Source organism: Miscanthus floridulus, unplaced genomic scaffold (genome assembly GCF_019320115.1).
Source record: "Miscanthus floridulus cultivar M001 unplaced genomic scaffold, ASM1932011v1 fs_520_3, whole genome shotgun sequence".
Lineage (NCBI taxonomy): Eukaryota > Viridiplantae > Streptophyta > Magnoliopsida > Poales > Poaceae > Miscanthus > Miscanthus floridulus.
The window spans coordinates 6,736-78,824 of record NW_027096874.1 but is presented as its reverse complement, the minus strand read 5'-3'; the positions used below and the strand labels follow the sequence as shown (position 1 = coordinate 78,824).

Genomic DNA, 72,089 nt, shown 5'->3' with positions numbered 1-72,089 from the left:
TAAGCTGAATAATAAGGGGAACAAGCTATGGTCCTGTTATTTTCTTTAATTTGAAAGTGACCCAGGTGTTCAGAAAAAAAAAGAATGTTTTGGTTGTTCTCAGTGGTGCAGCAAGGATTTGATCATGCATGATTAAAACTGATCTGATAACCAGCTAAACATGGTGAAGATGTAGGGTAACGGATATACCACGCTATCACAGAATAAACTTACCGTGTTCAATCAAGATGTCATGCAAATACTACGTGTTAGATAAACGTGGCTTGGTTTGGCTCCTTATCACCTATTTTGGGTTTGGCCAATAACTTGTGCCTGATCTTAGCTAAATCGGTAGCGTCTTTGTAAAGCTAGATGCACGCAAATGTTCGCAGTGTCTCTCCTTCATTTTTTTCCCTTTTTATCCAGTTGTAGTGGTGGCCAAGGTGCGTGGCATACCTTGGGTCGTGGGATGGTGTGTCACACCCGGCGACGCTGCGTGAAGACAAGAGCAGACAGGAGGCGGCGTATTTACCTATTGCATTCATGTTTACTGTTTATGTATTGAACTATGACTTGTGGGCCTGAGTGGCCAGTGACTGTGAGGCACATATGTGCTGCGTTCTGTATCAGGTCCGATATCAGACTATTCAGTAATACAGAATCAGCCAAGGCTGAGGGGTTTGCCTCGCCGGCATCCTCGTTCGGTATCCACCTTCTCGTGCTCACGTCGACGGTGGCAAGGCCAGGCGGCCAAGGGTGTGACAAGTGGTATCGGATTCAACCTATCCTCGGCGTGGGTGGCGAGCATCCCCGCTCTTCATCACCGCCCGCTCCAGCACTCCGACGACTCCCGGCGACGGATCCAGGGTTTGGCGTACCACCACCACCAACGCACCGCCTACTCCTTCTCAGGTACCTGTCTCGAGTCCGTTTGCAGTCGATCACAGTTCGTAATTCTGGTCGGCAGGTGATCTCTAGTCTCCGCCCTTGAGGTCTTCGACGGAGGTCCCGTAGGTCCCTCCTTTGGTTAAACTGGGTCCGCATCGGCTTCGCTGTCGTCTACCTTGAGCTCCATCCCTCCCAACCCCACCAATCCACAAACCACCTACGCCCAACCATAATCCACAACCAGATCCGCTCTGATCAGCTCCATCTACGGCTCGACAAACAACTGGGGGACTACATCGACACAATTCAGATTTGGTGGCGACGAACCACAGTGAGCACTGTTGTTTTGCTCCTTATACATCTAGCACGTTTGGACATAGGGCGAGGGTTGCAGGACACTTGTTCCTGTGTAAAATTCGGTAGCTTCTATGGTCAATTCAGTGCGGAGGCGTTGGCGGGGGAGCGTCCTGTGACTTGGGTTGCGAGGCATCGGTTGTCATGTAAAATCCCTCGGTCATGCCTCACTCCCAGGCGGCGGTGATAGTACTTAGCACGGATTCAGGGAGGAGAAATCCAAACCGGTTGCTAGTACCTGGTTTTTGTTGAGCTCCTTCATCAGTCGTCACGGCTCCTCCAAAGCCATCTAAGCAGACCCAAATTTTGTTGGAAACCATGTCCCGGAGTGTAGACGAGGAGAAATCCAGATGGGATCAAGTTATGGAACATTTCGATTTTCTGTTCACCCAGATAAACTGACTTGGGTGTGGTGCAACAACAGATGAAAACTCAATTGGACATTAGAGGAGCAGCCATGGATCAATACTCCCAAGAGCAGCACATGATTGCCCAGCAGGTGAAGGCCAATGGGCAGGCAGTGGCCCAGCTCACACTGCGGCACTTCAGCAATGAGGCAAAGATGGAGGATGGCAATGATACTGATTCAGTTCTTTTTGAGGATGAAACAAGCTTTAAGAATGTCTTTGCTGATCACAAGACTGCTCACAAGCCAGAGCCTTCAAGACTCAAGAAACCACATCATTCTTCAGGTGACAAAACTTCATTGCCTAGGCACACTATACCCACGATGCAATTTCCTGTATTTGATGGTAATGATCCCAAGATTTGGAAAGACAACTGCAAGAGCTATTTTGAGCTCTACAGTTTACCTGAAGGCATGTGGATCACTGCAGCAACCCTGCATTTCAAAGAAAATGCAGCTAAGTGATACCAAGCTTACAAGCAAACCCACACTCCAGGCAATTGGGCACAGTTCTGTGCAGCAGTTGAGGAAGAGTTTGGTGCTGATGACTTGAGGTCGGCCATGAATGAGCTGCTGGAACTTAAGCAAACTGGCACAGTGGAAGAATATACAACTAAATTCCAAGCTTTGCAGTTCAGCATCATTATGCATAACCCAAATTATGATGACTTGTTTTTCACACCAAAGTATATCATGGCCTCATGGGTCTCACGGAGGAGATCAGGAGTACTGTGGAACCTCACTTGCCAGCCACAGTCACTCGAGCAGCCACTTTGGCTAGGATCCAGCAAGGTATGTTGGAGAGAGCAAAGAACAAATACTACAGAGGAGCCAATCAGAACAAGCAATACCATGCAGCTAAGGGGGAGAACAAAGCAACAGTACCACAGCAATAATTATGGAGGGATCGACAACTCAGGGATTACAGAAAAGCAAATGGCCTTTGTTTCAGTTGTGGAGAAAAATTTGTGCCTGGACATTTGGAAGTATGCACAAAAAGAAACAAACCTCAGGCTAATGCTTTAATGCTCAATGACTTGGATAAGGAGCTGTCTGATGATACTTTGAATGAGTTGGCAGCTGAAGATGCACTCCATGAGGAGTTTTGTCAACTCTCACTCAATGCTATATCCAGCAATGACAATGTGAATTGCATCAAACTTAAATCCAGAGTCAAGGATAAAGTGATGTTGATCTTGTTGGGTAGTGGAAGCTCCCACAGTTTCATCAGTTCCCAGTTTGTACACATGACAAACATACCAACATAATCTATGCCATCAAGAAAAGTGAAACTGGCAAATGGGGAAACCCTGATCACAGACAGGAGAATACCACAACTACAATGGTACTGCCAAGGACACACACACTACTACAGAAACGTTTTTTAGGGGTGACTCGTAACCCTTTGTAGGGGCGGTTTGGCCAGCCGCCCCTACCAAACCGTCTCTATAAATCATGCATTTGTAGGAGCGGTTCTCAGGCCGCCCATACAAATCGATTTGTAGGGGCGGCTGTAGTACCAGCCGCCCCTATAATACCTATTTGTAGGGGCGGTTCAATCTAGAACCGCCCCTACAGTACGTTTTCCCGCAAAAAAAAAAATTCAAATTTACAATTCAAATTCGACCAGAACACTGTTTGTTTCCGCATATTCCATCCAGCGTTCGCGTTGCCGAACGCCCCGCGACTAACGTTCCGAACCGCGTTCGCGTTGCCGAACGCCACGCGACCAACGTTCCGAACCGCGTTCGCGTTGCCGAACGCCTCGCGACCAGTGTTCTAAACCCCTGAGACTACAAGCACAAGAGTATTATATAAACTACAATTACAAGTCCAATTCACAAGAATATATACAATCCATCATTAAATAGACATAATTCACAAGGTAAAACCAATGTCAAATTCCATACACATTGTTATCAACGTCCTAGAGCTAGCCTTTCAGTCTCACGAAGATGTTGGTACTGAGGATTTCTACCTAAGTCAGACTCTCGGTCATGGTAGGCGCCTTTGACGTGTACAATCTGGTCCAATATGAAGTTGCAAAGGTCGCCGACGAGCTCTAAGAGTTGGTCATCCTTGTATGGGTCTCTTTTCATTTCTTTCTCTTCTTTCCACTACAAGAGAATAAGTTTCGGTTTAGTGTGTCATACCATGTACGAAGTTTTTATACTACGGGTGAAGAGGTTCAAACTTACCCTTAAGGGGTGTCTCCTGTAGGCACCGGTGTTACTCATCATAGAACATATATAGTATCTACAATGTACACTCCAAGGCTTTTGCTTAGGGCACTGTATGTTTTGCATATGAAAATGTTAAGTAATGCTTTTGACAGCCATGTAATGGGGTACTGAAGAAGTAAGTTACACTTACCGCACATAGTGTTTTTATAGCCAGCTTTTCCTTCCTTACTGGATCGTGCCTTCCAGTGATGGTTAGTGACATAGAACCTAAATGCCCTGTTTCGAATTATTTTAGCAAATACAACTTGTTAGTATCTAAAAGTGAATGTTACAAGTATGTATATAAACATATAAGGTAATGAGGATTGTCGATATGTATACGTCTTGAGAATCGATATGAAGTCTTTGTATGTCACCGGGTCCCTATCTATTGAATCAAAGACCCATACCATGCTCCTCCCAACATCGACGGCGGCTATACAAATCCTAATGGTTGCTGCATCGATTTAATCATAGAACTAGATAAGCTCTTTTGCTTCGAATAAAATATATCGAACAAAGCTTTAAGTATAGAGTTGAACTTACTCGAAGTTGTATGGTAGCCATATAGTAGAGTGCTATTGGAGAATTTTGAAAGCCAGGGCAATGTATGCTGCAACCTTAAGCGACTCTTCCCTTAGTTTCACCGTACGGATGTGCTCTTTCTCCTGAAGAGTCTTTGCTGCAGCTAGCTCTTTGGCATCTAGTTTCCACTGTTTAGGGTAATGAAAATTTATTTGGGCTATAGCTTGAGGGTCTATATACCTGGCTTTCACACTTGACATTTATTTGACAATGTGCACTTGCATTCTATAAATCACGCGCGTGGGTTAGTTACAACAAAATTCAAAGATTACATTCATATCATATCAGGAGGACAAGGACTTACAGGCACCACGTGCGAATTAGATTCATCTCCATTGCTTCTAGGTGAAAGCATATCTGCATGTCATTGAAGTCAAAGACAATTTTCTCGGCTGGGCTTCCAAATGTGTCGGTGGGAGAAGCATGCTTGTATGAGGTCTATGCTCGTTGGGAGAACACACAAGTACCAATCATGGAACCTTCTCATTTCAAGTGGTAGGCACTGGATGTCCCGGTTTGGTAGGAAGGGCTTGCCTCTTTCATATGTTTTCGGGCAATCCTTTGACCATTTGATGGCATCAACATTTGGATATTGCTTTGCAATTTGGTGGAGTTTGCTAGTGACGGCCTCCTCAGAACCCCGTGATGGGACTTTTTAACTTGGTTCTCAGGCTTGAACTGGTCATGGGAATACCACTTGGACACCGACGAGACGTCTTTCATCAGAACATAAACTGGCCTTATGGTGATTGGATGCTTCTTTCGAAGTTCCCATTCAGGCATGTTCTCATCTTCTTGTGCATCACCTTCTTCATGAGGTACTCGTTGTTCATGTATCGACTGTGCTTGTTGTGAAGACTGTGGCATCTCATCATGCACTTGCTCGGTACGAGATGGAGAAGGTTGTGGCATCTCATTAGGCACATGCTCACTAGGAGGCAGGGGAAGAATGTGGCATCTCAGGAATGTGGTGGTCATGAGACGGTGAAAATATCTCCCCTACCTCAACAACTCGCTCCAAATTTAGGAGAGGGGGATGCGGCGAAGAAGCAGTCAATATAATGTCCCATTTGTGCCAGAGGATGAACTGCCCCATAACGTCTCCGAGTAACACCAGCCCCTTAGGAGTTGCAGTAGTCCATCCTCCACTGCATGAACTCTAAGCTTCACGGTATGCACATCGACCCTAGTGTAGTCCGACGGTATGTTATTATTGTGGTGTAAGCCACCGGGAGGATGTGCCACACCCGTTGCCACCTCCATCACAGTGTTCTGCCAGCCATTGAGAAACACTAAGGTGCAACTAGTTGGTTCCCATTTGCGATCGACGGGGGTTGTGGCTGCAGTGGAACCTTGGCTGCTAGGAACTTTCGGAGGGCTGCCAACTAATGCCAGTTCTCTCGGCGGCATCATTAATATCCGTGGCTTCGTAGACAGTCCTTGCTCCTCCAACGCCTTCGCAACTAAAGCCTTCACTTGGAGTCAAGATTAGTCTCCCAGTCTCTACCATGTTTCTTGTATATGTGCCTGTCCTCTTCGAATTCTTGCTTCCAGGCCGTCCTTTTCCCTAGCCCCCTGGTGCGACCTGTGTGCTCCTTGTTTCCCAAGCCAGCAATAAGCTCGTCCCTCTCTCTAGAAGGATTGAATGAGCCCTTCTCCTTATCTTTAGCATATTTTAGTATCCTTGATACTGCCTCTTGGGTCTTCGGCTTATCAAACTTAAGATTACCGCCGGATGATTCTGTACTCCTCGCATATATCCAATTCCTTGAGCGTACCTTCAAATTCATCACATCGATATTCCCAGCAGCTGCGGCCTCTTCGTCCATCTTCCTAAACTGCTCTTCCTTGGCATAGTAGCCATCGGGGCCTAGATGATGGTGGTGTTTGTTCCTCTTCGTTGGCTCGGTGTTACGGGCACTGAGCTCCAATGCCTCCGGTGAAGTCTTTTGAGCCACGAGCTCCTCCCATTGACTAGGAGTTATTTTGCCGAACTTGTTGAAGGAAGTTAACCCCTTTTGGATATACTTCTTGTTGAGCTCCGACCTCCAATGTCAGAATGACTCTCCCATCATCCTGAAAGCATTTTTTTACCAGTTCATGCTTACCCTCTGAAAATCTAAAATTGAGCTTCAGCTGCCTATCCCATAGTTCATTCTTTTCGTTCTCTGGTACCTCTTTCCAGTTAGGGATTGCTGGGTTCAATTTATTTCTTACTAGGGCCCCGATCGCATTATGGAATCATCCTCTTAATTCCTTCGGCTCAAGGATCTCCCCTGCTGGCCCAACCTCCAGTTATCACATAGCATACCTTATCTAGATATAGATTTGCTTTTCTATCCCCTCATTTCCTCTTAGGCTTGGTGTGCAATCTTATCATCATCCACAATAAATTTAAACAGGGTGTGCAATCTTATCATCATCCATCTTGCGCTCATCATCCCACCATGTCATGAGTGCGGCTTCTTTAGGGTTTAGGAAGATACGTCTCAAGCGGTCGGTCACTGGCAGGTACCACATTACCAAGGAAGGAATTCTTCTCTGCTTTGCATCGTTGCCTAATGCAGTGTCCTCTAGGGGTTGAGATTCTTGTACCACCTTTTTTGTACCCTTCTTATTCCTCTTTTTCCCCGTGGAGGCTTCGTCCCCACCATAAAGGTCATTGTTCTTGTATCGGCTGGCCCCACACCTGGGACATTTATCCACTGACTTGAACATTTCGCCATGAAAAAGTATACAGTGGTTGGGGCATGCATGGATTTTTTCAACCCCTATTGTCAATGGACTTAAGACCTTCTTCGTTTGGTATGTGTTGGCGGGAACTGAGTTTGGTTGTGGCAGCACCCATGATAGGAGATGCAATAGATCATTGAAACTACAGTCTAACCAGCCGTACTTAGCCTTCAGGATGAGTAGCTCAAGCACAAAATGTAGCAATGTCCAATGTGTCGGACAACCCTTTTCAACACCATACATAGTCTCCTTCGATGCTTTTATCACCCTTTCCAAATTTTCTAGACCTTTCAAGCTATTTAGTAAAATCTCTGGTCCAAGGGCTCGAATCATGTCCTCCAAATCATCTTCATCCCCGACACGTGCTCTACCATCATTATTGGCACCACCTTCATCGTTACCATCCCAACCACCAGCATCACCACCTTGTTCATTGTCAAACTCCGAATCCATTCATGCATCAAGCTCTACTGAATATTGGGACAGGGATTCTAGGGTTTCGTCGTCGTATTCCTCCTCATCCTCATCGTTAACAATAACCGTTTCACCATAATGAATACACATTGTATAGTCCTCAACAAATCCTCGCATAATCAAATGTGATCTGATGATAGTGACATCTGTCCATGCCATATGGTTCTTGCAATCTTTACAGGGACAAATAATTGTATCCTTATTCTCTATCAATGTCGTTGCATGCTTCTTTGCGGCTTCAATAAATTTATCCACCTCTTCATGGAAACCTGCATTGAACCTTAACGAACCATACATCTAAGAGTTCCTGTACTTCATCTTTTACAACAACAACAAAACAAACATTAAAGAACTACTTATTCAGATATATATAAAATTGAATCAAATTAATAATTACTTGAGAATAATTGTATATACTTCAGATATATATGAATATAAATCAAATATAATTACATGAAGCATACAAACACACCATGGTAGAAGAAAAATTATTAATGGCCCATTTATCCATAAATAATTAAAATACATATTTGTTGATTACAATAAACAATTTCAAAGACAACAATTAGCAACAATTATATTTTACCCAATATCTTTCATGCAAACCCTAGTCTAATTTCATCAAACATAAATTTACAAAACCGAAATTAATAAAAAAACCAAACCCTAGATCTAGATCTAGATCTACATGCACATGAAACATCCATAAAACTAATTAATTGTTCACTAAAATCAAGAAACATGGACCAAATAAGGGTATGATCTTGTTCCGCTCCCTAATTTACCCTAGTACATTCAAAACTTGGGTCTAATTTGCCTCATAAGTAGCTCAAGCACCATAGAAGAGAGAGAAAAGCAAAACTCTAATTACTCACTAACCAACCATTAAAACTTCAAAAAAAGTGTGGAATAGCATTTTCTTACCGTCTACAACCTCTCCACCAAAGAATTTAAGACCAAAACCTTCCCCCTTAGTAGAGCAATTTTTGGGAGGTGCCCAAGGCCTCCCCACCTTTCTTTCACAGGTTGAAGTGAGTGACCCGAGGAGGAAGAAGGTGCTGCAGTTTGCTTTATATGTGGGTCATTTATAGGGGCGGCTGGTGATTGAGCTCCCTCTACAAATCAGAGGTATTTATACGCGGGCATTTGTAGGGGCGGCTCAATCACCAGCCGCCCCTACAAATAGCAATACTAGGGGTGGCTGGTGAGTGAGCCGCCCCTACAAATCTGACCCATTTGTAGGGGCGGCTCGTATGACCAGCCGCCCCTGCTGTTCCATTTCTAGGGGAGGCTGGTCTCTGGGCCTCCCGAGCACACCACTGTAGGGGCGACTCCATCACCAGCCTCCCCTACAAAAAATTTGCCCTGTTGCTACAAACCGTTTTTTACATAGTGACACTTTCTGCTGAGATGGTTGTCTTAGATATGCATCCCTATGATGCCATTTTGGGATTTGATTGGTTATAGGCTCATAGCTCAATGCAATGTGACTGGGAAAAGAAAACTTTGGAATTTTCTGAAAAGGGCAAATTAGTTAAGCTCTAGGGCCTCCTAGAACCACCACTCCAACTCCATTCAATTTCAGCAACAAAGGTGTATAACTCAGCAAAAGGGAATGATGTCTAGGCCTATGTCTTGGTGGATCAGCTCAATGAACCATTGAATTCATCTCTGCGACCACCATCAGCCCCTCCACTATTAGATAATCTTCTACATCTCTTGTGTCAATGCGCAGTAGGTGAAGGCGACGCCAAAAAGGGCTCCCTGCTAGTTGCACTGTAGCAGCTACAGGGGCAGGCACCAAACGACCCACCTATCGCACTATAGTCATAGCAGGGGCAGGTGCCAAAGTCAGCCCTGGTAGTCATATCTAGTCACTGTATCAGCATGGCAGCTGTATTAGGACTAGATGGATAGAGTTGTATAAATAGTTTGCCACTGCAACTCAGTAAAGAGCGAGTTCAGATTTGCCATCTCCTATATAGAGCTTCAGGCCAACATTGGTGTCTCTACTATGTGTGTATGCTCTATTCTCCCGTCCCTTCTTCTACCTCTAGCCATAGTGTGTGGTCAGCAATGATAGTTCATGGTCGGCATCGCTAGTGTGTGCTCGGCAACACTAGTGAGTGGTCGGATATCTCCGTACTGAAGATCGAGGGGCTAACAAGTGGTATCAGAGCCTAGACAAGTGCCATCGCCAGACTAACCACTGGCGATGACGGGTGGTTCGGAGATAGGCGATAGCAGTGGCACTATTGTGGCTGCCCAGCCACGATAGGAGGTCGTTGTTCGTATGGTGTGGGAGATCAGCGGCACCAGTTGGCCGACGCTGACTCGCACCAACTATGGAGAGTGGTCGGTGACCATGAAGGTTAAGCTCAGAGCCCGACGGCTCTAGAATGCTATTGACAAGGGCACTGGCAATGAAGAAGATGACAAGTCAGCATTGGAGGCTATCCTCGCTACTGTACCAGTGGAGTACAGGGAGCCGTTTGGGGCGAAAAGCTCTGCTAAGGAGGCAGTGGGAGGCTATTGCGGCGATGCGCGTCGATTTCGACCGCGCAAAGAAGGCGACTGACCCAGCTTCTGAAGCAGGAGTATGCAAACCTCAAGTTCAAGGATGGTGAATTGGTATAGGATTTCTCCCTCCACCTGCAGACGCTGCATCAGCAAGCTAAAGAGCCACGACGTCACCATCGACGAAGAGGAGGCGGTCTCCAAGTACCTCCACTCCGTGCTGACAAAGTACATCTAGATCACTCTCTCTATAGAGATGATGCTGGACTTGTCCACCCTCACCATTGAGGATGTGACAGGCCGTCTGTGGGTAGTGGATGAGTGCCTGGAGCAGGCGACAGCAACGAAGGACAGTGGTAAACTGCTACTGATAGAGGAGGAGTGGGCTGCTCAGAGGAACTCTGGGGTAGCCTCCTTTAGCCTCGGTGGCGATGGCAAGCCCCATGGCAAGGCTTCTTTGGAGAAGAAGAAGTAGGTCGACCCCAACACCTGCCGGCGCTACAAGAAGATGGGCTATTGGGCATGGGAGTGCCCAAATCACAAGTAGGAGAAGAAGGCTGAGGCTCATCTGGTGCAAGCTGATGATGATGATGAGGCCACTATCCTAATGGCGATGTTCTATGCACTACACGACGTCAAGGCCAAGGAGATGGGAGAGGTGACGATGGTGGAAGGACCTAGGAAGGCCCTGAAGGCTATCAACCTCGACGAACCATGCACCCAAGTCCACCTCGGATGTGTGGGTGGTGAGCAGGAGTAGCGGTGGTGTCTAGACTCTGGTGCCAGTAACCACATGATGGGTTCCAAGGCAGCCTTCTCCGAGCTCGACGACGATGTTACCGGTACAGTGAAGTTTGGTGACATCTCAAGGGTGGCTATCTGAGGGCGTGGTACCATCATCTTTAGGTGCTAGAATGGCAAGCATCATGCGCTAATGGATGTATATTACATCCCGCAGCTAGCGTTCAAGCATCATCAGCATTGGCCAACTGGATGAGCGTGGTAGCAAGGTATTGATCAAGGACAGAGTCCTCAGGATCAGGGACTGGGAACAGTGACTTCTTGCCAAGGTGAAGAGGTCCTAGAACTAGTTGTACCTGCTCGACCTAAAGGTGGAGTAGTCGGTATGCCTAGCGGCAAGGCACACTGAGGAACTATGGCTGTGGCATGCCCGGTTCGGACATCTCAACTTCAACATGCTTGGTCAGACTGGAGAAGATGGTCCGAGGGCTACCCCACATCAAGCACGGAGGTGAGTTGTATGATAGCTACCTGGCCAAGAAGCAGAGGAGGCTACCGTTCCCAAAGGCGGCCAAGTATCATGCAACGAACTGCTCTCGAGCTCGTCCACGGCGATCTCTACAGGCCAATCACGCCTAGCCACAAATGGTGGTCGGTTCGTACTTCCTCCTGCTCATGAATGATTGCAGTTGCTATATGTGGCTGCAACTCATAACGAGCAAGGATGAAGCAGCGGTGGCGATCAAGAAGTTCAAGATGCGCGCAGAGGCCGGGAGCGGTAAGAAGCTCCACGTGCTGAGGACTGATCGCTGTGGCGAATTCATGTCGGTGGAGTTTCGCTACGTACTGTGTGGATTAGGGTGTGGTATGACACCACACTACACCAGTACTCGCCATAGCAGAATGGCATGGTGGAGCGATGGAACCAGACAGGTGGTCGGTATGGCTTGATCCATGATGAAGGCCAAAGGCATACCGGCAAGGTTCTAGGGTGAAGCAGTGACCACAGCGGTGTTCATCCTCAACCACTGCACCCACCAAGGCCCTAACTGGGCAAGACACCATTCGAAGCTAGGTATGGGCACAAGCCGAGCATGTCCTTTCTCTAGACATTCAGGCTGCATCGGCCACGTTAGGAAGATGAAGCTGATCCTTACCTAAGCTAGAGGACAGGAGCACACCGATGGTGTTCCTGGGCTACACGGAGGGTACCAAGGCGTATCGTCTCTATGACCCACGCAGGAGACAAGGTACTTGTCTCGCGCGACATCATGTTTGATGAGAAGGTAGCTTGGGACTAGAATAGTCCAAGCATGGGGGAAGCTGGCAGTTTCACCGGCACCTTCATCGTCAAGCACTTGGTCATCCACGGTGGTGGAGATGCTGGGGAAGAGGTGCTGAGCACTCCAGGAGGGGTGTCGAGCACTCTAGCGACAAAGTCGAGCACTCCTAGGGAGGTGCCAAGCACTCCAAGAGGGGTGCCGAGCACTCTAGGAGTGGAGCCAGGAGGTCCTGTAGTGGTGGCGAGCACTCCAGGATGGGTGCCGAACACTCCCTTAGCGGAACCAAGGGGTCCTGCAGTGGTGTTGACCACTGCAAGACGGGTGCCGAGCACTCCGGGAGGGATGTAGACCACTCCAGGATTGGTGATGAGCGGTCCAGGAGTAGTGCTGAGCACTGCAACTAGGGTGTAGAGCACTCCGGGTGCTATGCCGAGTACTCTGACGAAACAGGGAACTCCATCGACACCGATCGAGTTCACCTCACCTCCAAGTGACATCATTGAGTTCGTGGATGCCTACCATGATGGTGAGGAGGTGTGGTTCCGTAGGCTAGATGATATCGTCGGTGGCATAGGGCCCTTAGGCCTAGCGGGACGACCGCTCAATGACTCAGAGCTGCTTCTTGTCAGCGCAGAGGAACCACCCACATTCGTGCTGGGCGAGCGCGATGGAAACTGGCGACAGGCGATGCTAGAGGAGATGAAGGCGATCAAGGAAAATGAGACATGGGAGCTCATCGATCCACCTCCAGGATGCCGTCCGATTAGCCTAAAGTGTGTGTACAAGGTCAAGCGGGACGAGCTCGGCGCCATTCTCAAACATAAGGCGTGCCTCGTCACCCGAGGCTTTGTCCAGCACAAGGGCATCGACTTCGAGGAAGTCTTTGCACTGGTAGAACGCATGGAGTCTGTCCAACTGCTTCTGGCTTTGGTTGCTACAAAGGACTAGCGCGTCCATCATCTGGACGTAAAATTGGCCTTCCTCAATGGTGAGCTAGCAGATACAGTCTTCGTCAGGCAACCTCCGAGTTTCGTCATCAAGGGAGCAGAGCATAGGGTGCTCCAACTGCACAAGGTGCTCTACAGGCTGCAGTAGGCCCCATGAGCGTGGAACGCCAAGCTTAATGCCACGCTGGGCGAGCTTGGGTTCACGAGGTGCGCAACCAAGCACGCACTCTATACACGACGATGGGGTAAGGAGGAGCTCATCATCAGCGTGTATGTGGATGACCTGATCATCACCAGCGCACGTGTAGAAGACATCGATAGCTTCAAGCACAAGATGGCGGCTCGTTTTTGGATGAGCGATCTCGACGCACTCTTCTACTACCTCGGCATCGAGGTGAAATAGGGGAAGGAGTCACTCACGCTTGGTCAGAGCGCATACGCCTCAAAGCTATTGGAGCGGAGCTGGCATGGCTGAGTGCAAGCCATGCATGACTTCCGATGAAGGAGCAGCTGAAGCTGACGGAGGCTAGCACCACGGCAAAGGTGGATGCAACACTCTAACGGAGCATCATTGGTGGTCTGTGCTACCTACTGCACATGAGGCTAGACATTGCATTCGTCGTGGGCTACATCAGTCGCTTCATGGAGGATCCTCGAGAGGATCACTGGACTACAGTGAAGTGGCTCTTGCACTACGTCAAGGGGACGGTGGATCAAGGGATCGTCTTCCCCAAGATAGGCAGAAGCAGACTACAGCTCATAGAGTTCAGCAATGCAGACATGGCGGGGGACATCAACGGACGAAGGAGCACGTCTGGCGTGCTCGTCTTCCTCGAATCAGCTCCAATTTCATGGTTGTCGCTGAAACAGAAGGTGGTGGCGCTGTCTACGTGCGAGGTAGAGTATGTAGCAGCGGCCACAACGGTGTTCTAAGTTGTGTGGCTATGTCGGCTGCTGAGCAAGCTGACCGGAGCAGAAGTTCACCCACCAGCACTAATGGTGGACAACCAGCCCACCATCGCCCTCGCAAAGAATCCAGTTCTCCACGACCGGAGCAAACACATCGATGTGAAGTTCCACTTCATCAGGGACTGTGTCGATGGAGGGCAGATCGTCATCGAGTTCGTCAAAACTGGTCGGCAACTCGCGGACGTCCTCACCAAGCCGCTCGGCCATCTTTGACTCACGGAGCTAAAGAAGATGATCGGCATGGAGGGGGTTCAAGGGTAGCAGAAGGATTAGGGAAAGAATTGTTAGATAATCTTCTACATCTCTTGTGTGAATGTGCAGCAGGTGAAGGCAGCATGGAAAAGGGCTCCCTACTATTGCACTATAGCAGCTGTAGGGGCAGGCACCGAACGGCTCACCTGCCGCACTGTAGCCACTATAGGGGTAGGCACCAAAGTCAGACCTGCTGTCATATCTAGTCACTGTAGTAGCATGACAGTTGTACTAGGACTAGATGGATAGAGTTGTATAAATAGTTTGCCACTACAACTCAGTAAAGAGCGAGTTCAGATTTGCCATCTATATAGAGCTCTGGCCAACGCTGGTGTCTCTGCTATGTGTGTATGCTCTGTTCTCCCTCCCTTCTTCTACCTCTAGCCATAGTGTGTGGTCAGGAATGACAATTCGTGGTCAGCATCGCTAGTGTGTGCTCGGCAACACTAGTGAGTGGTCGGATATCTCCATACCGGAGATCGAGGGGCTAACATCCACCACAAATCCAAGACCTGCTAACAGCATATGCTGATCTTTTTCAAGACCCCAAAACTCTACCTCCACTAAGAGTATATGATCATACTATTCCCTTGATTCCTGGAGCCATTCCAACCAACTCAAAACCATGCCACTACTCACCCCACCACAAGACTGAGATAGAGAGATAAGTTCAAGATCTCTTACAAGCTGGCCTCATAGCACATAGTCATAGCCCCTTTGCTTCTCTAGTTCTATTAGTCAAAAAGAAGGATGGATCATGGAGATTTTGTGTTGATTATAGAAAACTCAATGACTTAACCATAAAGAACAGATTTCCTATGCCTATGATTGAAGAAATATTGGATGAACTAGGTGGATCAAAATGGTTTACAAAGCTGGATATGAGGTTAGGGTACCATCAAGTGAGGATGCACCCTGAAGATGAACACAAAACAACATTTAAAACCCATCATGGCCATTACCAGTTTAAGGTCATGCCTTTTGGTCTTACCAATGCTCCAGCAACATTTCAGTGCTTAATGAATCCTATCCTCCAACCCTTTCTCAAGAAATCTATATTGGTTTTCTTGGATGATATCCTGATTTACAGCTCTTCTTTGGAGGATCATGTGCATCACTTGCAGCAAGTCCTGGATTTGTTGAGGAAACACCAACTATTTTTGAAAGAAACCAAATGCTCCTTTGCTCAATCAAGCTTAGAATATCTAGGCCATGCCATTTCAGACAAAGAGGTCTCTACTGATCCATCCAAAGTCTCTGCAATGCTTTATTGTCCCCAACCTACCTCATTACCAGAGTTGAGAGCCTTCCTAGGCCTCACAGGGGATTATAGGAGATTTGTCAAGAATTATGGTGTCATGACTAAACCACTGACCAATCTACTTAGATCCAAAACCTTCCAATGGTCTCCTAAAGCATAGATTGCTTTTGACACAGTCAAAGTGGCCATGACCCGGGCACCTGTTTTGGCATTACCTAATTTCCAAGCTACATTCACCATTGAAATTGATGCTTGTCAAGATGGGATTGGAGCTGTCCTTATGCAATAGGGTCAACCAATAGCTTATTTGAGCAAAGCACTAGGGGAGAAACACAAGGCATTATCCATTTATGAAAAGGAGTTGTTAGCTCTAATTATGGCAGTTGAAAGGTGGAGACACTATCTTCAGAGACAAGAATTTCTCATAGTGACTGATCATAAATCTTTGGCATACTTGAATGAGCAATATCTCCACTCTGATATGCAAAGAAAGGCAATGACGAGACTGATGGGTTTACAGTTCAAAATCATATATAGGCAGGGTAAGGAGAAGCAGCAGCTGATGCACTTTCAAGGGTTTCTCACTTATTTGCTGTGCAACAAACTATTTCCTCAGCACAACCGGCATGAGTCCAAGAGGTCATCAATTCATATGCCACAGACCCTCATGCTCAGCAACTGCTCCAAAAGTTATCTATGTCTAGCCCTGATGACAAGGGGTACAACCTACAGAATGGTCTCATCAGGCAACAAGAAAAGGTATGGATTGGAAGTAACTCAGCCTTACAAACAAAACTCATTGCTACTTGTCATTCTAGTGCCTTGGGGGTCACTCAGGGGTAGCTGCAACCTACTATAAACTTACAAAGCATTTTTCTTGGAAAGGTATGAAACAGGATGTTGATAGTTATGTGAAACAGTGTTCAGTATGCTAGCTTTCTAAACACAGCAACAGCCACCCATTGGGATTACTTCAGCCCCTACCTATACCTAAAGGGGTTTGGCAAGATTTATCCATGGATTTCATTGAGGGGTTACCCAAATCCCAAGGATACAATGTGATACTTATTGTGGTGGATAGACTTACAAATTTGCCCATTTTCTCCCAGTCAAGCATCCATATACAACACACTCAATAGCTCAAATATTCCAAGACATTGTTGTCAAATTACATGGTATACCAAGGACCATTGTCACTTACAGAGATACAATATTTCTCCGTAACTTCTAGAAATAGTTGTTCAAGCTTTATAAAGTCAATTTGCAGTTTAGCATAGCATACCACCCTCAATCGGATGGGCAGACTGAGAGAGTCAACCAATGCTTAGAGATGTACTTCAGATGTGCTGTTCAGGATGCTCCAACTACATGGAAAACCTGGCTGTCATTAGCAGAGCTGTGGGCCTGTGGTACAACTCTTCCTACCATGCTGCTTTGGGATGCTCACCATTTAAAGTTTTGTATGGCTATGAGCCCAATATTGGGATTGTTCCTTCAATGCCAGAAACAACTCCTGAAGTGGCAGATATCATTGAGAATAGGGAACTCCATCTCCAAGCACTGAAAGAGAACTTAGCCAGAGCTCAGAACAGGATGAAGCATATGGCTGACAGAAAAAGACAAGACTTTCAGTTCACTTTGGGTGATCAAGTGCTACTTAAGCTCCAACCTTACACACAGCCTTCGATTGCCAACAGACCGTTCCCAAAGCTAGCGTCCAAGTACTTTGGCCCTTACAAAGTACTAGAGAAAATTGGTTCAGTCGCATACAAACTGGAATTGCCTGAAGGATCACTCATACATCCTATTTTTCATATTTCCCAGCTAAAACTGTTGATTGCAGATTATACACCAGTGTATGATAAACTTTCAGTGATCACCGACTTGCCGGCTGCAGCTACAACACCAGAAGCTATTCTTGACCGTTGTCTTGTTAAGAAAGGGAACATGGCCATACCATAGGTGAAGGTGACCTGGACGGGGCTGCCATCTTCTGCTACGACATGGGAGGACTACAACGTTCTGAAGAAACGTTTTACAGATGCACCAGCTTGGGGGCAAGCTGGAACTCAAGCGGGGGGGAGATATAACACCCAGAGATGCTGCGTGAAGAGAAGAGCAGACAGGAGGAGGCGTATTTACCTATTGCATTCATGTTTACGTTTCTGTATTGAACTATGACTTGTGGGCCTAAGTGGCCAGTGACCGTAAGTGAGGCACATATGTGCCGCGTCCTATATCGGGTCCGATATCAGACTATTCAATAATACAGAATCGCCAAGGCTAAGGGGTTTGCCTCACTGGCGTTCTCGTTCGGTATCCACCTTCTCATGCTCACGTCGACGGTGGCAAGCCGGCGGCCAAGGGTGTGACATGGTGCAACCAGTTCGATAGCGTTTGGTTCACTTCCATGTAACGTAATCCATTTATGACGTAAAGTGTTTGCGTTAAATCGTGTTTGTTACCGCCTCAGCCGCAATCAGATGGCGTGTAATCGGATAGTACGGGAGTATGGGACCACGCAAACACGGCACCCATCGTCTTCATCTTCGAGTTCGACTCGTGACTCATTTCCTTTTCAGCTCGACGAGGTGTTTCATGGCCACTTTCATCCATAGCGCCACAGTTCATCCCAAGCCACCGCCTTCGTCGCCACCCATGAGCGCGCAGACAAAGCGCACGCACCTGGCAAGGACACCGACGGCAAGGCTCTACTGCCCCGTTCATCCCCAAGGATGAATCTACGGCGGCTGGTGGGTTTAGGGCAGTAGCAGCGTGAGTGCAGGAGCTCTGCCGCTGACTTGGCCAGAAAAGCGGCAAAGCAGAGAGCCAACGAGAACGAGGAGGAGCAGGGCGTGTGCTTTGGTTTGAGCGAGCGATGGTGTTCATGTCCGAGGCTAGCGGCGGCGGCGCTGACGGGCCGCAGATGCTGACGGCGCGGTTCATGCGGCAGGTGGTGCTGTGGGTGGTGCTCGCCATGGGCGTCGCCATGAACCTGGCGGGATACGGGATACCTGAGCTCATAATCTACCTCGCCTTCCATGGGCTCCCGCCGTTTGGCTCTTGTGCGTCTACATCTGCATCGGGGTGCTCCTCACCTGCGTAAGAACTTCCCAGAGAGCCACGGTGTCGTGTTCGGCCTTATCAAGGGATTCGTGCCACAATGCTAGGAGCTCTCGCCGAAAAGCTTGCCGCTGGGCAACTTATTTTCCATTTACGTTACAGTGCACAAACCAAACAAAGCAGTGATTTGATACTTTGTTACCATTAGCGTTGCTTTCTCATTCCATTGACGTTTGCATTACAATTCCTAAACCAAACAACACCTTCATGGGGTGATGATCGTGACCACAACGAAGTAAATCAGAATCTTATATATTGCAAGGCATATAGTCTAGTCTAGAAATTAAAATTGCGGTTGTGCGGCACCAAAATTCCTCATGTTCGTTTGTGTTCTTGTGTCATCAGGGTGATCTACATCGATTCCAGCCACAGGCACTGGTGGAGAAGGCGTCAATTGGCATTGAAGCCCATTTCTGTTGCCACACACGAGATCGTGCGACGATTGAGGTAGCACTCATAGATCGCCATCATTGATCAACTGTGCAAGACATACATGGAGGTTCTGGCGGAGGCACTAGTGGAGAAGGTGGCAGCCCCGATCACGGCTTGGTCATTCACCGAGTCAAGTGAAGGAGATCATTCGTGTGATGTCGTAGGCAAGGATCCGCCACCAACGACACGCTATAGGCGATCACGAAGGGTGTTCCGCCAGAGATGCATGGGAGCACTGCATCCAAGGCCATCACCAAGATCGCCAGGGACTCCATCAAGAAGATGCATGTCGGCGTCGACCGAGTGTGCTAGGCAAAGGCACTACTACAATTATGGATGAAAACGGTCGGAAACGGTCGAAAAATCTCTCAACCGTTTTCTACTTCTACATTTGAATACGAAAACGAAAACGAAAGCGATAAAGCCGGACACGAAAAATTCGAGCGGAATTATGTCGAATACGGTCGGTATACGAAAAATCAATACGGAATATTGACCCGTAGGACCAAGTGCATAACAATTAACAAGTATATAATAATTAACAAGTCCTACAACTTTCTTAAAAAGTATCTCCATTCGACACGATGTAAGAAAGATATGATTTTTTAAGGCAACCAGCGCTTGTACGCGATTAATATATCGCTGACTTTGTTTAATTTTTTTGAACATCTTCACGACATCAAATGAAAAAACTAAGAACTAAAAAGTTGTAGATCTCGTCGAGAGCTACATTTTTCATATAAAAATCATCTTCATCCGAGATCGTATGAAAAATATATAATTTTTCTAAGGTTGGACTTGTAGTGGGCCAAATTTGGGTTAAACCGAATTTCGAAACCGAATTTTGAATTCGGGATATTCCGAATTAAAAGTAGAAAAATAGAAAACGGTCGAAAAAATGTCTAAACCGTTTTCATTCCAATTTTGAATTTGGTGTTCTGAATTTTGAACCGAATTCGAATTTATCCAAAAATATGAATTCAATCGGATTAAATGTAGAAAACGATACGGTTTGATACGGGATATTTCCGTACCATTTTCATCCTTAACTACAATAAGCATTTGTAGGGGCGGCTGACGATGGTTTGTAGAGGCATCTCGGCCAGCCGCCCCTACCATACCATCTCTATAAATCATGCATTTGTAGAGGCGGTTCCCAGACCGCCCCTACAAATCAATTTGTAGAGACGGCTGGTGTTACCAGCCACCCTACAAATCTATTTATAGGGGCGACTGGTAACACCAGCCGCCTCTACAAAATCGATTTGTAGGGGCGGCCGTAGTACCAGCCGCCCCTATAATACATGTTTGTAGGGGCGGTTCAGTCTAGAACCGCCCCTATAGTACATTTTTCCGCAAAAAAAATCAAATTTACAATTCAAATTCGACCAGAACATATATTTTTCATGCACAACTCCATCATGACTTATCTTCGTCTGCGATTGTACTAAAACTCAACGACAATACACATTTATTTATACCAGATTATAACAAATATTCCATGACTTTTAGGTGAACAGTTTAGTCCAAATAAATGAAACAACAAATTTCATCTATTAAACTTTTCAGTAATTGTAATAACATTTCATGGTGACTATGATTTTTATGTGAAAGACCACAGAATAACAAAATCAATGACGCTCAGATCTAGCAATCGAACATCACAAAATCAGAAGCTTCTAATAATCTTTCCATTTGCATAGTTGCAGTCACACATCAGGTCAATGTAGCACTAAAGCAGACTGAAAATGGAATTCGTAATCTGCAGGAACTGAAGCGAACGAGTGGTACTCACTGTCTGCTGACTGCTGCTGGCAGTGGCCATGACGGTGGCCTGCACCTGCTTGCATGTGGCAGTGAAGATGACACGCCGTCAGCAGATCCTCCGTCTTCTCCGTTTGCGATTTAGGTCCTCCGACCGACCAAGAACACAGCCCCGTCACCACCGTCGGCCAGAAAAATATGAAGGAGGGTGAAAGCACGAGCTGCGGACCTAGACAACAGCAGAAGCATGAAATCCTGGCTGTTAATAAAACTATTATGAAACCTAGCAAGCTGATTCTTGCTTTCCAATACTTATTTCAGAAGAATTGTGATGTTCAAAACATAAACGATGCAGGTTCACACATTTCCAATACTTATTTACCATTAAGGAGGCTGGGAGCAGGGGTTATAACTAGAATTCTTGAGGGAACACAAATGATGCAACTTGAAACCATGACTGCACCTACAAAAAAAATTAATATCATGTGGCAGAGAGGCCATGTATGTGGCATGTATCAAACAGGATCCATGGATAAACATTGATAATAGAATATGTTACCGTGTAGCAGTTTATATTTTTTTGGATAAGTTAGGATCATTTGTACATATTGTAAAATGGGGCCACCAAGTTCCTTTTACATGTGTATGCATGCGCGCAGGATCTAGCTAAGTAATTTGAAGGCTAACTAATTAACTTTTTCCATGTTGGTACACAGCCTACACTGCAGCAGCCAATTTTCAATATCCTTATCATCATCCTGACTTCTATGACTCAACAGGCAAAGGCAGAAAAAGTGACACCAAGTGCCTGGCATGAGTGAGCGAGAAAAGGTTAATTGCATCACCCTGCATAATCTATGTCGTAAATCTAAAGCCCAGGATAACATAATAATAGGAAGGGTACCATAGCAGTATGGAAACACACCTTTCCTTTGGAGAAGCTAGAATATGTATAAAATACAGAATCCACTCAGGAGGTACCTGAATATGTTTGAAGGACATTAATAAACCTTAAATTAGCAAAACTTAGATGATATTAGGTTGTGGCCATCTGTACGTTTGTGAAATAAAATTACAGCACAACCTTGTAGCCTGGTGGGATGGGGGCATATTTGGCATCTGAAGCAATATTAGATTCAGTTTGTTTTTCATTCTCATGAAAAAAAAGAGATATATCATACAGCTATATGTCAGTACTAGGTTTGAGTAGATACGATGGGCAGACATGGCATCAGCTAGTATTTGACAGTTCTTGACTACTATGTAAATAAAGAATGTAAATGTATGTCCATGGGGTCCGAAAACCACAAAAAGATTATTCTTGGGTGGAGATGTAAGGAGCAAGGAATACAGATCAAAATCAAGGGAAAAGATACGACCAATGTGATTCAACAAAAGGTTGGAAGCCATTAAGATCTAAGGAAATATGACTAGGCCAGGACAAGGCAATAAAAAAAATCATGAGTTTCAATGACCACTAAGAATATAATACCTCCTCACTGCATTTGTTGAGAACATCACCATGTCCATTGGGAATTTGAGGTCACCTTGCAAAACAGAGGGTAGAAAGTAGTAGTGTACATTTGTTCCTACAATTCAGCTCTACTTGGAGTAGGAGCTTTGTGACCACAGACCTAAAATCCACCTGTATTGTAAATCCCTATGCGCGCACCAACTTTGCATAGAAATTTCAACGTGCATTGTAAAAGGAATATAAAAAAACTATGCTGAAAGAAAGGAAATGATATGATCGTTTTACCTTCATATTTGACAGTAAAAAAGGCATGCTCTTTTCATTGTTTGATTGATGAACCACTCATATAACCTGTAAAATTTATAAGATGTAGCTGAAATATACAATAGGAAGTTAAGACCACTCTGATAATCTGTAGCTGAAAGAAAAGTTTACTCACTGAACACTTTGACAGTCCCAATATGACATATCTTTTATCCTTTCTCTTGTGTTCATGAGTCACGGCCAAATATATATTGCCGAACCAAAATTCAGAGAACATGTAAGAACCTGAAACATATTTAGGAAACGGCAAGAGCACCAATTCTATAATTAAACTACGTACCAAAGAGGCAAACATTGGAAAGGTGTATACGTAAGAAACTTGAAATCTATCAAAGCCATAACAAGAGCATCAGTTTCTGTACTCGTCATTATGCACTTTATCTCTGCAATTTGAATCTCCTCTAAAAGCATGCAAAAAAAAATCTGTACACGGTTTTAGTAAATGCATCCTCATTAGATTAAATCACTAATCAAATAGAAGCAATGACCAGGTAAAAATTATTGCATTATTCTATTAGTATCCAGTCAAATATATATTGCTGAACAAAAATTTAGAGACATGCCTGGAGTTACAGGATTGAGTAGGAAGAGGAGAGCTAGAGACATGCCTGGAGTTGGAGCTGGTAGCAGTGGGATGAGAAGAGGCGATTGATCCACAGATGAGCTCATCTCCTCGGCGTCACCGCGGCACTCCACCTCCTGCTGGCAAGTGGCACCGGCGGCCTAGGTGTGCCACCGCTGAGGGGCCCTGTGTGCCACCGCCTAAAACCCTAACCCTAGCAAAGGCAAGGCAAAGAATTCAGTAAAGCCAAAACAAAAATTGAAAAACAAAAAAATCATGAACTGAGAAGGCTGCCGATTAGATCGAGACCGTGGAGAAGGCAGAGAAGTGCCGCTTGTGACAGGAAGAGGTGGCGCTGGCGATGGAGAGGGACGGCGTGTGTGCTGAAGCCCGGCAGCGCACATCGCGGGGAGGAGGTCGCGGTGGTGCACGTCCGGCGCGCCACGGTGAGGAGCGATCAAGGAGGGGAGGCAGCGGAGGGGAGGAGAGGGGAGACAACGGAGGGGAGGAGAGGAGAGGGAGGGAGAGAGAGAGGCTAGGGTTTCGTGGAGCATAGAAGCAGACGCTGACCCGCGCGAGAAAGCAGCAAGGGGTGGGAGGCACACCGGCGAGGCCCACTCACACGGCACCATGGGCGGAGACGGGCACCGCCAAGTCCCATAGCCGATGCCGCACCGTAGCCCGGGGGCGCTGTCGGTCGCCGCCGGTGCCTTGCGGCGTGAGCCAGCGGCGAGGGACCGGCCGACACAGAATGACGTGATGGGGGGGAGGAGGAGGTGGTGAAAGGCGGCCGCAGCCGCCACGCCCGCTCACGCCAGGCGCCGCCGCCGCCCTTTCCGTGTTGAGGGAGAGAGGGAGCAAAGAGGAGAGAGACTGAGAGAGAGAGGAGGGGGAGAATTTTCCTCAAGTTGGCCGCTATATATACAACATGTATTTGTAGGGGCGGCTGGTGATTCAGTCGGCCCTACAAATGGACACAGTAGGCCGCCCCTACAAATTGACGCATTTGTAGGGGCGGCTCATATTACCAGCTGCCCCTACTGTGGCATTTGTAGGGGTGGCTGCTGTGCTGGAGCCCGAGCACATCACTGTAAAGGTGGCTCCAATGCCAGCCGCCCCTAAAGAAAAAAGCCCCATTGTTACGAATTGTTTTTCACTTAGTGAGGTGAACATGCTACGATGCAAGTTCAACACCCTCATGTTCAAGGCAAGACCTTGGACGACTTCGACACCCTCAGGTTCAAGGATGGCAAGAGCTTGGATGAGTTCAACATCTGCATCAATGAAATTGCCAACTAGGTTAGTGTTCTCAGCAACAGCTACAATGAGTAGGATACCGTGCACAAGTTCCTACAGGCCAAACCGCCAAGGTGCTCTCAGATTGTAATGACAATCGAGACTCTCCATGATCTCAGCGAGGCCTCGATCTAGGAGTTGATTGGGCGGCTCAACAAGTTAACAGAGGAACATAATGATCTCTACGATGGAAAATTGTGTTGAAATATGTTTTCTACTAGGACAAGACCGCCCTCTGTATATTTGAGAGGATCACGGTCAATTGAGAAATCTATGTGCCTACATATGGCACTCGTTGCTCTAGGGTTTAGGGTTTACGTACCCTACATTTTAACCCTAAGCTTTTCCCTCCCCTTGTTGCCGAACACTTCTCTAGATGAGTTTTGCTATCATTTTAGATGGCTATACCAATCCTACAACACTCCTGCTGTGCTCCTCCGTTATTCTTCCTAGGAAGTGTTTGCGGGCTTTTCGGGTGAAGAACGAGTATCAACGGTCGGCTTTGTTATGTTGACCTCGCTCTAGTCGCATAATCAAGTCCAAGCTGGTATGTGACCGAAATTCCCATCAACAACTAAGTGGTTAAATCTCTCATGTTAGTTGTTTCTTTACGATAATGCTCTCGTGAGGACGTCTGAACGGAAGAACGTGGCTTCCCACTTGCTACTGTGCTGTCCGCTCGCTCCCATCCGCCCCCCTTCTAATCTAAAAAACTCTCTACCCAGGGGTGCTCGCCCAGCAGGTCGCCCAACAAGGGCGCTCGCGTGGTGTTCGCCAGGGGTGCTCACCCTAGCCAAGGTCGTGCAGTGCTTGCCACTCCACTGGGGCACCAGCGAGCTCTTTGCGCCGCGGTCGACTTCGCAACGACGCTGTACAACGACCAGCCTCCATTCGTCCAAGCAGCAAGGTGACATTACGCTGAAAGTGCATGTTGCAAGCTCGTGTTTCAAGTGTTTTAGATGTTTCATCTGGATGTTCCGAGTGTTTCACATGTTGCAATAGCTATACACGTATGTTGCAAGTGTATGTTCTAAAATGTTTCTTCTGTTTTTCAGAAGCATGTTGCAAGTGTATGTTTTAAATATTTCAACTATTTTAGACGTATGTTGTAAGTGTTTTAACTGAATGTTGCATATGTTGCAGTGGCTATACCCATATGTTGCAAGTGTTTGTTCCAAATGTTTCGTCTATTTTAGACGTATGTTGCAGCAAGTCCTCCATGTTTCAACTTTCAAGTGTTTCATGGGACGTGGGAAGCGAGCACAAGCGGTCCCCATGGAGTGGCGCGGGTGGGCGAGCAGTCGCGGGCGCGCAGCCTGGCGCGGGCGAGTAGCGAGGCAAGGAGCAGGGCGAGCAGGCGCAGCAGGCCAACAGCTGCTGTCCAGACATGTCCAGGTGTTAGCCACGCCATTTTTTATAGGGAGATCGATCTCATTATTTGCATACTTGCATGGCATCATCTGGAGCATGCAAAGGGGCGAAGTTTCATGATGGATAGGTTTCCTTGTAGGTTGTAGCCCAATTAGCTGCATACTTCTTTCATGCATGAGACGACAACGGGGCATCCGAGTGACGAGACTTGCACTACGTGCGTTGCCCTTCGGAGTCCATGCAGAATCTCCTCCATCCCAAACCTAGAGTCCAAATCCATGCACAATCTTTGTGTCCCAGTAGCGCGCCGGCGGATATCTAGGCTAGGTTGTTCAAGCTCCACCGGCGCACACGCCTATATAAGCCACGCGCAGCTAATGGGCTCTCTTCCATGTATCAATCTAATCATAGTTCTACCTTCCGATTCTTTCACCGGTGCCCTAGCAGCAGGCTCACCAACCCTCGTGATCGAACGATCTGGATCTGGTGGTGAGACGATGATGTCGAAAACGGAGGCCGTAGCCGCCGTGGTAGCCGTGGTGTGCTTGTCGGATGTGATATCCAATATCCTGGAGCGGGTACCGGATCAGGTGTCGCTCTTCCGCGCTGCTCCCTCGTCTGCAAGGAGTGGCGTGGCATCATGGTCGACCTAGCCTTCCTTCACCGACGCGGCACCTGGCCCAAGCAGGGCGGGCAGCAGTCATAGTCCTCCGCCTCACTCCTCGACATCTCTAGAGGCAACTCGAGACCACGGAAGACCTCCATGCTGTTCCCGTGCGCTAGGGTTCGTCCCGTCCCCGGGGTCGTCGGTCCTTGGGCCATAGTGCTGGTTCCTCAATGTCCTTCGTCCGCAACGACGGCGACAGTGTCATCGACGATGCCACCCCACTGGCGGCGCGCGATGTCCTCACTAGTACAAAAAATGATTTTTATAGGCGTCTCCCTTTTATAATAGAAGATGTTTTCTTAGCACGCCATCTCTAACCTTCATGGAAGGCATTGTAGCTATAAAACCGTTGCTAGAAATCAATTTTTAGCGCCGGTTTCATTAAGAAAACCGCATCTGAAAATACGATTTTCAAGGACGGTTGCTTATGTCAACTGTCTTTGAAAATGAGTGATCTTAGAGGTGGTTTTATTAAGTCCACTGTCCCTAAAAATCGATTTTCAAGGGTGGTTGACTAAGTCAACCATCCTTACCATAGAAATGTTTGTATTTTAGGGGTGGTTCTGTTAAGAAATCCGTCTCTGAAAATATGATTTTCAAGGATGGTTACTTATGTCAACCGTCTCTGAAAATGAATAATTTTTAAAGGCAGTTTTGTTAAGTCCCCCGTCCCTAAAAATCGATTTTCAAGGGCTATTGACTAAGTCAACCGTCCTTAAAAATACTTACAACACAAATAAATTCATATCTATTTTAAATGAAATCGGATGAAGACAAAGTTTATATCAAAATTGTAGAGCTTGACAGGATCTAAAACTTTGTAGTTGACAAATTTTTTGTTTGAGATCACTTAGGGTTCCAAATATATAAATTAAGTCTCACATTTTGAATTTCAATTTTTTGTATTTTTTAAATGACCCTGGATGGAGAAATGTCTTATATCAAAGTTGTAGTGCTCGAGGAGATCTCAAACTTTGTAGTTGAAAGTTTTCTTATTTAAGACTATTTATGAGTTAAAATATTGATTATAAGATTCCTACATATTAGTACAAATAGAAAGCACCGTAGAACTAGACATAAGTGACAGTGTAGTATGGTGGTAGGAGATGGAATGCGCGAGGAATAGGTGTTGTGGGTTCGAATCCCAGTTTCAAGTGTCAGCACTTATTCAAAACAAGTGAAAATAAATCTTGTGAGCTGTGGCAGGTTCTCAGCCCTTTGGGCTACATTAGAAATATTTTTTTCTTATTTTTATTAAAATCTAAATAATTTTTAAAAAATTCTGACAATTATTTTCAGAGACGGTTGACTCTAAAAATCAATTTTTAATGACGGTTGTCTTAAGTCACCGCCGCTGGAAATCAATTTTTAGAGGCGGTTTTAAAACCGCTTCTAAAAATCACTTATTTTACCATCGGTGGCATTGTAGCATTTTTTCAAATCGCCTCTAAAAACCTATTTTAACCTCCTCTAAAAATCTTATCTGTAAAGTGACTTCTCCTCATGCGTGTCTGGCGGCCACGCTCCATGGACAAGAACAGCGGCGGCGGCGGCGTGATGCGCCTGTGCGTGTGCAACCTGCTCACCAGCGGACGCAACCTCCTGCCCACGCTCGAAGTTGACGACGAGGGCGTCCGGGGGTACGCCCTCCTCATGGCCGCCGACCATGGCACTGTTGGCCCGCACGACGCCCGCCCCGCCGGTGGCTACAGCACCTTGTTCCAGGTGCTCCTCGTCGGCCGCGGCCATGCCGAGCAGCTGCAACTCCGTAGGTTCTCCGCGGCCATGTCGAGGGAAGGCTCGCTCTGCTCTGTCTGAAAGGCAACAACCGGGCTGGTGATGATGAAACAGCGAGATGACGGGGATCACTGGGACTCCAGTCATGTAGCCGAGGTTGACGTCGACGTGGAGCTAGGGTTTGGACACGAGTTGCTATCCCACGTGTGCATTGGGGAGAGGAGCGGCACCTCGCTCGTGCTCTACTGTTCAGACCCGGAGCGTGCCTATGTGCTCAACCTCCAGTCGTCTGCAGGGTTGGCAACCAAAGTGGATGGGTGGATTCGGTCCTTCAATTATATGCCAGCTGATGTGCCTTGTGAGATCAACTGGGCCATGTTCTTCGTCTCACGGCTTGGTGTCAAACTCTAGCTCCTAGCTTAATTTTCATGCAGTCTGAAATTTTCATGCTTGCTAATTACATTAAGTGGCTACGCCCGTGCACATTATTTGTAGGTCCTCCTGAAATTTAGAAAGGGTGTTTTTATTCTCTAGCTTACTATGAACTGCATTTCTAAATTAAACTATCAACTTCAGCCATACCTAGAGTGCTTATCATCTAGAATCCACAACTTTTTTTTTTTTGACAAAAATCAAGAATCCACAACTTGATTCATGAAATATATATACATGTGCTATTTACGACCTGCCCAGACCCCCTCAGCCCACAGAGAAGGCCGTCTCCTCCTGACGGCCAGCCCTTCCTCCCAGTCCAGGCGGCGCCTCAGCTAGAAGATCGAAACTTCGATGATAGACCGACGAGACTTCGAAGTTCATGTGTGGTTTGCGTCCTGCGAACCTCGCTTCGGGCTTCTCCGGCGAATCTGAGGCAGGAATGTCCAAGTTGCGTCGCTAGGCGCGAATATTTTGATGCCTCAGGGGTAATGTACCCATAAGTACTGACGGTCCTGATTTTATGACCACAACACAGATGCATGCCGCGTGTCATATACTTATCTACATTAGTATTTCATAAACCAAATAAGCATGGTGACGTGGCTATGCAGAAAACCTGTGTGGCGAGATCTGGGTGTGCGTTTCGAAATTTCAACTTTCGCAGCCCAATTCCCCCTTTCTGCCTTATATAAGCCTGCCCCCTGAAGACTATTGTGTTCAGTAGTCTTATTCAGAGCATTTGAAGGTTCCCATCCCTATTATCACGTCATCCATGAGCGACTCCAGTTTAGCGCAGATCGCAGTTGTGGCCGCCGGATCGCAATCTGTTACCCATTCATGTACCGGCCTGTTGCAACAACCGTCTCAGAGTCAGGGTCTCCATGATCTTCGATTGCCAGGTACTGAAGAAATTCAAGATGTCTGAACGTCGTATCTATTTAGTTAAATTTCAATCTTTTTACATCAGTTCATAACTCCCTGTCTCCCCCTCCCTTCTTTGACTCTGCTCACTGGGTTGTTATAGACTCTGCTCCCGCGGCGATCCATCCTCTGGAACGCGCCATTTTGCTTAAGAGGTACCCAACTCAAGCTTCAGCAATAGTTTCTGTGTTGATGTTGCTAGGGGGTTTAATCCTTGTCGTTTTGTCTATTTGATCTTCTGTGTTATAGTGTCATCCTAAGTTGTTTTTGGTTATTTTATACTCTAAACCCCTTTTCTGTTTCGGTGACAGTTTTTGCTAGTGATGTTTCGTCACATGTATACGTGTTTTCAGGCTTAAATCGTAGATCCATGATGATTATCTATGTTGCCTTTTTTTATCCCCTTTAAATGGTTGGTTTGCGTGGGACATGTCTTGTAGTAAGTTCAGTAGGCGTAGATATTTCAATTACAACACGAGGGATTGTAGGCTACTCCATCCCACCCAAATGTTTCATGTGTTCAACTACCATTCGGATTTGATAGCAAGAATCTCACCGCGGAATTATGTTATACTACTTTTAGCCGCTCTAAAATTACTTTGGGTCGGTATATAATCTGTTTAGTGGCAGGAAGAGAGGCAAGCATGGACCAGAATTGCGGATTGTACCCATGGTCGAAAGTTCTATTACCCGCGCTATTCGAACTTCCACCAGTCGCCCAGGCGAGCCTATCTTCTTACCTGCTGTTGGCATGGAGTTCAACTCTGCTAAAGAAGCAAAAGATTTCTACAGCCTCTATTCATGGGAAATTGGATTTGGAATTAGAAAACGTAGAAACAGAGTCAATGATAACAATTATACGACGAGGCAGGATTTTGTATGCTCATGTGAGGTAAATTGCATTATTGATGTCTCGAGCGTCTACAGTCAGTGTATTCTAATTATTATATAAGTTTTCCTGAATAGTTTTTTATTATTACTACTGTTTGCAGGGCATATGTCCCAACACCAGATCTGCAACTTGCAGGACTGGTTGTAAAGCCATGATTAGGCTTCATCGAACCTGTGATCACGGTTGGTGTATTTCTCGCTTTGAGAAGCAACACAACCATCCTTGCTCTGGCACATATGGGCAGAAGATGTTGTTCAAAAGCTTCGCGAAAATAACATCCCTATAGGGAGGGTTTCCAGCGTCCTAGGTGTACATGGGAATCAATTAACCGTGCCTATACGGAAAGAGGCGGTAAGATGTCTTTGTGCAAGAATTGCTGAGGATAATATAAGTGATGATATAGGAAAGACAATCAGCCTACTCGAGCAAATGAAATTGGCTGATGTTGGTATGCAAATCAGTTTCAAACTGGATGAAGATGGTAAGATTAAGTCGATGCTCTGGTGCACTGGTAAGAACAGAGCGGACTATGCTAAGTTTCGTGATGTAGTGACATTTGACACAACCTATCACACGAATTTGTATAACATGCCCTTTGGACTGTTCGTTGGTGTTAATAACCATTTTCATTCGATTGTTTTTGGTAGGGTATTGCCCACCACTGAGAAGGTTGAGGATTTTGAGTGGGCTTTCAGCAAGTTTGTAGAAATAATGGGTGGCAAAGAACCGCAGACTATCCTCACAGATTTTTTTTGATCTATTGTTTTATTTGTTTGATTTTTTATTTTTTATTTTTCATGTTATTCATTTGTATCACATGCTTATTTTTTCTGCTCCAATTATGATGTAGTTTTTTGTACATTTGCAGATCAGTGCCAAGCAATGGCTGCAGCCATAAAATCCACATTGAAGTCCAGTACTCATAGGTGGTGTCGATGGCATGTATTGAGGAAGACAAAGCAAAAGGTTGGCCCAATATACAGCAAGAACAGCAGCTTCAAGAAGGAATTCAATAAGCTTGTCACCGAAGAAATAATGGTTCTTAGGTTTGAAAGGAAGTGGAGGCAGCTTATGCACAAGTATAACCTTGAAAACAATCAGTTCATGAACAGAATATTCAAGCACAGGGCTAAATGGGCTAAGCCATACTTTATGGATATATTTTGTGCTGGCATGACTAGCACTCAAAGGTCCGAGAGCTCAAACCACATGTTTAAGCAATTCATTCAAAGGCCTGCACCGATGCATATGTTTGTTCGGAAGTTCAATGAGATCCAAATGGACCGGAATGATCAAGAAGAGAAGGAAGTCCACCTCACCAAACATGTCTGCAAACGATGGTCATCTTGAATATATCTTTTTCCAGCTGTTTTAGTCCACCATATAGTATAAATTGATTATTCAGATAACTTGTCATTCTTTTTTCAATCACCAGAAGTGTAGGAAGCATCGTGTTGGTGTGCCCATTGAGCGCCACACTGAACTAATCTACACTAGGAGAATTTATGAGAAGTTCTACAACGAACTGTATTATGCCGGTGGTTATGCTATTAATAGTAGGACTTCTGATGGCATATTTGAAGTAGCTCATTCTGCTCTAGATGGCAACCCTGACCAGGTTTTCTATAAAGTTTTGTATGATGGGGGTGACAAGATCACATGCCAGTGTGGTCTGTTTGAACATCTGGGTCTGTTGTGTCGGCATTCTCTTAAGGTAGGACCCAGAGTTCTACGCGTGGTAGAATTTTTAGTTGTCTTTGCCTTTATATTAGAATAATTTTCATATTTGTTGCTTTGTTTACTTTATCTTCAGGTACTTGTACACTTGGACGTCAAAGAGATACCCAAGAACAATATTATGCCCCGTTGGATGAAGAATTGGTCTGGAAGTGATGCCCATACTGATGGCAAGTCTAGTTTTGAACTACTTCGTGGATCCAATGACGCTCTTGAGAAAAGGGCCCTGGTGAATCGAGTGCTCGCGGTTGCCTATGGACCAGAAGCCATTAGCGAAGATGTTTTTGTCCAGGCGATGGGAGTAATGGATTTAGTTGGGGTACACCATCCAACCCGAAATCCTTCCATTGATCCACGTTCTCATGATTCACGTGTCAATGTTGAAACTGCGCGGTCATCTTCCTCCATTGCTCCTTCACACGTCCACTGGTAGAGAACCGAGCTTTACTCCCGGTGGGGAACCCCCTCTAGTCCCGGTTCCCCACCCGGGAGCAAGCATCCGGGACTAAAGGGGGGGTCCTTTAGTCCCGGGTCAGGAACCGGGACTAAAGGAGGACCTTTAGTCCCGGTGGGTAACACCAACCGGGACTAAAGGTGCCTCCTGACATGCCACGATGGCCGGCACCTTTAGTCCCGGTTGGTAATACGAACCGGGACTAAAGGTTTTTTTCTTTTTTCTTTTCTTTTCATTTTTTTGTTTTCTTTTCAAAATAGGTTTTCGAAGTCGTATTGTACGCTGCTAATTATACATTTATACGCGCATATAGTATGTTTCAGTTCAAGCACAATGAACGTATTAAATCACACAATTCAAGCATAGAAATATATATATATATATATATATATATATATATATATATATATATATATATATATATATATATATATATATATATATATATGCATGCATCATATATATATTTACATGCATGCATGCATATGTGTATTTTACATTATATTATTTCATGTGCATATATTACAAAAGATTGCATTATAGTTGTTGTGACATAACAAGTTTCTTCTCATCCTCTAGCTTGGCTTCAATGGCAGTGTTGGGTCGAAGTAGAACTCGCCCTTGGAATCGATGACCTGCTCATTAAAAAATCCGGCTATAGACTCTTGAATTGCTTTGATTTGGTCTTGCCGTATGACCTTTTCCTCCAACCATCGAGTCTACAGGTTTGAATTAAAGGAAAATAAATTAATATATGTACATATATATATATAAAGACATAGTAACACAATCAATAATAATAATTAAATGAATATATAGTATATTTTTAACGTACTTTGAGTCTCTCTGTAGGAGTTTTTTGGGAGAGCACCTTGATAAACTTGCAAACATAGTAACCACAGTAGTTGTTCCCCTGTTCCTGCCTCAGACACCACTTTACGAGAAAAAGATTTGTCATCCAATCTGGTGATCCGGTGAAAGCTATATGTTTAATTAATAAAGATGATGCGATTCAGGGGACTTACTTTCAATGGGATTACATTCAGTGGCGCTTTGCATTTTTTCATGTGTTGCTTCTCAATAAAGGTTTTCCAAACACTACCCAATAAAAAATTTGCCACGTCATCAGATATAGTTAATCATCATGTTTGTGTGTATATATAGTTGCTAGAGATCCCGAAATTACCTCTGGATAATATCTATCATATCTTGGTAGTCTTGTTGTGGTTTTCTCATCGAGTCATAGATTATCAAGTGACTTTTCACCAGATCGATGTCCATCAATATCCAGTGATTGCTGCATGTGTTTATAGGATATAACGCATAACACTCATTAATTAACTAGAATCAACATATGAGCCATTAAGGCTATGATCGACATGATTAACACTCACTTGAAGTTATAGGGAAAGAGTATATCCTTCTTGTGGCGTTGGTTCACTAAGAAGTTCATGAGGTTACTCTCTGACTCAGACTTCCAATTAGTCATTGGAGTAATTGGGTCTTTGAATACTATATGGGGATCAACAAAACCAATTTCATTGCAGCCTTCCTTTCTGAGCTCTGTCATTGTAAATCTGCATATATATAGTACTTGTTAGGATAATTTATATGCATATACACACATATGATGAGTTTAATAATAGATCGAAAGAATTATTACTTACAGGCAATAGCAGCTAATGATAACTTTGTCCAGAGAGGTCAGGTGGCATAGTTGATGAAATTCTGCAAAGTCAACATACATAACATCATCGCCACGGAACTAATGTTCGTCTCTAATTCTGACACCAACGCAGAAGTCTCCACTGGTAGACGCCTGCATGTACCACTTGTTTAGCAGGTACATTTGCGTCCCCAGATCAGATAAGGCTTGAGGGTTGTATAGACTCTGGCCTAGTACAAATTTTTTCTTCCAAATATCAACCTCCGCCGCACTCTCAATGTTTCCATCACCAAACATCTGGTAAAGGTCGAGACCAGTCTCATCAAGAAATTCACCAAGGTGATCCAAATCGACATCCGGAGGTATGTTTGCCTGATGCATTAATCCTAAATTCGAACCATATTCATTACCAACAACTAGCGGGGGGATTGATTGGTGCGCTTGTTGTCCGAGTTGGGCAACTCCTTTCCCTGCCCGCTTCTTTTTCTGTGCCGCCTCAATTGACTTGGTGAGAGTGCGGTCATAGTCTGATAACGTTGATTTAGACGGCTTACGAGATTCCCGCTGTTGATGCTGGTAAGAAGTCACCTTTTTTCTTAAAATATCCGGAGCTACGAAGAAGTACGGTTTCTCTGGGTTTCTCCTTGCTTCTTGATTCATTTTAAGTTTGTCATAGAATCTAGACATGTCTTTTTTATATGCATCAGTTCCTTCTTCCTTCTCTTCAGATATTATTTTGGGAATAGCCCTTGGTTTCACGGTGGCTTTCTTTGCAGGTGGGGACTGGTTCTTCGTTTGAGGGGCTGGCCTCTTGCTAGGCTTCTTGGTAGGCGGGGGCGGGGGAGGCGTTGGAGACCTCCTTGGAGGTGTTGGCAGCGGCGTTGGAGACCTCCTTGGAGGTGTTGGCAGCGGCGTTGGAGACCTCCTTGGAGGTGGCGGCTGCGGCGTTGGAGACCTCCTTGGAGAGGGTGTGGATGCAGCCTCGTCTTCCAACACAATGTCATCGTACAGAGCACTATGATGATCTGGCGATTGAACAATTGGATTTAGGTTGGGGGAGGATCTGCTACAAAAAAAGGAATGACATATTATTATGAGCAGATTGTTAATTATTTAAGCCAATACAAATTAATGATGTAGTGTTTTCATCCGCATGTACCTATGGTGAGGTAGTTCAGAAGGAGGTGGAGCCGACATCCCTGGAATGATGATGTAGCGCTTGCGCCATAGAATGAATGTCTTCTCCGCTTCTCCTAGAGTCTTCTCGCCATCACCTCCAGGAATGTCAAGAGGCAAATCACTAAAACCTTTTTCAGCTTTATCTACCGAGATGGTGGCATATCCTTCTTGGATTATATTCCCATGAATCCTTGGTGTCTTGGTTCGGTCGATAGGATTAACAAGACCGATAGCCACCTTGATTGTGGAATTCTCCTTCGGAATGTGTAGCTCACACGTTGTACAAGGTTCAGTGACGTCATCCACAGGGAAGCGCAGTCCTGTGTCCCCTTGATTTGGTATCTCCGTGGAAGCGCAGCTGCTTTTCAACTGAACAGATTGGCTAATGTTGATTCCTGGCTCTGATGCCTGCTTGCTTGCACTCACTGCTATTTGCACTTGCCTTTTGATTTCCTCCTGCATTCTCGCTTCAAGGTTTTTTTCCCGCTCCTGTGCTTCACGCACCGCTTCCTCCAACCTCTGGAGCCGGTGTGCCTCTTCTTCCTTCTTTCTCTGGCGACTTCTGTAGGAAGGTCTGTCCTGAGGGAATCCATGCTCCCACGAGACACTTCCTTTGCCTCTAGTTCGGCCACCATGTTCAATAGTCCCGATGGCGTATGTCAGCTCATCCTTCTCTCTGTTGGGCCTGAACGCACCACTAGCAGTAGCTCTCTGAGCATAAAACAATCTTTCTGCTGCTTCTTGCAGTCTTGCGCCATAAACGCACTTCCCTGTCTCCTGGTCTAGTGTTCCCCCATGAGCGAAAAACCAATTCTTTGCACGTTCTCCCCACTCGAGTGATTCTGGTCTGATACCCTTGGCAAGAAGGTCTGCTTCCATTTTGTTCCACTTCTTAATGGCAGTCGGGTAGCCACCTGATCCCAAGGTATGGTGGTATGTCTTCTGTTGGGCATTACGTTGGTTCTTTATCACCCGACTCACACCCTCTTCTGAAGTCTTGTACTGTACAAACTCATCCCAATAGGGCCTCTGCTTTGAGATCGGGCCTGGGACAGTAAAATCTGGTGCTATGTTCTTCTTGACATACGTCATGTATAGGTGTTTCTTCCAAGTCTGAAACTGGGTGGCCATCTTCTTCATTGCCCAATCCCTAACTCGCTCCTTCAATTCATCACCATCTATTATATCATCATAATCATCTGTTTGGAGCGTGAAATGTACCAAGACATCATTCCAAATTAACGCCTTGTCACGATCGGAGACAAAACTGATATGAGGAGCATTGGTCTTCTTCTTCCATTCACGGGTACTAATCGGGAGCCGGTCCCGTACAAGGTAACCACAGTGGTGCACAAATTTCATTTTATTCGGCCCCCCCGGTTCTCCTGTATCCACATTGAACTCCGAGATGATGAAGCGACCCTCCAATGGCTTTTTGGGACCTCGAACATTTTTACTCTTCGTTGTAGTTGTTGATGTCGATCCAGAGGGCTACAAAACATAAACATTATTTTTAATGTCATGAGCACACATAAGACATATGATAATATATATATATATATAGCTAATAATAAAAAATATATACTTGGCCAATATGTTGTTGCTCATTTTGTTCAAGAGCTAAGTACTGACTCCCGTCATCTACATCCTCTTGCACGTTATTTTTAGCACCATCATTGCCGGCAACTTGAGTGCCAGTGTTGATCAAATTCATCATCAACTCCTCCTCATCCATATTTCTCGGGTCGGCCATCTAGCTTCAAAAAACAAAACCAATATATAGTACGTCAAATCTTTGCTTATTACATGCGTAAAATCTACAAACAATATGCATTATTAAATCTTGCCCCTCGATCACGGACGCAATTCGCCACACTAGGACGAACTACGTCGGTACTAGGGCGAATTAGGGCACGAGAAAGGGCGGTGTGACAAGAGTGGCGGTGCTCCACTCCGCCGTATATATGTCTGTACACATGGGTGAACGAGGGCGGCGGTGCTCCGCCGTATACATAGAAACGCATGGACGAAATGCATATGAATACAAATGACGTATATATACGTGTCGGCGCGGTGGCCGGTGTGCTGACGACGATGACGTGAGGCGGGCCGGCGTGCTGACGACGACGACGACGTGAGGCGGGCCGGGGCGGTGTCGGTGCGTGATGTTGTGATCCTATGTACCATGTGATCAACCATGTAGTCATTCATCATATGAGAAAATTCTATGTTAATAATATAAGTATAAGTCATTATGAAATGTAAGTATATGTGTCTTATTGCTCATATAACCATTACTATTTCCGAAATGATAAGAATTTATTTTCTTCTTCTACAGGCGATCTCTGATGCTATGATATAAAGTTTGAAGATAGTCTTCCCGGAAAAAAATATGTAATGCTCATATTACTTTAGCAACATTAATATATTATATCTGTATATTCAAAGTTCACAAATGAAGAAACATGTGATATTTTTGATAAACTAAAAAACGCTTAGTTTATAAACTGGGTATCAAAATTGAGTTCCTATTTGACCATTATATATCCTACAACAAATCCTTCAAAAAAAAAGACCCTACATGAATATATTTGGATAAAATTTCGTTAACAAACATTGATCTATGAAGATAGAAAAAATTCTTCTATTGAAACTGCATCTTGAAATAATGGCATATCATATAGTGATGAATATATGGCGGTTGATGGGCTGGATCATTAGTGGATGGTTCGTAGCGTTGTTTCCAAATAATATATAGCGTGTTTATTATACAAGCCATGGATTTACATCGATCTAATTAATTTCTAAAGTAATTTCATTGGTGATCCTTAATTATACTTGTCATTTAGAGTTCCAAATATTCAAAACTTGCCTTAAGATATGTTTTTATTTAAAATCATTTAGAGTTCCAAATATTCATTTTTAGTTTCTAGATTTTGTGATTCAAAATTTGGAATTTTCAATCGACCTCGACCGTTGACACATGGCTTACACCAAAGTTGTAGTTTTCGACGTGATCTATAACTCGGCAGTGGAGGGCTCGGACGAATGTACAAAGAGATCGACGAATATATCACCTCGAAGCTCGGCAGTGTACGTACTGGAGGGCCTCGGGCCGGCGCGGTGGGGCAACGCGCGGTGGAGGGCCTCGGGCGCGGAGGAGGGCGCGGTGGAGGGCCACGGGCAAGCGCGGAGGAGGGGCACGGGCGCGCGCGGTGGAGGCCGCACGAGGAAGAAGACGGCGGCGCCGGTGTCACGGAAGGCGAACGGACGCGGCGCGAGGAAGAAGAGGGCGGCGGTGTTCGACGAGGAAGAAGACGAGCAGATCGATCTGCCAGGCGCTGGAGGTTATATAGCAGAGGAGAATTACTCCCGGTGCCAGCCACCAACCGGGAGTAAAAACCCTTTACTCCCGGTGCGTATTACCAACCGGGAGTAAAGGTGCCTTTACTCCCAGTGCGTGTTACCAACCGGGAGTAAAGGTATACCTTTACTCCCGGTTGGTAACACGCACCGGGAGTAAAGGCTTTTTTTTGGCGGGCCACGAAACTGCAGCCCACCTTTACTCCCGGGTGGGCTTCCCACCCGGGAGTAAAGGTGGCCTGCAGTTTCGTTTCCCGCCTGTTTTAAGCAATAGTCTTGTTAAATACAATATAAATGCAATAGTTTTTATTAAATACATAGTAAATTAAATAAAAGGCATAAAATTATTTTGTTAAAAATATGAATTTTATTTTTGTTTATTGCACATAGGAAAAATCGATAACCTAACTTTTTTTATTTTTTGTTAGAATTATAAAACATAATGTAACTAATATTTATTATTTCGTTAATGCAAAAATGTAGTATTTAATTAAAATTATTAAAATTATTGGTTTTGGACAGGAAATTTGTTTTCACATCATTTTAACGTTAATATTTTAATTTTTCATCACTCAGTATCCTAATTTACCTTTTTGAGAGAGAAATCCCACCAAATCAAACATTGATTTAATTTGAAACATGACATAATAAACATCTGAATTCACAATTATTACATAATATCTCAAACACACACTATATTAAATCACTATATCATCAAGTGGGCACAGCAGTGAACTTCTTCTTTACGTATGTCCCTTGGTTATGATCGCTTCGTAACCATGGAGTGTCCTCATCATTTACCAAGATGCTAGGGTCTTTGTTCACTTTGAAGGGCGGAATTCGGTCATCCTTTTCATATTCTTCTGACATGTCCGACTTGTCCTCAATTCCCACGATGACTCTTTTCCCTGAAAGAACTATGTGGCGCTTTGGCTCTTTGGTTGAGTCATTATCGTTTTTCCCTCTTTTTGGTTTGGTAGACATATCATTGACATAGAACACCTGATTCACATCCTTGGCAAGGACGAATGGTTCGTCTTTGTACCCAATATTACTAAGGTCTACTGTTGTCATTCCATACTCGTTGTCTACTGTTACTCCGCCTCCGGTCACCTTGACCCATTGGCACTTGAACAATGGGATCTTCAAAGTAGGTGCATATTCTAGTTCCCATATTTCATCTATGCGTCCATAATATGTCTGCTTATTCCCATTCGGGTCTGTGGCATCTATGCGGACACCACTGTTTTGGTTGGTACTCCTTTTATCTTGGGCTACTGTGTAGAATATGTTCCCATTTATCTCGTACCCTTTGTATGTGACGATATGCCATGATGGTTGCATAGCCAATAAATACAGTTGCTCATGGATGCTCTCATCACCTTGACATTTTTTTCGCAACCAACCGCCGAAAGTTTTCATGTGCTTATGCGTAATCCAAGCTTCAGTCTTCCCTGGAAACTCGGATCGTAAGAGATCCTTGTGTGTCTCAATATACGGATCTACCAAAGAGGAGTTCTGTAGAACTGTGTAGTGCGCTTTATTGAAATAATCATCATCCGTACCAATATATGTTTTCCTCCCTAGTGTCCCCTTTCCGCTTAGTCTCCCCTCATGTCTCGATTCAGGAACACCAATCGAGTCAAGGTCGGGAATAAAGTCAACACAGAACTCAATGACCTCTTCTGTTCCATAGCCCTTGGCGATGCTTCCTTCTGGGCGAGCACGGTTGTGAACATATTTCTTTAGGACTCCCATGAATCTCTCTAAGGGGAACATGTTGTGTAGGAACACAGGACCGAGAGTGAAAATCTCCTTGACTAGGTGAACTAGGAGGTGTGTCATAATATCAAAGAAGGAAGGAGGGAACACTAACTCAAAGCTGACGAGACATTGAACCACATCATTCTGTAGTTTAGCTAGATCAGTTGGATCAATTGCCTTCTGAGAAATTGCATTGAGGAATGCACATAGCTTTACGGTGGCTAGACGTACATTTGGAGGTAGAATTCCTCTTAATGCAACTGGAAGTAATTGCGTCATGAGAACGTGACAGTCATGGGACTTTAAGTTACAGAATTTCTTCTCTGTCACATTTATAATACCCTTTATATTCGAGGAGAATCCAGATGGTACCTTGATGTTGTTTAAGCATTCAAACATGATTTCCTTCTCCTCTTTGCTTAGAGTGTAGCTAGCAGGACGTAAGTAATGGCGTCCATCATCTGTCTTCTCTGGATGCAGGTTGTCTCTTTCTCTCAAACAACGCAGGTCCTGTCGTGCTTCAAATGTGTCCTTAGGCTTTCCATACACACCCATAAAGCCTAGCAGGTTCACACAAAGATTCTTCGTCAGGTGCATCACGTCGATCGAGCTACGGACCTCCAGGACTTGCCAATAGGGTAGGTCCCAAAATATGGACTTTTTCTTCCACATGGGTGCGTGACCGTTAGCGTCTTTCGGAATAGGTTGGCTTCCATGTCCTTTTCCAAAGACGACTTTCACATCATTGACCATATCGAGTACATCCTCACCGGTTCGGTTGCGAGGCTTGGTTAGGTGGTCTGCTTTCCCTTTAAAATGCTTACCTTTCTTTCTTACGGGGTGATTTGCAGGAAAAAATCGACGATGGCCAAGGTACACGACCTTTCGACATTTTTTCAAGAATACACCTCTAATATCACCGAAGCAGTGTGTGCATGCATTATATCCCTTGTTTGACTGTCCTGAAAGATTACTTAGAGCAGGCCAATCATTGATTGTTACGAACAACAATGCTCACAGATCAAAGTGTTCCTGTTTGTACTCATCCCACACACGTACACCTTCTTTATTCCACAAAATGAGAAGTTCATCAATAAGTGGTCTCAGGTACACATCGATGTCATTGCCAGGTTGCTTCGGGCCTTGGATGAGCATAGGCATCATAATGAACTTCCGCTTCATGCATAACCAAGGAGGAATGTTGTAGATACTTAGAGTAACAGGCCAAGTGCTATGACTACTGTTCTGCTCTCCAAAAGGATTGATACCATCTGTACTTAAAGCAAACCTTAAGTTTCTTGCGTCATTTGCAAACTCCGGGAATTCTCTATCGATTGCTCTCCACTGGGACCCATCAGCAGGGTGTCTCAACATATTGTCTACCTTACGGTCTTCTTTGTGCCATCATAACAATTTTGCATGTTCTTTGTTTCTGAACAGACGTTTCAAGCGTGGTATTATAGGAGCATACCACATAACCTTGGCAGGGATTTTCTTACATGGACGTTCGCCCTCAACATCACCAGGGTCATCTCGCCTGATCTTATACCGCGACGCATGGCATACCGGGCATGCATCCAATTTCTCGTACTCTTTGCCACGGTATAGGATGCAGTCATTAGGACATGCATGTATCTTCTCTATTTCTAGCCCCATAGGATAGACAACTTGTTTTGCTTCGTAGGTAGTGGCGGGCAATTCATTGTACTTCGGAAGCATCTTCTTTTGGATTTTTAGTAACTCTCCAAATCCCTTGTCAGATACACCATTCTTTGCCTTCCATTGCAGCAATTCTAGTGTGGTTCCCAACTTTTTTTGCCCTGCATCACAAGTTGGGCACAACAATTTCTTGTGATCTTCTAGCATCCGCTCGAACTTGATCTTCTCCTTTTCACTTTCACATTCTCTTTGTGCATCACGAATGACCTGACAAAGATCATCAGCCGGCTCATCTTCTGCGGCTACCTCTTCTTCAGCTTCTCCCATTGCAGTATCATTGAAGCACGCACCATCAGGAATAATATCATTGTCATCCCATTGTTCTTCTTCATCTTCTTCCATTACAACACCGGTTTCTCCGTGCTTTGTCCAACAAATATAGTTTGGCATGAAACCCGACTTGAACAAGTGTGAATGAAGAGTCCTTGAGCAAGGATATTCCACCGTATTCTTACATATGGCACATGGGCAGCACATGAAACCGTCGCGTTTGTTTGTCTCGGCCGCACGTAATAAAGAATGCACGCCGTCAATGAACTCTTGTGAGCGGCGATCAGCATTATACATCCAATGACGGCTCATCTGCATTACATGACATAAATATCATATTAAAACCTAGATCATAATTAATTATTTATACAACATGCGTGCCACCACAAAAGATACAAATTTATGAAAGCATCGCTACAATGTAGACAATCCCAACTACCACTAAAAGAACTAAAGCTAAAATACATTTCAGGAGCACAAGGATTTCGCGACCAATCTCAACTAAAACAGACAGATCCCCCGATTGTGCAACATCTTTGGGCTTCTTCGGCTGGATCACTGCCTCATTAGCCGCCGTATCTGCCTGTTGTGCAAGATATTTTTGCACGAGTTCAACATACTCTTCCTCCCAGTAGAAGCCTGAACATCATCCACTGCCATCCCACTGAAATTAAAACAAAAAACTAGAACTTTAATCACACCCATCATGAAAATAGGTATAAACTAACCATAATCATTAAATACGATAAAATAACTCACATTGCGATCCGGACACTTGTAGAAGATACGATCCTTGTTGGGACCCTTCTTCTTCACTCGGTACTCCATCACAATCTTCATCTCATCACGACACTTGCCGCATGGAATGAGAGGAAGGCCCGGCCTAAGTCGCTTTGGAAACCCATGAGAGGCCGAGGACCCGGAAGCAGTTGCCATCTACTCTCTATACTCATTTTTTAATACACTATAAATTTCTTCTTTTATAAACAAATAAAATTAACAAACTATAAAATTATCTAGATCTCTAAACAATGATATTTTTAATGGTCATTGTGTTCTCGTCTTTTACTGCGGCAGGTAAGTAATTCATATGATATTTCCGCAAATTAACAGAAGAATGGGAATGTACACACATAACAGACTACTACGACGATATCGGGACGTGTGAATAAATAACCATCCGTACTAGTTGACCTTGCTTACGTGATCATCTCGGCGAGCATTTCTCCACCGGACAGCACCGTACTTGGTCAAGGAAGAGCTTCGATTCTATGAGGAAGGGAACACGGTCTCCCACGACCGTTGTCGCTCTCCCTCGTAGAATCAAAGCTCCTCCTTGATGTCCGTTACCGCTCGACAGAGAACATGCTTGCCGAGCTGAACACGGTCCGCAAGTTCAACTAGTACGGATTTTCTATAATTTTCTAACTATTTTCTAAGTTTTTATTTATATATACTACGTTTAGGTACGGTGATTGACAGACTACTACGACGATATCGGGACATGTGAATAAATAACCATCCGTACTAGTTGACCTTGCTTACGTGATCAGCTCGGCGAGGATTTCTCCACCGGACGGCACCGTACTTGGTCAAGGAAGAGCTCCGATTCTACGAGGAAGGGAACACGGTCTTCCACGACCGTTATCGCTCTCCCTCGTAGAATCAAAGCTCCTCCTTGACGTCCGTTACCGCTCGGCAGAGAACATCCTCGCCGACCTGAACACGGTCCGCAAGTTCAACTAGTAAGGATTTGCTATAATTTTCTAACTATTTTCTAACTTTATATTTATATATACTTTAACCTTCTTTCATGTAAATATGCAAGCTTAAAGTGATTTTGAGCTCAAATTGCTTACAAATGAAAAAAAACCACAATAAAGAATATAGTGAATAAAATGGCATAAGAAAATGGTAAAAAATGAGAGTATGAGATTGGTAACCTTTACAACTGAAGAATCGACGGAGGAATCGAAGAATGGATGGAGGAACAATGGAGGGAGGGAGGAAGCAAGAACACTACTGCAGTGAGCTTCAAAATGTGCTGAGCTCGGGCTCGGGGAGGAAGGAGGAGACGGCCGATTTATAAAGGGAGAACATTTAGTCCCGATTGATAGATCCAACCGGGACTAAAGGTAACTTTCCAACCCCGGGCGCAGCCACGGCCCGGGAGTAGACCTTTACTCCCGGTTGGAGCCACCAACCGGGAGTAAAAGTATACCTTTAGTCCCGGTTGGTGGCTCCAACCGGGACTAAAGGTCCCTGCCACCTCTGTCTGGCGCAGTAGCCGTTGGGCAGGGGCCTTTAGTCCCGGTTGGAGCCACCAACCGGGAGTAAAGGTATTTCTAGTCCCGGGGGCAAAAAATTCCGGGACTAGAGCCCATTTTGGCCGAGGATCAAAGGTCTGTTCTCTACTAGTGGTCCCTTGCCCAGACAGACCAACAAAGATGGGAAGACCCATGAATTCCAGTATCCAGTCCTGGAAGGATGAGTAGAAGAGAAACAAGAGGGATAGCACTGACAAAGAGAACCCCAGGGGTGGCAAGACACGGTTGATCTCTGATGTACTTGCAGGCTAGGGATCTTCAATTCACTGCTCGCTCATCATACCTATACTAGGTTCGATCATCAGGATGCTATGATGGAGCTATGACAAGTTCACACTAGAACTGGAATGTCTATTATTTATGCGCACTGCATTTGCATTTGGTCCGCACAACCATTGTCATCAGCATTAGTCTGGTTACTATCGTAGCCTGCCACAATCTAGATGCATGTTTATCTTCTCGTGTAATGGAACTCAGTTCTTATTATTACAAATAATGTTTCATATATCACTTTTATATGGCAAGGATAGTATCAGCCTTTAATTTTACATTCTAGATTTTGTCATTTCCACATATACAGTTAACCAATCATATTTGACAGGGTCCAGTGTAACCGACAAAGCGCTTTAACAATCTCAGTTCCAACATAATATTGGCTGGTTTACATCGATAAAGTTTTGTTCGATACAGGTGGCCAGCATACTGATAGCAGCTTAACCATAGTCAAGCTCGGTTTCATATTTCTTACATTAAATCCATGGGAACAAAAGCTAGTTACAGATCTAGCTTTGGATCCAATGACCTCGGCAACTGGTAGTTCATAGTCTTTCACACATCCAAGTTATGGTTCTGCCAACAAGTACACACTAGCTCATGTCAAGGTGACCCTTGTGATGGATCCCAAAAGCATATGGCACTCCCTAACCCCTCACTTCTTGTGATGACATATCCTCTTTCCATAGTTGAATAGCAATCGTCGATGTGATCAATCCTTCTGTCAATTCCCAGCTATATTGCACTACAAAGCAGCCCTGTCAACCTGTGTCCATAAGTTGAACAACACGTGAAATTTTATGCTTCATACAAAGACAATGCAAATTATACATCTTAAATATGACACCATATATACAATCCCAACAACTTTTTAGAAGTGAATCCACATGATTGCTTTAGTTGTTGCCTAAGACCCTTTTTTGTTTTTCCTTCTCTCTTATCGTTTGTGTTTTCATGTGTGTGCTTCTTGCGTTTAGTGGGACAATCACATCACATTTAGATAATATACATCCTTTTGCCCGTGAAAGTGCTGTATGTGCCCCACCTGGGGTTTGATGTGTGAGGCTGATTACTGGGAGACGTGTATTTAAGTAATTCATACCTTTCCTGTCATGAAATTACCGACAGCCAGGTCAAATCGGTCCTTGCATGATTCCATTCTAACCCCACATTCACTCATTCCACTCAGAACAAGATGTGCTGCTGAATCCAATGAAATTCCTGACCGCACATCCATCATCATTCTTCCAAACTGTGTCAATGATGACGTACTAAGGCGCACCAATCTCCCACCACACTGCAAAACTGTTGGCCCACAGGATCACCGGTTTAGGTGAGTGAACCACTCACCAGTCTTACCTAGCACCCACTAGTGCTGCCGAGCAGCCACTAGCCATGCCGACTACGAACAGACATTGTCCGACCACAAACTATGGGCAAAGGTAGAAGAAGAGGGAGAACATAGCATGCACACACACAGCAGAGACACCAGCGTTGGCCGGAGCGATGTGTAGGAGATGGCAGATCTGAACTCTCTTTACTGAGTTGTCGTGGTATCCTATTTATACAACTCTATCCTTCTAGTCCTAGTACAGCTGCCATGCTGCTACAAGAACTAGATAACATACATGGCTGACTCTGCACCGGCCACTGCATGTGCCTACAGTGCTACAGGTGGGTCGTGCGGCGCCTACACCTGCAGCGCCTATAGTATCACAGCAGGGGACCAGTTCGGCGGCGCCTTCCCTTGCTGTGTTCACACAAGCAAAGTAGTAGTTTATTCTAACAATTCTTCCCTTAAACCTACTGCTATCCCTTGTACCCCTCCATGCCGATCATCTCCTTCAGCTCCGTGAGTTGAAGTCGTCCGAGCGGCTTGGTGAGGACGTCCGCGAGTTGCCGACCAGTTTCGACGAACTCGATAACGATCTGTCCTCCATCGACACAGTCCCTGAGGAAGTGGAACTTCATGTCGATGTGTTTACTCCGATCGTGCAGAACCGGATTCTTTGTGAGGGCGATGGCGGGCTGGTTGTCCACCGTCAGTGCTGGTGGGTGAGCTTCCTCGCCGGTTAGCTCGCCCAATAGCCGGCGTAGCCACACAACTTGGCACGCCACTGTGGCCGCCGCTACGTACTCTGCCTCGCACATAGATAGCGCCACCACCTTCTGTTTCAGTGACAGCCATGAGATTGGGGCCGACCCGAGGAAGACGAGCATTCCAGAGGTGCTCCGTCGCCCGTCGATGTCCCCCACCATGTCTGCATCGCTGAACACAGTGAGCTACAGCCTACTCTCGCCGGTCTTTGGGAAGATGATCCCATGATCCACCGTCCCCTTGACATAGCGCAGTAGCTGCTTCAATGCAGCCTAGTGATCCTCTCTGGGATCCTCCATGAAGTGACTGACGTAGCCCACGGCGAACGCAATGTCTGGCCTTGTGTGGGCTAGGTAGCGCAGACCGCCGATGATGCTCCAGTAGAGTGTTGCATCCACCTTCACCGTGGTGCTGGCCTTCGTCAGCTTCAGCCGCTCCTCCATCGGAGTCACGCATGGCTTACACTCTACCATGCCGCTCCTCTCCAACAGCTTGGAGGCATACGCGCTCTGACCGAGTGTGAGTTCCTCCTTTCCCTGTCTCACCTCGATACCGAGGTAGTAGGAGAGTGCGTCAAGATCGCTCATTCGAAAACAAGCCGCTATCTCGCGCTTGAAGCTGTTGATGTCCTCCATGCACGTTCCTATGACGATCAAATCGTCCACATACACGCCGACGACGAGCTCCTCCTTCCCCTGTCGCCGTATGTAGAGTGCGTGCTTGGTTACGCACCGTTGAAACCCAAGCTCGCCCAGCGTGGCGTCAAGCTTGGCGTTCCATGCTCGTGGGGCCTACCGCAGCCTGTAGAGCGCCTTGCGTAGTTGGAGCACCCTGTGCTCTTCTCCCTTGACGGTGAAACCTGGAGGTTGCCTGACGAAGACCGTTTCCACCAGCTCACCGTTGTGGAAGGCTGATTTAACGTCCAAGTGATGGACACGCCTGTCCTTTGCTGCTGCCAAGGCTAGTAGCAAATGGACCAACTCCATGCGCACTACCGGCACAAAGACTTCTACAAAGTCGATGTCCTCGCGCTGTATAAAGCCTTGGGCGATGAGGCGCGCCTTGTGCTTGACAATGGCACCGAGCTCGTCCCGCTTGACTTTGTACACCCACTTCAGGCTGATTGGACGGCATCCTGGAGGTGGATCGATGAGCTGCCAAGTCTCATTTTCCTTGATTGCCTTCATCTCCTCCAGCATCGCCCGTCGCCAGTTTCCATCACGCTTGGCTAGCGTGAACGTGGGTGGTTCCTCTGCACTGACAAGCAGCAGCTCTGGGTCATTGAGCAGCCTACCCGCCAGACCTGAGGGACCTGTGCCACTGACGATGCCATCCAGCCTATGGAACCGCACCTCCTCACCTTCGTGGTAGGCGTCCACAAACTCAGTGATGTCACTTGGAGGTAAGGCGAACTCGATCGGCGTCGATGGAGTTCCCTTTTCTACCTGAGTGCTCCGCAGAGCACCTGGACAGCTCGTCACAACTCCTACAGTGTTTGGCCACACTATAGGAGAGCCCAGCCTCAGTCTTGGACTGGTCGGCACCACTGCAAGACGTCTTGGCTCTGACACGGGAGTGCTCGACACCTATCCTGGAGTGGTCGCCACCACTACAAAACCTCCCGGCACCACTCCTAGCGTGCTCAGCATCCCTCCAAGAGTGCTCGGCCCTCCTCCCGAAGTGCTCAGCATCCCTCCTAAAGTGCTCGGCACTGCCCCAGGAGTGCTCGGCTCTACCGCCAGAGTGCTCGGCGCTCCTCCCAGAGTGCTCGGCACCTCTTCCCCAGTGTCTCCACTCCCGTGGATGACCAAGTGCTCGATGACGAAGGTGCTGGTGAAGCCTCCTGCTTCCCTCATGCTCAGACTGTTCCAGTCCCAAGCCGCCTCCTCATCGAACACGACATCGCGTGAGACAAGGACCTTGTCTCCGCGTGGGTCGTAGAGTCGGTACGCCTTGGTACCTTCCACGTAGCCTAGGAACACTGTCAGTGTGCTCCTGTCCTCCAGCTTGGTGAGGTTCGGCTTCGTCTTCCTGATGTGGCCGATGTAGTCGAATGTCTAGAGGAAGGACACACTTGGCTTCCGCCCATACCAAGCCTCGAACGGCGCCTTGCCCGTCAGGGCCTTGGTTGGAGCGCGGTTGAGGATGAACACCACCGTGGTCACCACCTCGCCCCAGAACCTTGCCGGCATGCCTTTGGCCTTCATCATGGACCGGGCCATGCCGACCACCGTCTGGTTTCGCCTCTCCACCATGCCATTCTGTTGTGGCGAGTACGGTGTGGTGTGGTGTTGCCCCACACCCTGATCCGTGCAGTATGAAACGAACTCCACCGATGTGAATTTGCCGCCGCGATCAGTCCTTAGTACGCGGAGCTTCTTGCCGCTCTCGGCCTCCGCGCGCGTCTTGAACTTCTTGAACGCCGCCGCCGCTTCATCCTTGCTCATCAGGAGTTATAGCCACATGTAGTGACTACAATCATCCACGAGCAAGCGGAAGTACCATCGACCACCCGTCGTAGCTGGTGTGATCGGCCCGCAGAGATCGCTGTGGATGAGCTCAAGAGCGTCCGACGCGCGATACTTGGCCGCCTTTGGGAAAGGTAGCCTCCTCCACTTCCTGGCCAGACAACTATCACATAGCTCGCCTCCATGCTTGATGTGGGGTAGCCCTTGGACCATCTTCTCCAGCCGACCAAGCGCGTCGAAGCTGAGATGTCCAAACCGGGCGTGCCACATCCATAGTTCCTCGATATGCCTTGCCGCCAGGCACACCGGCTGCTCTAGCTTCAGGTCGAGCAGGTAAAACCGGTTCAGGGACCTCTTTACCTTGGCAAGAAGTCACTGCTCTCGGTCCCTGATTCTTAGGACTCCGTCCTTGATCAGAACCTTGCTACCGCTCTCATCCAGCTGACCAATGCTGATGATGCTGGAACACAGTTGCGGGATGTAATATACATCCGTTAGCGCGTGGTGCTCCCCGTTCTGGCACCTGAAGATAATGGTGTTGCACCCTTTGATAGCCACCCTTGAGCCATCACCAAACTTCACCGTACCGGTAACATCGTCGTCGAGCTTAGAGAAGGATTCCTTGGAGCCTGTCATGTGGTTACTAGCACCAGAGTCCAGATACCACCGCTGCTCCTGATCGGCGCCCACACGTCTGAGGTGGACTTGGGCGTGTGGTTCATCGAGGTTGATGGTCTTTAGGGCCTTCCTAGGTCCTTCCACCGTGGTCGCCTCTTCCCTCTCCTCGGCCTCAATATTGTGTAGTGCACAGAACATCGCCATCAGGATAGTGGCCTCATCCTCATTGTCGGCTTGCGCCAGATGAGCTTCAGCCTTCTTCTCGTACTTGCGGTTTGGGCACTCTCGTGCCCAATGGCCCATCTTCCCGCAACGCCGATACGCGTTGGGGTCGACCTGCTTCTTCTCTGAAGAAACCTTGTTGCGGCGCTTGCCATTGCCACCACGGCTGGAGGAGGCTGTCATCCCGGAGTTCCTCTGAGCAGCCCACTCCGCTTCCGTTTGTAAGAGTTTCCTACTGTCCTTTGTTGCTGTCACCTGCTCCAGGTGCTTGTCCACCACCCGCAGACGGCCTGTCACATCCTCAATGGTGAGGATGGACAAGTCTAGCATCGTCTCTATGGAGAGAGCGATCTGCATGTACTTTGCCGGCAAGGAGTGGAGGTACATGGAGACCGCCTCCTCTTCGTCGATGGTGACACCGTGGCTCTTCAGCTTGCTGATGAGTGTCTCTAGGTGGAGGGAGAAGTCCACCATTTCACCATCCTTGAACTTGAGGTTGGCGTACTCCTGCTTCAGAAGCTGGGTCATCGCCTTCTTTGCGCGGTCGGAACCGATGTGTATCGCCGCAATAGCCTCCCACGCCTCCTTAGCAGAGCTCTTTGTCCCCAACGGCTCCCTGTACTCCACCGATATAGCAGCGAGGATAGCCTCCAGCGCTGACATGTCATCTTCTTCACAGTCGGTGCCCTTGTCAACAGCATTCTAGAGCCGTCGGGCTCCGAGCTTGACCTTCATGGTCACCGACCACTCTCCATAGTTGGTGCGAGTCAACGTCGACCAACTGGTGCCGCTGACCTCCTGTACCATGCGAACAACGACCTCCAGTCATGGTTGGACAGCCACAGCAGTGCCACTGTTGTCGCCCACTTCCAAACCGCCCGTCATTGCCAGCGGTTAGTCTGGCAACGGTGCTTGTACGGCTCTGATACCACTTGTTGGCCCATAGGATCACCGGCTCAGGTGAGTGAACCACTCACCAGTCTTGCCTAGCACCCGCTAGTGCTGCCGAGCAGCTACTAGCCGTGTCGACCACGAACAGACGTTGTCCGACCACACACTATGGCCAGAGGTAGAAGAAGAGGGAGAACAGAGCATGCACGCACATAGCAGAGATACCAGCGTTGGCCGGAGCCCTGTGTAGGAGATGACAAATCTAAACTCTCTTTACTGAGTTGACGAGGTATCCTATTTATACAACTCTATCCTTCTAGTCCTAGTACAACTGTCGTGCTGCTACAGGAACTAGATAACATACAGGGCTGACTATGCGTCGGCCACTGTATGTGCCTACAGTGCTGCAGGTGAGTCGTGCGGCGCCTACACCTGCAGCGCCTACAGTATCACAGCAGGGGGCCAGTTCGGCTCTGCCTTCCCTTGCTGTGTTCACACAAGGAAAGCAGTAATTTATTCTAACACAAACTACCTCCATATTGTAGTCAAATTGGCTAATCCGATTCTCTATGTAGTCCCTAACCTCATGGTTGGGGTCTATTATGCCGTAGCCCAGCACCTCGTGGATGTACCCTAGAGCTGTGAATATGAGCTTAGCTTTTGTAGCTAGTGGGCTGTGTGCTGCTATTCCACTGTGAATTGATGAGGCTATCTCTACAATGTTATTCTGGCACTATATGTCCTATCAGGAAGATGAGACACTGTAACATTTGACACTTTGCGCTCTCTAACTCAAGCTTCAAAACTTGATATGATGCTTCCCAATCCAGACTCTGTCAAAAACCAAACAAGATATAATTACATTTTGAAATGATTTGCAAAATACACTACGGAAACAGGGTCTTTGCCGAGTGCAACTTTCTTTGCCAAGGGCTAAAAATCGGGCACTCGACAAAGAGCTATTTTGCCGAGTGCCGCACTCGGCAAAGATAAACACTCGGCAAAGAAGGCTTTGCCGAGTGTCAGGCACTCGACAAAGCCAGACACTCGGTAAAGGCCCTTTTTGCCAAGTGTCAGGCACTCGGCAAACTTTGGCGCTTGGCAAAAACCGGCGTCAGGTAATGGCCGCCGCCTACCGTCCAGGTTTGTCGAGTGCCAGCGGGTAGGCACTCGGCAAACCACTTCTTTGCCGAGTGCCAGACCCTAACACTCGGCAAAGCAGTACCAGTTTGCCGAGTGCCAGATCGGGACACTCGGCAAAGATTTTTTCTTTTTTTTAAATCTAAACCCTAAACCGCACTCCATCGTATTTAAAAAAACAAAATTACCACTTTGCCGAGTGCCGGGCGGAGAGGCACTCGGCAAACATTTAAAAAAAAATTGGCACGCTCTTTGCCAAGTGTCCCCACGAACACTCGGCAAAGGGAACACTTTGCCGAGTGCCTACCATCTGGCACACGGCAAAGAGCATATTTGCCAAGTGTCAAAAGATGACACTCGACAAACCATTTTTTTTTGTATTTTGACCTCCAAACTTTTTCTGTAGTCCTCTTACAGTACTTGGTACTCCATGTCGAAATTTGGTACATTTCCCGAACTGTTTACTATATTTATTTCATTTACTTGAATTTTTTTGGAAAATGCAAATTTGAACTGCACGTGCATCGAATAATAGAATTTAATGATTCAAAAAATGATATTCATGGTATTGAGTGTAGTGTGAGGCCGTATCCAGGAACAGACCAGAAATTTCGAACATCTAGTTCACGAAACATGACCACAAACTTGCGGACGAATTGTTTTTAAATTCAATAAAATGCAAACGATGTCCGGAAATCATGAAATTTGTCGTGGTTTGTAAGCATCGTACATGATAACTAGCGCCAAACCTTCTCAAATTTTTATCACATCCTCCACATACGATATCATTACATCTTGACAAGTTTCATGATTTCCGGACTTCGTTTGCATTTTATAGAATTTAAAGACAATTCGTCTGCAAGTTCGTGGTCATGTTTCGTGAACAAGATGTTCGAAATTTCAGGTCCGTTCCTGGATACGGCCTCACACTACACTCAATACCATGAATATCATTTTTTGAATCATTAAATTCCATTATTCGATGCACGTGCAGTTCAAATTTGTATTTTCCAAAAAAAAATCAAGTAAATGAAATAAATTAAATAAATATAGTAAACAGTTCGGGAAATGTACCAAATTTCGACATGGAGTACCAAGTACTGTAAGAGGACTACAGAAAAAGTTTGGAGGTCAAAATACAAAAAAAAAATAGTTTGCTGAGTGTCATCTTTTGACACTCGGCAAATATGCTCTTTGCCGAGTGCTAGATGGTAGGCACTCGGCAAAGTGTTCCCTTTGCCGAGTGTTCGTGGGGACACTCGGCAAAGAGCGTGCTAATTTTTTTTAAATGTTTGCCGAGTGCCTCTTCGCCCGGCACTCGGCAAAGTGGTAATTTTGTTTTTTTAAAATACGATGGAGTGCGGTTTAGGGTTTAGATTTTAAAAAAAGGAAAAAATCTTTGCCGAGTGCTCCGATCTGGCACTCGGCAAACTGGCCTTCTTTGCCAAGTGCCAGATCGGGGCACTCGGTAAAGAGCCCGTCCATTAAACAAAACCGGTGGCCAGCCACTTAGAAAAAAAGTCCCACGCCGCCCCCGTGCCCGCCAGCGACTGCGCCGCCACCGACTCCACGCGCCGCCGCTGTAGCCGCCCGCCGCAGCCCCTCCCCACGCCTGCCCCCGCCCCTAGCAGCCCCTCCCCACGCCGCCCCCGCCCTTGACCGCCCCTCCCCATGCCTGCCCTCACCCCCGGCAGCCCCTCCCCACAGCGGCCCCGCCCCCGGCCGCCCCTCCCCATGCCTGCCCCTGCCCATGGCAGCCCCTCCCCGCACCGCCCCCACCCTCGACCGCCCCTCCCCACACCACCCCCGCCCCCAACAGCCCATCCCCATGCCTGCCCCCGCCCCCGGCAGCCCCCGACCGCGCCCTGCCCGCAGCCACACTGGTCCTGCCGCCGCGCCCTGCCCCCAGCCACGCACTGCCCCCAGTCCGCCAACGCCGGCTCTGCTGCCACTGTGCCCTGCCCCCGGCCGCGCCGGCCCTGCCCCTGGCTGCGCCCCGACGCCGCCCGTGCCCGACCACGTTCCCGTCTCCGGCGACCCCGACCGCGACCCCGACGCCGCCCGCCCCTACCCTCGACGCCCGTCAGGTATGCCTTCTCTCTTATTGTTGTCGTGGTAGTGATAGTTGTAGTAGTATAAGTTGTAGTAGTAGTGCTAGTGGTAGTAGTAGTATTAGAAGTAGTGGTAGTAATAGTAGAACTAGCGGTAGTAGTAGTAGAAGTAGTGGTGGTAGTAGTAGAAGTAGTGGTAGTAGTAGTAGTAGAACTAGTGGTAGTAGAAGCAATAGTTGTAGTAGTAGTAGTAGAACTAGTGGTAGTAGTAGTAGCAATAGTGGAAGTAGTAGTAGAAGTAGTGGTACTACTTGGATATATTCTTCTGCATGGATTGATATCCAAACTACATGGCTTCTCTTGAGACATATGTGCTTATCGGCCATCGTGCTGTTGTTTTTTTGTAGGTTTGGAAACCTCACCGTGTAGGGGAGGTTCTGCTAAATTTTTTTTAAATGACAATATTTTGTTCCATTTTTATAGAGAAGAGCCTATCAAAGCCGAGTCGGAGTTCTCGTCGCCGTGCCGGTCTACCTGCACCGCGTCGCCTCACTACTGCACCGACCCGCCATGGCCCCGCTAGCCTGACTCTGCCACCACCCTAGGTGTAACCCCTCTTTCCATATCATGGTCATAGATCGCGTAACCCAGTTAGGCGTCTCCCGTTCGAAAGAGATACGGTTAGAGGTATGCAAATCTTTGCATATCTATGACCGTATCTGTTTTGGATTTTCCACGTTTTTTGGACAGCCCATTGATGCGTAGATGGGTTAGTTTCCATGGTCTGCTCTGGTTCGAGATAGAGTTTTGGCATCACCTCCCTGTTGTTCTCTGGATACGCACTCTTGTTTGGCAGGACTTGTATCTGGAGAATAGCGGGGAGGTGCTACCAAAATTCTATCTCGGATAGGAGTAGAGCATGGAAACTAACCTCATCTACGCATCCACGGGTGAGATTAGGACCTATCCTCACCTATTAGATAGTAGGAACACCATGTAGATGCAATTGATGGTTACATTACTCGCTGATACATATATTAGAGGATGGATGACCGTCAGTGGATGTACATGAGCTGGAGAAGTCAGAGTGATTACACCACGGAATGGATGAATAAGACTGATGCTTTCTTGAATAGTGCATTTGGCAAGGCTGCTAAAGGACATTGCCTAGTTTTGTATCCCTGCAGCAAATGTGGAAACAGGAGAAGGGTAAATAAGGTGGAAATGGGTAAACATCTTATGAAGAATGGATTTACATCGGCCTACACCCGGTGGGTCCACCATGGTGAAGCCCATCGTATGAGAGAGGAGGTGGTGAGACCACGGGTGGAGGCTTTTGATGCTGATGCGGGGGTAGCAGACATGTTAGATGACTTTCACCATGGCCAGTTCGATGATGGACGTGAGAAGGAGGAGATGGAGGCAGCCGCATAGGCATTCTATGACATGATGGACTTAGCACAGAAACCCGTTCACGATCGGTCAACGATGTCTCAACTGGATGCCATTGGATGCTTAATGGGGTTGAAGTCTGAGTTAAACTTGAGTCAAGAAGGCTTCAATAACACTACAAACTTCTAACCCTTGCGCAACGACGAGATAACGTTGCAATAGGCCCAATTTTGTTGCAAAAGGTAGTTCATACCACGAAATCGTGTTTGCTGGCAATGGTTGCAAAAAGTCACGTTGCAATAAGAACTTGCAACCGTTGCTAGTTTGGCGTTGCAAGAGTTAGCTTTTCTTGCAACGTTGCCAAGCATTGCAATAGGACGTTATCGCAACATTCATTGGCGTGGCAATACGAGCACTTGCCACGTTCGTCTTCGTAGCGAGAGGTAGTAAATACAACGAGCGATAGTGTGGCAATAGATTTTTGTTGCCACGCTATAATTTTGTTGCTTAAGGTGTTGTTGCCACGACCGTTGTGCCGTGGCAAGTAAATCATTTGCCATGCAAATGTAATCGTTGCGAGAGAGTATACATTATTGCCACGCTTGTCTTGGCGTGGCAATAGTATCATTTGCCACGCAAATTTATCCGTTGCGAGATACCGTTCATTATTGCCACAGCCGCGTTGCCATTGCAACAGTATCATTTGCCACGCAATTTTATTCGTTGCGATATACCGTTCATTATTGCCATAACCTCGGTGCTGTTGCAACAGTAGAATTTGCCACGCAATTTTATTCGTTGTGGAAGATTAATTGTTATTGCAACAATAGTCATGTCGTGGCAATAGTATTATTTGCAACGTAAATAAGTCTGTTGCCATACAACATATTGCCACGCATCACGGCTCGTAGGTATAGCTTTTATTGCAACGCTAGTAACATTTAATTTTGGTTTAATAAATCATCATTGCAAATCAATAAACCATATCAAAAGCAATTGCACCCACATATATTAATTATTATTAATTATTCAATATGTTGCCAAACCCATGAAATAGTAGCTAAAATCATAAACGAGTGTACAATTAACTCATTATTTGACAACTTTTTACAAAGTTCCTAACATCTATGCAGCACTTGAGAAATTCCTAGCAGCCCAACATGTCATCTCCTCGGCTATGTCCTCGCTTGATTATGAGCCTCCCACTGAAACCTTGTCCACCTACTGCCAAAAGAATATGATTGGGATATTAGAACAATATTAAGTTTACTAATTTTTGCACAAATGTAAAGAGATGAAGATTTTGATAGAATATGGTTGTAATTAAGCAAAAGTAGAATTAAGCAAAATGGAATGAGTGTTGTCAATTTAATTAAGCAAAAGTAGAACTAAAAATTACAAAGCCTAGTACTATAGCAAGTACTCAATGAACAGCACCTCCTGCTGGGAGCCGCATACAAATCATTAATGATGAAATACAGCGCAAAAAGACATTTTGACATTATAAGAACTGTGCACAAGGTTGTCTGATAACATATTGTAGTTATTACCATCTTCTTTTTCTAATTTCTTGTTTTATTCATCAGCTGCTATGAACCAATCCAACCCATGAATTTCTAACTAAACATATTATGTTGATGGCACGCCAATCCATTTCATTTCTTGCAAAGGATTATGTGACAGAATATATATACACACACACATTAGAAAAGGTATAAAAAGGTCGAATGCATGTGGACAGAAAGATCAACAAGAATTTTCTTTTACCTTTTTCAGCTCCTCAAAGTTTGCTATTGTAGACCGCTACAAGTTTCCTTTATGCCTGGTGTGTCCGAAGAAGCGACTGTGTGAAAAACAAATACAAGTAGGGGAGGTAGCATAGAGCATCTATGTGTACAAGCACAAAAGGACAAGCATTTGAGTAGTCAGTTCTGACATTTTAAATCGAGCTGTTTCTATATCTAAGTAACAAAAAATTGTGCTTCATCTAATTCAATAAGTTCAAACATTGCAATTTGAGCTGTTTGATATATCTATGTATCCAATAAAGTAGAGGACCAGCATGCATTGAGTTGCAACTACTAATTAGAGAACAATCAAAGTCATTTTGAACTCTGAATAACGAGTACCGGCTATTAGCCATGCTTGCTTCATGAATAGTCGGACAACCGCCCCCAGCCTCTGCATGAGAGGGTGCTTATTGGCATACTACATTCAAGTAACACACAAATATGATAAATGATAATAACAACTTAAACCTATCTTATTTTATTACCTCAAAGTTTCAGAACCAATATAACCCTATTCACTTCGCTGAAAAGACAAGCTGAAAAGTATTGTTCGCTGATTTGTTGTGATAGAAAAACATTGTTCCTTCACTGAAAAAGTACGGCTGATAAGACAAGCGGGCAAGATAAAAGCATGAACTCTCCTATTTTTAGTCGATGGAAGAAGCTATTTTCATATATATAAAAGAGGCTAGCTAATTTTAATTTTAAGACTGCACACAAACTTAAGGAAATAATCGTCTAAAATAAGATTAAAATTTTGAAACTAAACTTTTACTTCAAGGTAAAAGAAAAAATTACTAGCTGAAGCAACACTATGACCCAAGAGTAAAGCAAGTTCATAGCATACAGCGATGATGACTCACGAGAAGGGTCATCTGACCAAATCCACCACAATCAGGCACTGACAATTGATTTGATTCAATCTGTATTCCTATGAATTAAACGATATGTGTTCAAATCAAGGATCAGGGGAAAGCTTGATGCCCTGTCCAAATGGGTTATGCTGCCACTGTGACCTGTCCTGATGACAAGTTCCTTGGCTCAGACAGCCTTTTCAAGTTACTGGCTGCATAAAACTGTCAGCGCATTAATATGTCATATGAAATAATTTGATAAACGATGGTGAGGCCAAAATGATAGTACTTAAGCAAAGACCAAATGAAAAATAATTTTGTTCCATAGAACAAAAGATTAAACTCACATAAATTTGACGCTTACAACATCGACGTATACAAATAGAAAATAAAAATTGGTGATATGGTCCAGTACTGGAATATGCATCAACCACGATAAATAACAATGCTGTTAAGAGCAACATCATGTAGATAATCTTTTTAAATTGAAATAATCTAGAACAATGGAAGGAGATTGGGGCAAACCTACGAATCTGAGATCTGCAGCCTGCAGACCATCCTCAACCACGCCGAACTGGAGATCGGTGGCAAACCTGAGAAGCAGAGGGTCTGCGCGAGCTAGTGGCATTGCGGAGGAGTCCAAGGCTGACCTGACGCGAAGTTCGTGGGGGAGGAGGCGTGGGGGGAGCCTAAGTCGCCGGCCGGGGAGGCGAGCTGGGGTCGCCTCTCGAACGGAGGAGTCTGGGGGCTTGCCGGGCGCTGTGGTTGAGCGGAGGAGGACGGGAGGAGCTCGGGGCGCCTGCCGAGCGGAGGCCGCAGTGGGGGCGACCGGTGGCCCAGCAACGGGCAGTGGCAGGCACGAGGCTCGATCCGCGCGTGCTTAGTCCGCCGGCGGCGGGGCGCCTTCCGCGCAGACGCGGTGGGGGCGGCCGGCGGCCGGACGACGAGCGGCGGGCAGGCGCGAGGCTCCGCGAGTGCGCAGGCGGTGGCCGAGCAGGCGGCGACCAACCCGCGGCACTCAAGGGGAGGTGGTTGCTGGAGACAATGCGGATGGTGGATGACGGACTGGGCGAGCCGCCGCCAGGAGCGGGGGAGCGCAGGGCGAGAAAGTGAATCGGTTGGAGGTATTTTAGGGTTATTATAAGGCGGTGGTATGACATGGACCTGACACGCGGGAATCGTAATTTTGGGCTCATTTGGCGCGGGTTTTCGGTGCCAGTGGGATGTATTTCGATTGGAATTTTGTAATTCCGTACAATTTTTTATTGTGGATGTTGGGAATTATTTTTTTCCTTCTTCAAGCAACTAGTTAAGTAACCCTATTCTGTTTGGAGTTTAAATATTTTGAAATTCAATCTTTTAAATTGTTCGAACGAACTCCGATAAAGAAATTACCAAAACCAAAGTTGTAGATCGCGATGGCATGCTTTTATTTGGGCCATCTTCTGGTGCTTGACGTGCCCGCGCGTTGTGGTTTTGGGCCACCGCGCCTCGCTTGTTGAATTTTTTAAGTTTGGGTGTTTGAATTTTCCGTGAGTTTGCTCCACAGACACATATAAAAATAATACAGACCATATAATCTAGGTCTTTTAGGCATTGCCTTTTTAGATTTTTGCTGCTTTTTCGTGAGTTTTCGGCGGGCCAGTGCTTTTGCATATACACAATTCGTTTTTCGAATTACGGGATACATAGTTCATGTGAGCCCAAATATATTTTTATGTAAGATTTTTCAATTTTATTTGGGGTACACATAGTTTAATTTACAATTTATTTTAATTGACACGTAAAAATTCATTGAAATTATAGAAAATAGTGGACTATTTCCAAAATTTCCGGAACCTCTTATTTCCGTAACTTGTGATAAGCATAAGGTTTTGTCAAAATTTGAGGTACATATGAGTTCAAGTTTCATGTGAGATGTGCAAACTTCAAAGTATGACTTGAGTTACAGCGACTTATGTTTGAGGTGTATTTATTTTGTGAATGATTTATAGGCTCCTTTTATTAAAGTTATTTGCAATTTTTATGGCAAGCATATACAGCCAAAATATGATTCCATGTAAATTTTTAGATTTCTTATACCAGTATTACAACTCCTAAAAAATATTGGAAGGAATAAAGAATGCCATCTCCAAGTCATACTGTGAATGGCTAGACGGGAGGTGAATAGTGCAACCACTACGATGTGGGCGCTGGAGTGAAGCCGGTGGATCACCAAGAACCTTTTCATGATTCAATTAAAGTTACTCTTCGTGAGCCTCCCGTGGGATGAGCACAAGAGCCCCTCACAACCCTTCGATCAAAGTCACCACACAACCACTAGAGTTTGTCTCTTGCTTCGTCACCATGTCACTAGGTGGCTCTTAGTCCTCCATGTCATAGGTGGCTCTCAATCTCTTGCTTCACGGCCCTAGTAATAATTTCAAGTATCATGTATGTTTAAGTTAACCTTTCTAGTTTAAGTGTCATATATGAAGTCAATATAATACATAGGTTCAAGCATCGTTTATGTTTAGGTGGGCTTAACAAATATCATGTATATTTTTAAGTGAATTTACAAGTTCAAGTGTCATATATATGTACGTGAATTTACCAAAATAGATAAGACTTATAAGACATATAATATGCTTAAGTGATATATAAATGCATTTAACTATTTAAGTGTTATACATGTATGTGAATTTACCAAAATAGATAAGCACTTAATATTATAAATTCTTAGATAAAGCATGTATAAAATTAGATTAATTTCATGAAAAATGTTGTGTCTACTAGTGACGTGCGAAGCGCGAGGATTTGGCCTCTCACGAGCGCGGCAACATTTGGCGGCAAAAATCTGGCCGTGGGAAAAAAAAGGGCGCGTGCGGGATGGGAGCACCAGCGCGAAGCAAAGCCAAATCGCAGCAAGAATACAAGGGTCGGTCCTCCATCGCGCCGCCGGCTCGTTGCCATTGCTCTCGATCGCGCCGCAGCTGCAGCAATCGCGAGGGGAATCAACCCTGTTCAACACCCCGCAAGGCGACGACGAGCGCTCGTGCTCCAAGGCGCTCTCGCCGGTAAGTGTCAGCGTTGTACGGGGCCGGCGATTCGAGTCAACGAGCGGGCGGATCCGATACAGGCGCACGCTCGGCGGCGGCCCTTTTCCTCGGTAGCAGCGGATCCGGCCTGGCGGCGCCTCTTTCCCATTGGCGACGGCAACGGCCCGGCGTCAGCATCGGCTTGTTCCATGGCTGCAGGCTAGAAGGGGGCCACGGTGCACAGGTGAGAGTGGTCGTGCTTGAGCTTGTGGTCTCTGATTGCAGGTCTGCGGGCTAGAAGGGGGCATCGTCGTGTCCTGCGGCGGGACCAATGGCATCAGTGGCGCCGCCGCCGTGTCTTGGCCGTTGGTGCGGTACCTACAGCTCCAGTGGCAGGTGAGCGCCTCTCCCCTTTCTTGGCCCTTTGTTTTCTTCGTGCGTGTATGGATTTGTTTCGTAGCAGTTAACTTCCTCATGGTGAAGGATTTCTTTATTATTTTATTATGAGCGTTTAGTGACTCGAACACCCAGCTGTGGCCTATGGGATGGGATTAATCCTGAATCGTACGACTTAAGTTGCCTCCTACACGGTCCATTGACAAAACTAATTGTCGCTGAGTGTGATTTAACTAAGGAAGCTGCAAGAGTTTTAGAAAAAAGTAGAAAAATAACCTCACACATTTTATCTTGGACGTTTGTTGAATTGCAGACCATGACAACTATTATTAGCATTTAGATTTATATTTAAAAAAGATACAAGAAATTGCCAACATGTGTCCAAAATATTAATTCTTTAACTACAAGAAATTGCCAAAGATTGGACCGACAGGTCTGAGGAGCAATTTAAGAACAAGGTTATTATGCAATGTGCAAAGCTACAGTCAAGTCAACTAGTTTTTCACTGTGTGTCTCATCTTACTGAACATTAACCACTCATGTTTCAGGTATCTGTTCTGTCCAGAGTGAACCTGATGAACTTGCTTGGTTACTGCATCTAATACTTCATACTCTACTTATGCTCGTTGAACAGTATAAAAATGCCTATTACATGTGTTGCCTGTAAATGAATTTAGATCAGTAACACTTAGCTAAGAATTTCAGTTTCTCATACCCATGTCAATGATATTGAGTTGGAGCTGTCCAGTTTCTGCAAAATAAAGCCACATTATCATCAACCATCATACTTCTTAAGTTCTTACAGGCCAAAATTGTTATGTTTGTTGTTTCTTTGGTTGTAGGTGCTGGTCGTGAGGAATGATCTGAAGATTGGTAAGGGGAAGATTGCTGCACAACTGCAGGTGAGACCTTTGCTTCACTAAGCCATGTTTTAAGATTAGTATATACTGGGAGATGTCTGTGATAAACTTTTTTCACATAGTGGTATACCAGGTATTAAGTAATCCGCAAGTGCACAGATAATATACCACTGTAGCATTTCACCCGGGAGTATACCAGGTATCATTATTTGTATTTTATCCACAGGGAGGAGCTATGGGGTTGGCATAGAGATATTGTCAAATATGTATACTTATGACAAGATCATTAACTCTCATGCTATAGCAGGGGTAAGTCAAATGATAAATAAATGATAAGTGTAAGGCATTGATAGTAATCTAGAGATAGAAATAGATACTCATAAATGTAGTATGGCTAGGTAGGAGATTAGTTAAGAGCAAAAGATTCCTAAGCCATTCCTTATTTACTAAGTCTTTTGTACACCCAAGTATATACACTCTTATCTATAGCATAAATTAACTTTGGATCTATGCATAAGGAACATTACTAAGTAAGATCAAGAATGGAGCTTGACTAAGTCTTTTGTACCATGTTTTAAGATTAGTATATACTGAGAGATGTCTGTGATAAACTTTGTTGGCGGATGATGCATCATCTGGTGGGCCTACATTCAGATCCCTATCATCATTCAAAAATATGCCAGTGTTACCTTTCTCTTTGACAAAGTTCTTATCAAACCCTTTAGTTAGCAAGTCCATTTGAACCTCGGATTTTCTTTTGTACATGACTCCACAACACCTTGAACATGGACATGGTGCAGTTTCTGATGCATAGGTGCCTTCGAAAATAGTATCAATAAATTTGTCCAGACTTGCTTGCCACTCAACTGATGACCGAGGCAACAGCATTCAACTTCGATCATCATCATGTGCCATCAATTATATCTTTGAAATATCACAATGATTTCCTGTAGCACGTTAAATTGAAGGGATCATGACATTATTATAAACTTTATTTATCAGAGATAAAAAAATTAAAAATCTGTCAATTTTCTGAGCCAAGCTTAAAAAAGGGCCCTTTATTTTAACTATAATTTAATAAACTTTAATGCATCCAAAGAGCATTTTTATCAAACTTTATATACTAGTATATCTAGAGCAATATTCAGAAGCTTAGCACTGTCCATTGTGACAAACGCTACCCAGCGTGTTTTACTGTTTTCTCCATCCATGCTCAGAACAGTAGTTAATGGAAACAAATGATTATCTCCTTAAAATAAATGTGATGAACCAAAACTCAGATTGGAGTATTACACATTAAGTCACAATAACTAATCAACACTGCTAGACCAAGCCAAAAACAAAATAGCTAGACCTCAGCATAAATAGAGTACCATTGGCTAAGAATGGAATGTTTTTGCACTGAACCAGACAAATTAAAAAAAATGTGTGGATTAGCCAATGCATCTGAATAAGAATCTTGCAAAAATTTGTCTAGATTATCAACAACAGTGAGTAATTTGATCTAGTCAAGTACCAAACTTAACAGTAATATGTAGAGAAAAAACTGAGCAATAATGCAAGCATACGTGATTCTCTTTTTCACGTCGATGATTGCTGGCCGGCCGCTGATCGTCTCTCATGGATGATGAAGGGTGCGAGGTGAAACTGGTTCAATGCTCTGTCCCCTCTCGCATGCCGAGGAAGGACTAGATGGTGCTCGCTCTCCTTATCTCGTCGATGATCAGGAAGGAACTAGGGCACCAATATGCCGTAGTCGCTGCAGGGAATTCAAGGGCCGTGATGACTACGGCCGTAGGGAAGGGGCGCCACGACGACAAAGGCTTTAGGGAGGCCTTGACCACGCTAGCTGCTGGTGCTGGCTGTAGGGATCAGGGGGGCCTCCACCACGTTCTTCGCAAGGAGACAGCGCGTGGGGGAAGAAGAGAGGCCGCGGGAGAGAAGGAGCCACGACAGGAGCTACAGGCCGCGACCTCTACGTGATATGTAAAATTAGATTAGATCCTTTTTCCAATATAACTGGTCAACATTAATTAATATAGGGTACTTTCGCTATTACTAACACAAACATAGATGTAGCCTAGTGGTAGGAGCTTACTTTCAAGACCAAGAGGTCTCAGGTTCGAAACCCATATTGTTGTCATTTTTTTAAAAAAAATTATGCAACCATTAAAGTGGAAAGGCTTAGGTATTGCAACAATGTAATTTTTCGTTGCTATATTATAACCTTTTTGCAATGAACGAAACTGCTACATACAACGAAACCATAATCGTTGCAACCTTAGGGATTGCAACGAACTATTTTTTTCGTTGCTATATGTACCAATTTTTTGCAACGCAAGCGACTATTATATACAACGGAACATATTCGTGGCGATATAGATGGGCTATTGCAACCATAAAATAAAGAGTTGCAATATCACCTTAGTATTGCAACGAAAATAAACTTGCCCGCAACGCAAATCAAATCGTGGCAACATTAATCACTTATTGCAACCGTTCAATAATTTGTTGCAATAACACTTACTTTTTGCAACGATCTCCACACTTATGGCCACAAAACAATCTTCATGGTAAAAAACCAATCTATCACAACCAAAAGTGAAAATCGTTGTGATAACAATGCTTGTTGCAACGAAACCATGCCGCTGCGACAAAAAAGCGTGGTATAAGGGTCAGAAGTTAGTAGTGTAAGATGTTGGCCGTGATTGGCAACCTACTTCCGGAGGGCCACATTCTGCCAAAGAGCATGTACGAGTCACAGAAACTCTTTCGTGCACTTAAGATGCCGTATGAGCAGATACATGCTTGTCCCAAGGGGTGCGTCCTATTTAGGAAAGAACACGAGCATGCAAAGTTCTGTCCAAAGTGTAAATCCTCTAGGTACCTGGAGGTAGACTCTGATTATGGCCAGAAGAGGCAACTTATGATCCTCGTGAAAATCCTACGGTACCATCCGTTCCTACCGAGGATCCAACGACTATACATGACCGAGGAATCCGCAAAACAGATGAAATGGCACAAAAATGGCAAATGGTATAATCCTGACAAGATGGTACATCCATCCGATGGTGAAGCTTGGATCTGCTTTAATGACAAACATCGTGACAAATAGATGAGGCTCATAATGTACGTGTCGCGCTGGCAATAGATGGGTTCAATCCTTATGGAATGATGGCTACCCCATACACATGTTGGCTCATCTTTGTTATCCCCCTTAATCTCCCCCCGATGTCTTCTTTCAATGACATAACATATTCTTGTCGTTGATAATTCCTAGACACCTAGGGAGTAATATGGGTGCATTCATGGAGCCCGTGTTTGATGAATTGGTCCGTGCTTGGGACGAAGGGGTATGGACATACGACCGAGCTACAAAGACAACCTTCAAAATGCACATTTGGTACCACTACTCCCTGCATGACTTCCTGGCGTATGGGATATTCTGCGCCTGGTGTGTTCACGGGAAGTTCCCATGCCCAATATGCAAGGAAGGTGTTAAGTTCATTTGGTTGCAGAAGGGTGGCAAGTATTCGTCGTTCGACAGACATCGTCAATTCCTAACTCTTGACCATCCATTCAGACAAGACATCAAGAACTTTATGAAAGGTGTCATAGTGTCAGACCCTGCACCGCGGATGATGACTGGTGCTGAGGTTCATGCTCAGATAGATTCTCTCATGGCCAATCAAGAAGGTGGTTTTATGGGATATGGTGAGCAACATATGTGGACTCATAAGTCAGGCTTGACGAGGCTCCCCTATTTTGATGACCTTCTTCTGCCACATAACATTGATGTAATGCAAACTGAAAAGAATGTCGCCGAGGCACTTTGGGCAACACTCATGGACACTAAAAAGTCTAAGGACAACCCTAAGGCTAGAGTGGACCTGGCAACGTTATGCGATAGACCAAATCAAGAGATGCAGCCTCCTAGAGGCAGCAAGAATTGGAGAAGGCCTCAGGCCAATTTCGTCTTGACCAGCAAACAAAGGAGGAAAGTACTCAAATGGATCCAGATGCTAATGTTCCCTGATGGGTATGCAGCAAATCTAAAGAGGGGAGTGAACTTATCTACTCTGCAAGTCAGGATGAAGAGTCATGACTACCACATATGGATTGAGCGGCTTCTTCCGGCGATGGTTCAAGGCTATGTCCCTGAGCATGTCTGGCAAGTGCTGGCAGAGTTGAGCTATTTCTTGCACCAGCTTTGTGCCAAGGAGCTATCTCGGACCGTCATTGATGACTTGGAAAAAGTGGCACCTATGTTGCTCTATAAGTTGGAGAAGATCTTTCCACCTGCCTTCTTTTTCTCGATGCAGCATTTGATTGTGCACCTCCCGTATGAGGCACGAATGGGGGGGGGCCCATGCAGGCCCATTGGTGCTATCCAATCGAGAGATGTCTAAAGACTCTTCGCAAAAAATGTAGAAATAAAGCCAAAATTGAGGCTTCCATTGCAGAGGCATACATTCTGGAGGAGGTGTCAAACTTCATAGAAAAATACTACACTAAGAACCTTCCTAGCGTGCATAATCTACCCCCTCGTTATAATGTTGGCGAAAATGAATAGAACCTCAACCTTTTCCAAGGGCAACTCAGAAGCGCAAGTGCATCGACCACTAAGCACTTGAGTATTGAAGAGTGGCGCAGTATCATGCTATATGTGTTGACCAACCTTGTCGAGGTGCAGCCGTATGTGAGGTAAGTTCTCAACTAACTTGTTTCAGTATGCCATCACTATTCTGCATCCAACTCCCTTGTTTCTCGTTGGTATAGGGAATTTCTTCGTGAATCCTGGCATCAATCAAGGGATCCTACCCGCAGGAAAATGATACCCTTCTTTCATAGGGTGTGGGACCAGGGAGGCCCGGTTTCATTTCTTGGTTCAAAAATATGGTACCGTCCAATTTAGCTCGTACTTAGTTCGACATTCCAAGTTGCTCGTATGTTCGAATAATATAACGATCTATCCTGCTTGAGCTTGCAGGCCCAAACCGATGTGTCTACAAGTGATGAGTTGAGATAGGTTGCAAACGGTTGTGCCTTAAGGGTCAGGTCATTTACCAGTTATGACGTGAATGGATATCACTTTCACACAGCAAGTTACGAGCAGAGTTGGCCTAATAAAAAAAATCACAAATAGTGGAGTTTTTACGCCTGGCACTGATGGCCTCGACTATTATGGAAGAATTGAAGAAATATATGAACTTTCATTTTATGGTGCCAAACCTTTTTATCCTGTCATATTCAAATGCCATTGGTTTGATACTCGAGTAACGAGATGGACCCCTAATCTTGGGCTAGTCGAAATTCGACAAGATTCCGTCTATCCAGGAGACGATGTCTATACTGTGGCTCAACAGGCCATGTAGGTTTATTATACATCATACACGTGCCAAACCAAAGGGCATCTTAAGGGTTGGGATATCGTGCACAAGGTCTCGCCACATGGTAAACTACCTGTCCCAAACGATGAAGATTACAACTTCAACCCACACAAATATGACAGAGAGTTCTTTCAAGAAGAGGGGCTAGAAGGGAGGTTTGAGATAGACTTAACCAAAGCCATCGGAATGGAACTAGACAATGAAAGGGTTGATGACGAGGACGCTGGAGATGAGGTGCAAAATGTGAAGGACTTCGAAATGCTTGAGCGATTATGTTTAGGCAATGATAATGAAGACAACATTCCTCCTTCAGATAGTGTTGATTATTTGGGCAATGACAATGTTGATAGTGATGACGAGACCTATGATCCAGCTAATCCCAATCATGAAGATTATTTCTAATACATGTAATACTATGTTTTTGTAATTATGTTTTGTTTATTTTGCATCTATTTCTATTTCTAATTACGTCTTGTTTATTTTTTTAATTGCAGGTGATTGAACAAAGATGGCGGGCCGAAGCGACCGTCACAGGGATGTGTCCTCGCTTTACCAAACATGATGCACTGCAGATGCTGCTCCAGGTGAGGGGCCATCGGACAGGAGGAGGAGGAGCAGCGGCCGTAGGAGGCAGCCGCTGCCGCCTCCTACCACACAACATGAGGAGGACGAGGAGGAGGCGAGGCCCGGGGATGACGACGAGCTGGTTTGGTAGATGGACGAGGAGGGGGTGCACAAGGGGGAGGGGACGCACGAGGAGGATGGTACAGGTTCTGCTTCCTCTGGTTCATCCAACGTCTACTTGTGAGGTCCGGCGAGCCTCCCTCTGGTTCCGCTTCCTCACCAACACCCAATGATTCGCCCTGAAGGGCAAAAGTAAGTAACTTTAGATTTAATCACCACCACTTCATATGATATGTTGAAAATCGATAGAGAAACTAATAATTTTTCTTAATTACTTGTGCAGGAACTAGACGATTGTGTTGGGTGGTGGTCACGGATGCCTGGTCAATGGTGTCCTGGGTCTTCTGTGCAGGCAACACTATCCTAGCCTGGTTGACTACTCTAGTAGGAGGGAGCCAGCCTGGACGTTTGACCACTACGCCGCCGCCCCCGATGTGGGTTACCCCAACAAGGCGGAGCGAGTGAAGGCGGAGTTTTGGGTAAGTCTCCCTCGCACTACACTGCTCAATACAACGCATTCATTGGATTTTTCTTGAAATAATGAATGGATACATCGCGTCTATATGCAAACTTATTTCAGATGCGAGGAGGGATCTAAGGCTAGGGCAGATTTGGTGTCTACCAAAGCCTGTAAAAAACTCATCACCGACATGCATCACGAGACGCGCATCTAGAGCATCATAACCTAGTACGGGTCAAAACTTGGAGAGAAGGTCAGCAAAGAAGAAGCAAGAAAGATGACGCTGACCCGGGACCAATACATTGAGGTAGATAAAGAACATTAATATTGATTCATTTTGAGATTAAGTTGGTTTAAATTGATCTTTTTATATTTCAAATACTTGATGATGTGTAGATGTGTCCCTGGTGGTGCTCCTCGTATCTCGAGTGCTGGGCGATGATCGTGGACAAGTGGTTCACGCCCGCGTGGGCCGAGACGCACAAAGCTGCCTGGGAGCGGCGTTTGCAGATGCAAGGTCCAGCACACCATCAAGGCAACTGCAACCTTGCTGGATACAAACAATTATGGGTACGCGAATTCATTTATCTATTCTGACGCTCAATTATGCCTGATTTCTAATCATCTTGCTGTCTTTCTCGTAGTCGGAGGCACATGGTGGTCAGCAATGCTCCGACTTCTAGGCATGGTGTATGTCCCACAAGGCCAAGGCGACGTCCGCCGTCTCCTACAACCCGGAGGACCCGCTCGAGGCGTACACCAACCCGAGCGTCCACACCCGCATCAGTGAGTACACGTCAGTGACAAGGTCGGTCCATGGGCCACAGTACGACCCAAGCACCCAGGACTTTGATGCAGAGATTGTCATGAGGGTGGGTGGAGGCAAGAAGCATGGGCAGTACTGGCTTGGTGATGGCGTCATCGACTCGACCTCTACTCCCTCTCTCTCCCAGATCCGAGCACGGAGCACGAGTGAGGGCCCGGCCATACGGCCATGGCCAAGCGCTTCACAGCAACGGGTCGATGCACTCGAGGTTATTCCTGTTTTACTCGTCGTAGATTGATCTTTACTCACCTTAATTAGCTTTGCATTACTGAAACATTGGAGTGAAATATTGCAGGCCCGGCTGGAAGAAGAAGCAAGGCAACATCAGGACCTGGCGGCCCAGCTGCAGTCCGAGCGGGCCGCGCGAGAGGCCCAGGCGCAGAGGATGGCAGAAATGACGCAGTTCATGCAGACTCTTTGGCAACATACGGGTCTAGCTATGCCACCTGGGCTATTCGCTCCACCTCCGACTCTTGCAGTTGCAGCTACTCCTATGAGTTTTCGCTTGTGCTTTGCTTGTATGACCTATATTAGCTATCCAAGTAATCTTGTCTAACACATGCAATGTCTTCTCCTTTGTGTAGCCTCAGTCGGAGGGTTCAAATAATCCAGCTCATGCGCCTCCGACTGATCCAGCTTTTCCTTCACTAGGCACTTAGTTTCCACCTTTCTGGTGAGTAGCATTAGTTGTATTTGCATTTGTTGTTCACTTCGTGATGGATTTCTGATATACTTGTCATGCACTAGTGGTATATTTGGATAACTGTGATATATGCGATAGATGTTTGGACTGATGTATGTGGTATATGTGATGAATGTGATATATGCGATGGATGTGATAAATATGTGATACATGTTTGGATGGATGTGAGATATATGTGATAATTTGTGTTTGTCGTGATGGAATGTAAAAAATGAAAAAAAAACACTGTTTTTGGTCAGTTTGCCGAGTGCAATAGTCACTGCACTCGGCAAAGCTGGAAAATGTAGCAACACGTTTCCCAGCTTTGCCGAGTGCCATGACCATAGCACTCGGCAAAGATTTTTTTTTAAAAAAAATTAAAAACTTTGCCTAGTGCCACCCGTCCGGCGCTCGGCAAAGAAATTTAAAAAAAGAAATAAAAACTTTGCCAAGTGTCATCCCGGGCGGCGCTCGGCAAAGAAAGAATTTAAAAAAAATTAAAAACAAAAAACTTTGCCGAGTGCCGTCCGGGTTGGCACTCGGCAAAGCCACCGTCACCGTTTCCTGGGCCATTTTCTTTGCCGAGGGCTGGCTCGGCACTCGGCAAAAGCTTTGCCGAGTGCCCGACAAATGGCTCTCGGCAAAGGCTGCTTTGCTGGCCATTTTTTTCCCGAGTGGCCATTGCTGAGTGTGGCACTCGGCAGAGCCTTTGCCGAGTGTATTTGTGGCTTTGCCGAGTGCTGCAAGCACTCGGCAAAGCGCCTGATTCCAGTAGTGATAGGTAGATGATACGAGTGCATAGATACTTAATAAGGTATGGTTATTTTGTATGTTACCATAGGCATAGGCACAGTCCTGTCCAGCCGAGCTAAACCAGTTGGAGCTCGCT

The 72,089-nt window shown here is 45.7% G+C and overlaps 3 protein-coding genes across 3 annotated transcripts; all 3 read left to right on the top strand.

Annotated features, from left to right (window-relative positions):
• The first annotated feature begins 13,726 nt into the window (after positions 1–13,726).
• Positions 13,727–14,062, top strand: LOC136532087 (secreted RxLR effector protein 161-like). Its single transcript, XM_066524702.1, has one exon. It carries the CDS (start codon positions 13,727–13,729, stop codon positions 14,060–14,062), a length of 336 nt encoding a protein of 111 aa, XP_066380799.1.
• Positions 14,063–30,468: 16,406 nt separating this feature from the next.
• LOC136532086 (protein FAR1-RELATED SEQUENCE 1-like) lies at positions 30,469–32,779 on the top strand. The gene is made up of 7 exons (XM_066524701.1): positions 30,469–30,609; positions 30,710–30,791; positions 30,896–31,120; positions 31,257–31,307; positions 31,478–31,935; positions 32,045–32,323; positions 32,423–32,779. The coding sequence occupies exons 1-7, from the start codon at positions 30,469–30,471 to the stop codon at positions 32,777–32,779; spliced, it is 1,593 nt and encodes a 530-aa protein (XP_066380798.1).
• Positions 32,780–54,548: 21,769 nt separating this feature from the next.
• LOC136532085 (alpha carbonic anhydrase 8-like) lies at positions 54,549–55,725 on the top strand. The gene is made up of 2 exons (XM_066524700.1): positions 54,549–54,885; positions 55,706–55,725. Exons 1-2 carry the CDS (start codon positions 54,549–54,551, stop codon positions 55,723–55,725), a joined length of 357 nt encoding a protein of 118 aa, XP_066380797.1.
• Positions 55,726–72,089: the final 16,364 nt, after the last annotated feature.

Bases quoted from the DNA above. Each gene is read 5' to 3' on its own strand.
- LOC136532087 (XM_066524702.1), top strand. From the start codon at position 13,727: ATGAGGCTAGACATTGCATTCGTCGTGGGCTACATCAGTCGCTTCATG.
- LOC136532086 (XM_066524701.1), top strand. From the start codon at position 30,469: ATGGAGTTCAACTCTGCTAAAGAAGCAAAAGATTTCTACAGCCTCTAT. The intron at 31,308-31,477 runs GTTTGTAGAAAT...GTACATTTGCAG, and splicing joins TTTGAGTGGGCTTTCAGCAA to ATCAGTGCCAAGCAATGGCT. The intron at 31,936-32,044 runs GTCTGCAAACGA...TTCAATCACCAG, and splicing joins AAGTCCACCTCACCAAACAT to AAGTGTAGGAAGCATCGTGT.
- LOC136532085 (XM_066524700.1), top strand. From the start codon at position 54,549: ATGGCAGCCCCTCCCCGCACCGCCCCCACCCTCGACCGCCCCTCCCCA. The intron at 54,886-55,705 runs GTATGCCTTCTC...CTTGTTTGGCAG, and splicing joins CTACCCTCGACGCCCGTCAG to GACTTGTATCTGGAGAATAG.